The 62456-nt window shown below is 34.1% G+C and overlaps 4 protein-coding genes and 1 long non-coding RNA gene across 10 annotated transcripts in view; 2 read left to right on the forward strand and 3 right to left on the reverse strand.

Moving 5' to 3' along the window:
• The window catches only part of LOC107773727 (auxin-binding protein ABP19a-like), an 882-nt gene extending 329 nt beyond the window's left edge, over window positions 1-553 (reverse strand). Inside the window, 1 exon segment of the mRNA NM_001325166.1 lies at window positions 1-553. This exon segment is cut by the window's left edge and continues 329 nt beyond it. Within this exon segment, the coding sequence (NP_001312095.1) occupies window positions 1-507 (507 nt within the window). The 5' untranslated portion in view covers window positions 508-553.
• An 8703-nt stretch (window positions 554-9256) lies between these two features.
• On the reverse strand, window positions 9257-13596 carry LOC107773736 (uncharacterized). Its single transcript, XR_001645361.2, has 2 exons — window positions 13285-13596; window positions 9257-9977 (listed from the first exon to the last, which is right to left on the reverse strand). It is a non-coding gene; the product is annotated as an uncharacterized LOC107773736 (long non-coding RNA).
• Window positions 13597-29015: 15419 nt separating this feature from the next.
• On the forward strand, window positions 29016-40991 carry LOC107816696 (uncharacterized). 6 transcript variants are annotated; one of them, XR_012703129.1, is made up of 21 exons: window positions 29016-29363; window positions 30297-30608; window positions 31150-31338; window positions 31430-31513; window positions 32031-32090; window positions 32809-32853; window positions 33357-33556; window positions 33700-34161; window positions 34360-34486; window positions 34593-34790; window positions 34983-35072; window positions 35872-35934; window positions 36235-36309; window positions 36404-36454; window positions 36711-36738; window positions 36891-36968; window positions 37169-37303; window positions 39020-39127; window positions 40124-40189; window positions 40496-40659; window positions 40751-40991. XR_012703129.1 is itself a non-coding variant. In XM_016642437.2 (19 exons), the coding sequence occupies exons 2-19, from the start codon at window positions 30315-30317 to the stop codon at window positions 40562-40564; spliced, it is 2394 nt and encodes a 797-aa protein (XP_016497923.1). In that variant the 5' UTR covers window positions 29016-29363; window positions 30297-30314; the 3' UTR covers window positions 40565-40991. The 6 variants fall into 6 exon arrangements, 3 of the variants coding, with proteins under 3 accessions (XP_016497923.1, XP_075095187.1, XP_016497924.1); XR_012703128.1 differs by having other exon boundaries at window positions 40496-40991; XR_001655021.2 differs by lacking the exon at window positions 36711-36738.
• Window positions 40992-47919: 6928 nt separating this feature from the next.
• Window positions 47920-49111, reverse strand: LOC107816693 (uncharacterized). The gene is made up of 2 exons (XM_016642434.1): window positions 49096-49111; window positions 47920-48386 (listed from the first exon to the last, which is right to left on the reverse strand). The coding sequence occupies exons 1-2, from the start codon at window positions 49109-49111 to the stop codon at window positions 47920-47922; spliced, it is 483 nt and encodes a 160-aa protein (XP_016497920.1).
• Window positions 49112-51750: 2639 nt separating this feature from the next.
• Window positions 51751-54652, forward strand: LOC107816694 (growth-regulating factor 1-like). The gene is made up of 4 exons (XM_016642435.2): window positions 51751-52033; window positions 52569-53010; window positions 53570-54015; window positions 54335-54652. Exons 1-4 carry the CDS (start codon window positions 51844-51846, stop codon window positions 54340-54342), a joined length of 1086 nt encoding a protein of 361 aa, XP_016497921.1. The 5' UTR covers window positions 51751-51843; the 3' UTR covers window positions 54343-54652.
• The last annotated feature ends 7804 nt before the right edge of the window (window positions 54653-62456 follow it).

Consider the following 62456-nt stretch of genomic DNA (forward strand, 5'->3'; position numbering starts at 1 on the left):
TGGAGTTGGACTACTGAAAGAAACAATAGCTAAACCAGTAGTTTTCCCAGAGTTAATCTGGAAATGCAACAACCCTTGTGGGAAAACCATAATGTCTCCTTGTTTAAGGTTCTTGAAAAAAACTTTGTTGTCTGAGGAAGAAATAAATCCAGCACAAATTTCTCCAGTTACAACATAAAGTACTTCTGAAGCTCCAGGGTGTGTATGCATTGGGATAACACCACCTATAGCTAAATCTAGCCTAGCCATTGAAATTCCAAGACCGTTAAGTCCTGGAAATTGAGGAGCAAAAGCAGGTGTGACTGCGGCTTTAATGAGAGGGTTAAGTTTAACTGGAGTGGCTAGGCCAGAAAATACAAAGTCATTCGCAGTTACTGCTGATGGTTTTTTGCAGGCGTAGCCGCCTGGACCGTCGGGGACTGATAAGTCCCCGACACAGAAATCGAGGACAGCGGCATCAGAGGAGAGGAAGAGAAGGGAGAAGATGAAGAAGGCTTGAAAAAACATCGTGTGTGTTTCTTTTTTCTTTGAAGAATATGGTTTTGGTTTTGTTATCTTGATAGGGTTTTGACGTACGTATTTATAGAGTTGAATTTGCATGGATATTTCCATTTTTAATCTCCCTTTTATTTATTGCTATTGGTTGTTAGAGATATGGCGCCTATGCAGAGAAGGTTTCACGTGCATGCTTTTAGGGTACGAAGGAAACGACATATTTTGGGCTGTGATGCATGTGAACGATGATTTTTTGTCGAAGAAGAATACAAGAATTCTCTTTTTGAGATTTTGTTGGAATTTGTTCGAAGAAGCAAGCATATTCCAATAACTAAACAAATTATTCCAATTAGTTAGGAGAGTATTCTGGATGAAAAACTATGTCAACAAGCTCAATGACCGATCATGTACAATTTTACCAAAGGTAAAGCTATATATATACTCCAAGTTGATTTCACAAGAAAATTGCATAGTGCATATACACAGAGAAAAAAAAGATACTTATATAGTACGTATATAAGTTATCGAATTTCCTTGGCCAAAAATTTCTAGTGTAATGTTGATTTTGTTGTAGGTAATATATAGAAGTAGTTGAATATCAATTGCAACAGTCCGTGTCTTTCTGAATTTCCTTATTGGAATTCCTGACAACTTTTACCTATTTCAACATTCTATTTGAGTCATTGATCTTATTTTCGGCTAAATGATTTCTTAAAAACAAAGATAAGTATTTAAAGATCTAAGAAGATAACGAGAGTGTTTGGCTAAGCTTATAAAGTAGTTAAACTAGTTTATAAGTACCTTTTGACTTATATCTAAAGTGCTTATAAGGTAAGTGTTGATCATCCCCAACTTATGTCTTTTTAGCTTATAAGTACTCTTAGTTTGACAAAAAATTTTGCTATTTTATTCTTAATAATATTTTTTAACTCACAAAATACCTTTCACAAAATAAAATTTCTAATTTTATCTTCATTCCATATTCGTTGTTCCTCCTAATTTTCTTTACGAATAAACTTTTTAATTTATAATCTTTTGTAAAACTAAGGATATTTTAGTCAGTTTAATAAAAGAATAGCTTATCAACATCTTTTTACTAAATATTTTAACTGCTTGTTTTCAATTTTTAATGCTTTTATCCAAACATATAACTGTTTATTTATAAAATCTATTCCAACGCCTAAAAGTGCTTTTCAACACTTTAAATTTATCAGCTATTTACAATTAGCTAAGCCAAATGAGCTCAAGATAAGTAGGAACGTGATCGGCAATTATATTAATCGTTATGATATCAACTCGTTTAGTACTAGTTTTTTATCAAAACTAAATAATATGAGGGACATAAAGTAATAAGGTTTACAATAACATATATCTTCTCATAACTATCAGCGTCATAGTTTTACCATAACAAACCCTTTAGTTTGTGGAAACAATTGTTTTTATCTTTGGTGTCAAGAATTGCCATTTAATTTGTTTCAGAAAAAAAATATCTTCTTTACATGAATATCTTCTTTACAGGAATGTACTAAAAGAAGAAGGTTTGTTCGTTTAAGGGCTTTGAGAGAAGAAATATCTTTGGATGGACGATCAAAAATTTCATCCAGGGGTGTCAAAATATAAAAAATTAGATACATCGAAAAATCAAGGGGAGTCAACCTATAGTAAATATATATAAAAAAAAATAAAATTATCTAATAATATAGTGTAATTTTTCGGCGAAGAGTGTCAATGTGGATCTGTGAATGTTAGTCCAGGTGGTCCAAATGAGAACATGGGCAAAACAATTTAAAGGACACAAAGAGACATTTGACAACTAAAAAGGGTATCTGAAAATCTTCTGTCAAAAGGATGGCCCCTTAATTCAAATGTGTGGATATTATAAGTTCCTTATCTTGTACGCCGTTTTCATTTTGCTAAGGTTTGATTAGTTGCCGGTTTTATAAAGGTCAAACATACTTCTTATATAAATAAAGAGTTTAACTTCTTTACTGATTGTCATGAGTCTATTTCGATATTTAATTCAAATTAGTTTGTCTTCGAATACGTCTAGTAATTAATGTAATACATGCAACCCATTTATATTTTAACGTCATCCCATAATTGTAAGTGCTTTGAGTTACCTATAGTCACGAGGAATTATTTATTTGTATCGTATTTGATATGATAATTTGGAAATTAAATAGAGTATATAACTTGTTGTAACTAATTAAAGTATACTGGAAATACAACTTTTTTTTATACTAATGGTGAATTAAATCCCAATTAAGTTTCAATGGGTAACCAAGACCATGTTTGAAGGTAGAAACGTACAAAAGTTCTGCAAAAAATTATGGATCATCTGTTCATGGACCTTATAGCCTACGGCAAAATATAAATAGAATTTTTCAGAAACCACAATAGTTTAATGGCTATTAACTTCCTATACCTATTATCTACATATTTACTTTTTATAGCTAAAATTTTGTTGCTACCGGACTGTATTTGTTGTATTCGCGCAACTATATTCATGAATACAGTCGTGAAATTCGCCTAATAAGTAGGGAGTCCAGCTGTTTAATTATGGAAAGAGGATCAATTAGCGTGTATCACTCCTAATTTAACTCTACAAAATTAATTCTACAAAATTTTGTTGCTATCGGACTGTATTCGCGCTACTGTATTTATGAATACAGTCACAAAATTCGTCTAGTAAGTAGGGAGTCCAGCTGTTTAATTATGGAAGAGGATCAATTGGCGTGTATCACTCCTAATTTAACTCAATAAAATTAATTCTACAAAATTTCGTTGCTATAAGACTGTATTCGTTGTATTCACGCTACTGTATTTATGAATACAGTCGCGAAATTCATCTAGTAAGTAGGGAGTCCAGCTGTTTAATAACAGAAATATGATCAATTAGCGTATATCACTCCTAATTTAACTTAACAAAATCAAATTCTACAAAAATTTGTTGCTACTGTGTTGTATTCTAAGTATTCGTGCAACTGTATTTATAAATACAGTGAGGCAATCTGTTTAAAAAGTAGGGATTACAACTGTTTAATTATGTATTCCATGTATTCGGACAAATATATTTGTAAATACAATGAGGTAATACACTTAAAAATAGTGATTACGATGTTTAATAACAGAAGACGCAATATTGAATTGTATTCAATTTCACTCTATTGAATTCAGTTGTATTCAAAACAACAAAAAATCAAGAAATGGGGTGTATACCGTTCTATTCAATTCGACTGTATAAATTGTATTCAATTCCCCGATATTCATTATTCACTATTATACATTGTATTCAATTCACCGTATTCAATTCGACTGTATTCAAACAACAAAAAATCACAAAAATAGTGATATTCAGATGTATTCAAACATTACAGACCTTCAGAATACATAAAATACAGGCAAAAAATAATGTATTTGTACAAAAATACAATGTATTTTACTATATTTATACATAATATAATGTATTTATATCATTGTATGTGACTCAATAGCAAAGAAGAGAAGAAAGTTAATAGTGATATTCGGTCGTGTTCAAACAATACAGACCTTCGGAATAAATAAAATACAGACGAAAAAATAATGTATTTATATAAAAATATAATGTATTTGAGTGTATTTGTTACAACGTATGTGTATCATTGTATATGACACAATAGCAAATAAGATAAGAAAGTTCGTCGGAGATGGTATTTTTCATCCAAACAAAATACTGTATACATTATATTAAAACTAAAATAAAAATGAATAAAAAAACCAGGCCCTCAAATCTTCTCTGGCAACCCTGCTTCAGATTTTCAAAAGCTCAATCCGTAGTCATGGTTAGATCTGTTCGCCTACTCCCTTTACGCTTCAGAATGTCCACCGTCGCCACCAAAAATGACTGATGATCACGCCAAACTATGCCTTATAAAAAGGACTAAGCGGTCGTTGCAAATATAATCCGGTTTACAAGTCCGAAGTAGAATCCCACAGAGAACTAAGGCTTAGCTACAACTGTTCAATATTGCTAAGAAACACAAGTCCAAATAATTTTCTAATTATAGAGATTGTAATATTTATTTCTAACTAATTAACTAACAACTATTATAAAGCAGTAAAATTATCAACTAACAAGGATAAAATTTGAGACAAGACTAAGGAGGTCTAGAGTTATGATTTCTCCAATTGTCGGAATCCTTCCCGCTATGCCTTCTATAATTTCGTCAAAGTATTTTCTACCGATCGTGAGTACTTTGGGTGTCGTAGCTCTCTCTCGAGCAACTAACACAATATACTAGACGTATTCTCTCGAACTACGCTAGTTGGCACTAATTCACCGCTCACTACGATCGCATCAAGGTTTCATTATCTCTAATCCCACCTTTAAACCCTCCGTATTGGTCTCTCACATACGTTAGGAGTGATGTTGTTCAACAAATACCTAAATGTGTACTCTCTCTCGAGCAATATACACACTAAATAGGCACAGTTAATTGATGACCATTCAATCAACAACAATAAACACGTAGTTGAACAAGTAGAGAAATCCAACGACTCAATTATATAAAAACATAACAATAATTTATCCTACAAAAGGTTCTATCAAAACTCTAGATAACAAATTAGCTATTCATAATAGTATGCAAAACTACAATACTAGAATTCTTAACCAGTAATGGAAATAGGAAGAAGGAAGTGAAAAACTCGTAGAAGAATTCCCTACCTTGCTCCTAGTGTGTTCTTGCCTCCTTAGGTCAAATTCCCTCTCAAAATGGTGTTTAGTGACTATTTATATGTGTAGGGAAAAACCTAGACGAAATAACCAAATTTAAAATCAAATAGGAAACAAAATAGGCCTGAAACTCGGAACACGCGAACACCTCGCGACAGGCCTCGCGCCACGACCTCTATAGCGTGCTCCACCTCACTCCAACCCTGACGACGCGAGCTCTGTCTCGCAACAATTCCCTCGCCTCGCCAGAACTGCTGCTTCGTTTCTCATTATTGATTTGCTGCCTAACTTTACAAATTCACGTTTTCTCTTCTTTTTTCAATTGACTTTTGTCTTCTTTTGTATTTGTCTCTTCAATCATTGCTCCATAATATCATTATAATATTTCCAATCAATAAATGATCGTGCATCATTCTTGTAATGTATAAAATATACATAAATTCAATTAAGCACAAATATAGTATAGTTTAGCATTAAAGCCCCAAAATGTAAGATAAGTAATGCACTAAAAATATGGAATTATAGCCAAACATCACTACCCCACGCTTAAACATTGCTCGTCTTCGAACAATCAAACTATACTTTATATAGACACGACCTTTTTAAACAATTCTCCTAACTCATCACACCAAGAATCTTTAAAATAGACTATGCACAAGGGTGTAACATCTTCACCTCAAGATTTGACTCACAAGTACCATGCATTTTTCACAACTCACTCACTTACTCTAACATAGAGGTCAATGACATTACCTTTCCCTCATGAATCAAGTGCCCTCACATAACAAAAGAGATTAATTCCACACACAATAAAATTTAAGAACAATTAGGAACTCAAGATGGAAAGAATTCACTCACTCTCACAAATAACATTCATATGTCACAAAAGATGCACCATAGGCTTGTCTGTGATGTACTACTCTACTAATCGAGCTCATTCAGCCTAGGATCAAGTAGGACTTTAATTGGTTGTAATGTAGGCTGCGGGTCGGGTAGGATACATTTGGATATAAGAGTGACTACACCTCCCTAAGCACTTTAATACACTCACTTTAACATTTAAACCACATACTTATATCAAACCATAGCTTCGCCTTTACATCAGTGTATATTAACTACATACTTCTTTAAGCACAATTACATCAAGAGTCACCACTATCAAGAAGTATTTTTCACAGTAATAAAACTAAATTTTTTTTCTTTTTCAATTCAAGTGCCTTTTATTTTTTTCAAAACAGTGCACATTTCTCCTTATTTCATTAGTTCCACTCAAAAGCCAAACCAACCACCCCACACTTTAACTTTTACAAAGTTCATAACAATTCAAGTGCTCATGAGTTGTGAAAAGGTTCAAATAGATGGTTAATTCAAACAAAGGGGTAAGGCTTGTAATGTGGTTGCCAAAGAAACAAGATTACATGCTCAAAGGGGTTAACTACATTACATAACAATTAGGCGGGTAAACTATATATATTTGACTCAACAAAGAAACGTATATATCACTTCCAAGACTAAACAAAATTACTATTTCGCTTTGCAAACACACGGGGCAAGTTCTAGACATCAAATGCAATGCACAGAATAACACACAAACCTCACACACACATGGCACATAACTCACTCAAGATTGGTTTCATCAAGACACTCTAGTCAAAGCAGTTAAGCAAAGTTAAGATTATACGATTTAAGTTACTTATACAAGAGTCAAAAGCTGAGCCTAAGCATCACAACCAAAGTACTCACTATTCTCAAGGCATAACAAAGTCTAGAGATATTGCTTCAATTCAATTCATCTCACACTGGCTCCTACTCCTAAAAAATAAAACTAACTACATCTGGTTCAAACAAAACCCTTGAAAAAGAAGCGCGGCACAAAAAAACCAATGATGAATTACTACAATAGCTACAAAGAAATTTTTTTTCTTTAAACTTAAATCCCTCAAGAAAGCTGTCAAGAAGATCCATCGTCGGAAAAAGTCCAATCTTTTCTATTTTTCGAAGAAAAAAAATTAATTAATTAAACTAACACAACTAAAATGGCATAGAAAGTCACCCAGACAATCTCCTCACCCCCACACTTAAAAATTGTGTATTGTCCCCAATGCACACCCATAAATACAAGAGGTTAAAAGAAACTCCCTGGTAGGCCAAAGACCGAAGCACTAGCAGCTCATGGGGTACTCAGACTTCTCCCAGGCATGGTCCTTCGTGCGGGTACCTCATACTTAGTTCCAACTATCTGGTTTGCTTTTGCATCCTTCCAATAACTTTGCTTTTCATGCTCCTCCCAACAAGCGCCTTAGTTAATGTGGTGGCGCGATATGAACCACTTTTTGCCTCCACTTCGAACTTATGAATTGGACCCCAAGTTTTGCTTCAAACTTATTATTATGATCCTGGGGTGGTGGAACGAATCTAACTAGCCCAAAGAAATAATGTAGTATTCTGCACTTCTTGGCCTTTAGATAAGGTGTGTAATTCCGACTTTCTGGCAAAAAGAATTCTAGAATGTAGGCACATTGTTCCTCACTCCTTGACTCCTCATGTGGCTCGGATGACTCTACTTCTATATCATCATATAAACACAATGTGGAAAAATGCTTGGAGTGTGGACCAATGCGCTCAACTACATGAACATTAGGACTGTCTACATCCTCAACACCAATGACACTAGAGTCAACTAAATATGTATCATCAATATCCTTGGTTGACTCTAGTATCTCTTCTACAACATCGACATCCTCAAATTATAGTTTGATTGATTGTTGGTATTCTACTTTGACCTCCTCCATTAGAACCTCAAATTCGTTATCTAATGCATGTTCCTTTTGGCTACTATCCACAATAACATCTAGTTGAGCATTAAATGCTTCAACTAATTGACTCATTTGTGCCTCCAGGTTATGAATAGTTGCCTATTTCATTTGGATAGTATCACATAGACTTTGTATGGGCAGTTGTTTCTCATTAGTTTATTCCATAAGGCACCTTAGCATATTCTTGATCTCTTTCAGATCATCATCCCTGAGTTCTTTGTTCCTATTAACTTCACAAGAAAAAGTAGAACCACAATAGTATGGGGTTGGGGGAAGATAACAAATACAAGCACAACCATAAAAGTGACCATCTTGATCACCACAAACATCACATACATCCCACATATAAGATTGAATTGGTGCACATAACTCGCTCTCGAGAATATTTTGATAATTTTACAATGGGTGGTTTCCTCCGCAATAAGCATTAGGAAGATCAATAGTAGAATTACCAACACCAAAACTCTCATAATTCCATGCCATATTTCTCAAATCAACAAGTAAAATAAAATTTATTTTAAAAAAAATCAAATACAAAAAATAAAAATAATAGTTCAAACTTGCAACCTAGAAATATGTACACCTACAGCTACACTGTTAGTTCCCCGGCAACGGTGCCAAAATTTGATCACGCCCAACTATGCCTTATAAAAAGGACTAAGGGATCGTTGCAAATATAATCTGGTTTACAAGTCTGGAGTCAAATCCAACAGTTGTAGCTAAGCCCCAACAGAGAACTAAGGCTTAGCTACAACTGTTCAATATTGCTAAGAAATACAAGTCCAAACAATTTCCTAATTACAGAGATTGTAATATTTATTTCTAACTAATTAACTAACAACTATTATAAAGCAGTAAAATTATCAACTAACAAGGATGAAATTTGAGACAAGACTAAGGAGGTCTAGAGTTATGATTTTTCCAATTGTCGGAATCCTTCCCGCTATGCCTTCTATAATTTCGCCTAAGTACTTTCTACCGATCGTGAATACTTTGGGTGTCGTAGCTCTCTCTCTCGAGCAACTACCATAATATACTAGATGTATTATCTCGAACTACGCTAGCTGACACTAATTCACCGCTCACTACGATCGCATCAAGGTTTCATTATCTCTAATCCCACCTTTAAACCCTCCGTATTGATCTCTCACATACGTTAGGAGTGATGTTGTTCAACAACTACCTAAATGTGTACTCTCTCTCGAGCAATATACACACTAAATAGGCATAGTTAATTGATGACCATTCAATCAACAACAATAAACACGTAGTTGAACAAGTAGAGAAATCCAACGACTCAATTATATAAAAACATAACAATAATTTATCCTACAAAAGGTTCTATCAAAACTCTAGATAACAAATTAGCTATTCATAATAGTATGCAAAACTACAATACTAGAATTCATAACCAATAATGGAAATAGGAAGAAGGAAGTGAAAAACTCGTAGAAGAATTCCCTACCTTGCTCCTAGTGTGTTCTTGCCTCCTTAGGTCAAATCCCCTCTCAAAATGGTGTTTAGTGACTATTTATATGTGTAGGGAAAAACCTAGACGAAATAACCAAATCCAAAACCAAATAGGAGACAAAATAGGCCTGAAACCCGGAACACGCGAACACCTCGCGACAGGCCTCGCGCCACGACCTCTATAGCGTGCTCCACCTCACTCCAACCCTGGCAACGCGAGCTCTGTCGCGCAACAATTCCCTCGCCTTGCCAGTCATTGCTGCTTCGTTTCTCTTTGTTGATTTGCTGCCTGACTTTACAAATTCACGTTTTTTTTTTCTTTTTTCAATTGACTTTTGTCTTCTTTTGTATTTGTCTCTTCAATCATTGCTCCATAATATCATTCTAATATTTTCAATCAATAAATGATCATGCACCATTCTTGTAGTGTATAAAATATACATAAAATCTCTACTTTGCTCTCAATTTCGTCTTCAACGTACCTACACATAAAATAACTCAATTAAGCACAAATATAGTATATTTTGGCATTAAAACCCCAAAATATAAGGTAAATAATGCACTAAAAATATGGAATTATAGCCAAACATCAGCTTCTATGATGGCTGCCTTGATGGAAAAGGGAGAGAGATTTGAGGGAGAAAAGAGATGATTGAGAATCTTGCTGAGAGAGATGTCGCGCCCCGTTTTCTCGCGAAAGCGGATTTCAACATGTGATAACTATTTTAAATGGAGGATAGGTATTAAAAGAGAAGAGTCGCCACCTAACGGTTTTTAAGGTGTGTTAGGGCACCTATTATGCAAATGACTCTGTTTGACTAGTCAATGTCACCAAATATCGGGTAAGGGCTCAAATTACCTCAAAGAGAAGGTGTTAGGCACTCTTCGAGGTCCACAACTGTGGGTCCCGGGCGAACTTAAGATTATGTGGATTAAAATTAGGCTAAGTGATCAAATAAACAAAGCGAATGTAAAGGTTAAAGAATTTCATTACAACATGATTAGTACAGATTTTAGTACGAATATAGGGATACAACTATTTGGATCTAATAACAACATATAAAAGAGGGGGAGGGGTGGTCCTAAGTTTTTTAGCCTAAAGGATCACCCCGTGCAACATAAATAATACTTCGCAACTCCCTTGAGATAGGAAGTTACTCATATTATTCAACGGGCACAGACTATCATCTCCTACTACCCGATTACAATGTTAAAGTTGTTTACCTGAAGCGCATTAATTCAATTCTAAGTCGTGCTCTATATGTGCAATACTCATCCCATACCTATGGTCCAGGAGGCATTGGACCTCTATTTAGGGTGGTTCTAGACTTTTCTTAGGTTGCTCAGAATGATAAAACTAGGGAACATACAAAACAAGTTGGACTTCGTGTAAAGGCAATTAAGGGCTCAAGTTAGCCTCCACAATTAGACAACAAATGCACACAAATAAATTCTAAGATTAGACGTTAGACAGTTTCAGAATTGAGGCAAATTAAAGCCATTTGAGCCCTATAGACATGGCTTCTATGTGATTTTTTTTTATTTTTTAAGCGTACAGGTAGTGTTGTTGTTTCATAACAACGAATTTGCAGATTATATGTATTATAAATCCTATAGGCATGATCTCTAAATTGTTTGCGCAACGAGGCAATAAACCGTTTGAAAGCTTAAAATTACCTGCGTTTGATTTTATTGACATACCTTCTAGGCGAGTAACAACATCCTATAGGCAGCATTTCTAAAAGTTGGTAATTGAAACTGGTTCTATAACACTTCATTCCTATAGGCATGCTTTCTAGGCGAGCAACGTGATAGAAATAACAGTAACAGTAACTGATTCATCAATTATGGTCCTATAGGCATGTTATCTAGCAATCACACAGCAATAGCACACGTTAAGCAAATAATCAATAATGTTTGAATCTTATAGGCATGCTATCTAATATCGTGTAGAAGTGAAGCATGTGAACGAGTGAAACACTTAAGTTCTTTTAGGCATGCTTTCTATCCGTGTACGGAAATATGACATGTAAAGAAAATGAAGTGTGTAAGTTCCTATAGGCATGCTTTCTATCGGTGTATAAAAACAGAGCATGTCAAATAAAGTAACAAACAAAGCATATAGACACTATAGGCATGTTTTCTATGCATTCATGCGAGAATAAAGTATCCCACCCCTCAATCCTCTTCTAAATTACAAGGCCAACAATACAACATAGAAAAAATGAAGCTAGAAGAGGTTCAGTCTTTAAGTGGACTCCAATACGGGTAACTCTTAAACTTCCTTTCTAAGAATCCCAAGCAACTTCATCTTGGCTCAAGAGTCCAATTCTGGACTAAATTTCTTAACTTAAAACCCCTGCAAATCCCAATCACATAAAGACACAACATAGCAAAGGAAATAGGCAACGAAGACATATTTATCATAGAAATCAAATTCTTAATTGATTATTCCTTAAAAAGCAAGATAATGAAATTAAGCTTAAACCAACTATAGGACACCAATACAATATCAACTCGTACTTCTTGATTTTCAAAAGCATTAATAAAGTACATAAGACATGACATTAGGATGAATATGTATCCTAGTAACACAATATCTAGGCTTAGCTATACATCTTCAGATGGTAAGAGTTCATAGCAAACATAAAGGTGCTGAGCAAAATTTTGGCAGAATCATGATTTATCTCATTTAAACATGGAATTTAACATTGAGAGTCATTATTTCTAACATGAACACTGGTATATAGTGATTCGTATCCTAATGATATAATAATTATGTGAACACATTATGGTAGTTTAAATCACATGGAACAAGCATGTATCATTTAGGTAGAAACATCAGATTAATCCTTTTTGTCTTAAGGACATAGTATTCTAAGTGAAAGGCAGAAACTCAAATATAGACTAAAGTTTAGCCGAAAAACAATTTGCACATACACGAAACTATTATCTATTTAGTTACGTCTAAATCATGATCTCTAGTTGAAAGAATGATCCAAACGGGTCAAACTGGTTATAATTTTATAGTCAAGTCGCACCAAAATTACAACACAAACAGTATTAAGCACATAAAAAGGTTTAAAGGACGCAACTGGGCATTTAAACTTAGCATGCTTTCAATAGAAGGTCGCACGGCATTCGGCATAGCCAAGTGTAAATAAAGCGCGCAAATGGATGAAAATTTAAGAGAGCAAAGAACAAACAACTAGTCTATTCTTCCAAACAACTAACACATAAAGAAATTATAATGCATCGTTCAAGGAATTAACCAGTTGGAGAGTGGAATAACGATATAATAAGAAGATTATAAATTCAGTAACTTCAACAGCAATAAATAAGACAGATACCCTCCAAAGTACATAATAATACGTGCAAAAATTTGAACAACAATAATGAGAAACCAATACTCAAACTCGATACGTCCAGATTATATCGAACGATTAAAAAAACCAAGCTTTGCCTTGGCTTATGGCCGGCAAAGCATAGAAGTAGCGAAAGGAAAAGAAACTGTAGTAGCAGTGAGGCAGGGGTAAAAGCAGTGGGAAAAAAAGTGTCCCTAGTGTATAAAACTAGTGGTATTTATAGTACTGATTTAGACTTAGGGCATGTATCAAATAAAGGAAAGTTTTGAAATTTTTAAAAAATAAGATCCGGTTGACAAGGGATTCGGGGGTTGGGGCGAAATTAGAGTATCAAAATAGAAGAAGAAAAGTATGGCGATTACTTCCAAAATTAACATTAAAATCAAATTAATAGGAGAAGAGGAAGAATAGAGGAAGCACTTACCTCAACACTTGTCTAGATTCATCTAATAGAAGGAGGAGCGTTCAAATCTTCCAGTGTAATATCAATTTGAACTAAAAATAGAGCTAAAATCTCGGCCTATTCACAATTCAATTTAGGACTCTGATGATGAAGAATCATTAAGGCAAGAAATTACAAAGAAAGGAAATGAATTACCATAGGAAAAAGGAAAGAAATTACAACAGGAAAAAGGAAAGGAAAATAAAAAATATTTAAGAAAAATAAAGTAACAAATTAAGGAAGAAATAGGTGGTAGTTTGCCGGTGAGGATTGCCGACGGGTTGTCTTTGGACAAAAGTTGGAAAGAGGATTTGGGGATTATTAGCTAAGGGGTTAATTGGGGCTAGGAGTTATTGGACCAATAGGAGTTTGGGCCAAGTTTGATGCGAGTAATTTTGGGCCTAGACTATTTTGGAGGAGGAAGTGGGCTGCCATTTCTATCATAATATAATAACAAAAAATCTAAATAACAAAATAAAAAATTATTTTGCCAAATAAAATATTAGTTATAGGCTATTATTGCAAATAATGTGTAAATAGTATAAAATACAAATATAATTATATAAAATAAAGTAAAATATTATAGAGCCTATATGTAGGTGTAAGTAATAAATTTGGATGATTAAGTCATCACAAAATAATCTGAAGGAGTAATTAATAAATATTTGAGTAATTTAAATGCAAGAAAATTAATTTAAAGCTCTAAATATTATGAAAAATTAAATAATGATGCAAAGATGACATTTTGAAAGTATATATGCTATTTTAAAAAAAAATATGAGGGCAAAATTGGGTAACAACAAGAGAGAGAGAAGGAAGTGAGAGAGAGAGAGAACATAACTGTGTATTTCACGCCTCAATAGTAAGGTATCAAATAAATACAGATTTTGCTATAAAATAGAAAAGATAGCTATAAGTAATAATATTTTAAAATTATCTAGGTTTCTACTATAAATATGATGTAATAGTTTGGTATATGAGGTAAAATTTCCAAATTTAAAGGGAAGTTTGAACTAGTGCTGCCAAAGAAGGAGGATAGGTTTAGCAGCCACAAATGGACACTATTTAATCAACAGTACAGTTGATCCAGCCCAATAAGAAGAGACAAAGACAATAGCACTGGAATGGCCGACCTGGCTACTGTAGAGTAGACTTTGCAACACAAAAATCCTAAGTCTCAACTTTCCAATATATTGACAGATAACTTGAAGTTGGTATTGCCTCATCTTTTAACATTACTTTTATCCAAGTATTATTCGAGTTCATTGGTCCTAATTAAGTTTTTAATCCTATGGTGTTTGAATGGGATAGATGATGGAGATAAGATTTTTACTAAGGAAATTTAAAAATAATCACACATAGAAACTAAGAGAATGCCCGATCTAATATATATATATATATATATATATATATATATATATATATATATATAAACAAAAAAAATGAAAATTCAAAAGATTTTGTATGTTGTCATCAATTTTCTCCACTTGTAGCTCCGCCCATGGATGGTGAAATAAGATTTCGAGTTCCGATGTACTTAGAATGATCATGGATATGAGCTAGAGGAATAGATAGAGTTAACTTTTTAAAATTTTACCCTCCTTCCTTAAATGTACGTTGAGGAAAAAAGTGAGTTTTTCTCTCCATTTTGGCAACTCAAAATAGAAAACAAAATAAATAATTTAGGACGGGAAAAGTAATTTATTACTTTTATTTCTTCGTCTAATTCTTATCTTTTGTTATTTGAACGTGAGATCGCATGCACGTACGTGCGGTTCTTTGAAGGCGAGATCGGACACACACACATAATGTATATTCTATACTGAGAAATGCAACTTCAATAATACTTTGTCGAATAAATTGCGAATTTTCGAATTTTTAAAATATTTTATTTAAGCTTATTTTTCCCTATTTTTACCAAGGTTTTCTTCTCGGAAGAGCAATTGAGAATTTGACATTGATAAGTTACATAGGTAACTCAATTCGCAGTTCCCAACGCACTGCTTAAGTGTACACTAGGACGGCTTCTCTTGTCTCGACGAAGGCAAGTAGGAATACAACAGTAAAAATTTATCCACAATGAGTATTTATATTAGGTTTTAATTTAGACGATATAGTTTGATTTGATATAAATTGCATCGTCATTTCACAAAATAGAATCCAATCATTTCATTAAGCATCTTATACTTTCTTTATTGCACGAGACATGACGGGTGCTCTCATTTGCTGCCCTCTTTAGCTCATCATTAAGCTTATGGCGAAAAGCACGCCACGCTTAATTTTCTGTCCTTTTCCGATTGGTATGTTAATGTTACAATAATATATTTTGGGATAATACATAATTATGGAGTTGTACCAAAGTGTCAATTGCACCCCTTAAAAACACAGCTACCCTATGACCACCCTTTATATATTTTTAGTGAATTAAAATACATCTTCGTGGCCCAGCCGGCACACAACATTATAATCAAGCGCGTGTTATGCACCGTTATATTTATTAATTTTTTCTTTTATTTTTTAATTCAAAGTGGATTAAATATTTTAGTTAACCCAACCCGACGGTAAGATTCATTATTGGACCCAAGCCTTAAACTCATTCCAACTCTCTTCTCTAACTCTTTTCTTCGATCCCTCCAAACTTAGCATGTTTCTTCTGTAAATTCTCAATGCAAAGTGAGATTTGAGCTCAAAATCAAAACTTCAGGGAGATAATCGAAGCTTGAAGAAAAAAATCGAAGCTTGAACTTCTTTGACGAAGACTTTCTGAACTCAATCGAGATTCATTTCGACTATAACGAGTAAGATCTTTTGCACTATTTTTTATCATATTGTGTGTTAGTATGTTGTTAATTGTTTGTTATTTGATTTTGTTCCCATTTCGTATGCTTTTGCATGTTGGTAGTTAGGTTAGGTTTTTTCTTTTAGATTAGGGGTTTATGTATAATCTGAGGTAAGTAACTAAATTATTTTCTAATGTAATGGCACGGTTGTTAAATGACTTTTACTCTTGTAACACTGAGGTGGTTTCATGGGGGCACAATTTTTATTTGGTCCTAACCCAAGTTATGAGGGTGGCTGTTTAACAGAGTATTTTGATATCGACACGGATAAAATATCATATTTTGAATTGAGAGACTATATTAAAGAACTTGGTTATACTACTGCTTGCTCATTTTATGTAAGGTCACCCTTCCATGGCAATTTGGTTGAAGTTAAAACTGACAGGGACATTTGTGTAATTGTTGATGCCCTTGAAAATGGGGATACTTTGGATATATTTGTATCTCATATGTGTGACGGTCTTATTGTGGTCCCCCTTATGTTAGAATATAGTGTCGTGTCTGGTAGTGGAGTGTCTTTTAATAATATTGGGGCGGTTGGTGAGGAATCTAATGTTGTTTTTGATGAGGTTGGAACTGGTGAGGGCTTGACTAGTGAGGCACTAACAGATGAGGCTGCCCAAAACCCAAATAACCCTAATGAAAATAACCCTAACCCTGTTGGAGAGCCAACTGTTGAGGGTGACCAAATAGAAGTTGATGATGACGTTTTAGAAGAAGGTGAATCTGATAAAGATACTGAAAGTAGCTCAACTTCTGAACATGATGAGTTGTTTGAAGAAGGTGTTGACGACCATGGTAGTGATGTGCATGAAGAGTTTAGGGATTTCAGGCAAGAAAAGAGGTCTTTTCAGAGGGAAAAAAAAGGGTGAGAGCACTTGACAGTAAAGAAGTTCTTTTAACTGAAGGAGGTCCTAAATCAAAACCTGATTTAGGATATGATGAGCATGTTGATCCCCAATAAACTATAGGCCAAAGAAGGAACTTACATGATATTTTTTTGTGGTGATGAACCTTACTATAGAAGCTCTGAAGTAGGCAGTTTTGAAACAGATTATGAGGCAGATGGGGAAGAAGTTGAACGGAAGGTAAAAGCTTTCAAGAGGAAGAAGGATACTAAAAGAATTATATTTGACCCTACTTGTGAGAAAATTATCTGGGAATTGGAACTCGTGTTTGAGAATGTTGATAAGTTTAGAGAAGCAGTGACAAAATATGTAATTCAAGAGAAGAAGCAGATTAAAAAGTATGTGAATGAACCTAGAAGAGTTAGAGTGAAGTGTAGCAAAGAAGGCTGTAAGTGGTTATTATTTACAAGTGTTGGTGGAAATAGTAATAACTTTATGGTTAAAACATACTATCCAATTCACAATTGTGTAGAAACTAATAGAAACTATCTCTGCAACTCCAAATATTTGGCCAAGCGATTTAGGGACAGAATCATTGAACAACCAAACATAAGGATTTTTAAGTTTCTAAAGACTATAGGAAAATAATTGGGTATTCATGTTGGCAAGACAACTACTAGGAGAGCTAGGGACAAGGTGTTGACAAAAATAATGGGTGATCACATTGCTGAATTTAAGAGATTTTATGATTGTAGGGATGAAGTACTAAGAACAAATCCAAGTAGCTTGTCTGAAATCCCTAAACTCTTTATGTATGTTTTGATGCTTTGAAAAAAATATTTCTATCTGGTTGTAGAAGGTGTATTAGTTTGGATGGTTATTTTCTAAAGGGGGTATGTAAAGGACAACTATTGATGGCTGTGTGATGACAATAATCAAATGTTGCCCATTGTCTGGGCTGTTGTGGAGTATGAAAATGCAACTACATGGTCATGGTTTGTGAAGTGTGTGCAACATGATCTTCAGGTAGGAGATGGCACAAATCTGACACTAATTTCTGATATGCAAAAGGTCATTTCTATTCCATTATTCCATAAATGATTCTTTAATTCCTTATCATCTCTTTTTAATTATTTATTGACAGATTATTTTCTTGTAGGGACTAGAGTGTGATATAAGAGAGCTTCAACCAATGGTTGAACATAGGACGTGTGCCAGGCATATCTTAGCTAATTGGTCAAAAAACTGGAGGGGTATTGAGAGAAGGAATGCATTTTGGAGGTGTGCAAAATCCACATATAAAGCTGAATTGAAGAAGAATCTGGATGAACTTAACATGCTATGTAGTAATATTGTTGAGGATTTGCTGTACTACAATTCATTAGAATGGTGAATATAGTTATAAAATAGAGGAAGGGTCGTATAAGAAGCACATGGTAAGTATAGATAATCTGAGTTGTAGCTGCAGAACATGGCAACTTAGAGGCATTCCTTGCCAACATCCCATTGCAGCAATGCATTTCAAGAAACTGGAGCCTATAAGGTATGTTGCTCACTAGTATACCAAAGAAACCTGCCTCAAGACTTATTCACACTTTATTCAACCAATGAATACTATGGATATGTGGCCACAATCTGAAAATCCACCAGTAGCACCTCCTGAAATCAAGTCAATACCAAGGAGGCCAAAGAAACTAAGAAGGAAAGAAGCCACTGAATCCAGGAAAACAGGGAAGTTGAGTAAGTGTGGGGGCCAAGTGACTTGAAGCTTGTGTAAAGCAAAGAGACACAATAAGAGAGTTTGTCCACATGCTGAAGGTTCAACATCTGTTGTTGATGCTAGTGCTACTTTAACATATGTTCCACATGCTGGAAAAAAAAAGAGGTAGATGAAGGGGAAGAGCTCCACATGTTGCTGTAACTTCATCATCTTGTGGTTCAATAAGTATTTCTGAAAGAGGTAAGGGAAGGGGAAGTGTTCCACTTGCAGATTCATCAAGTATGCAATATGTTGGTTCAACATGTGCTTATGGAAGAGGAAGAGGAAGTAGAATGGATGCTAGAGGAAGGGGAAGAGGAAGGGGAATTGGTGGTTTTGAGAGTTCAAGTGACTTGGAGGGTTGGTTAAATTGTTCACAGGGGTCTGCTAATAATGCTCCTGAAAAGGGAAGGAATCCAACTGGTTCTGGCCCTTTTAAAAGGCCAAGGATGGTATGAGTTGGTTTAATGGTTGCTACAGTGGATACACTGCTTTCAATGTAAGTATTTAGTGATATTCTTAAATTTTTGTAGATAATCAAACTTAGGTAACTAGCATTGCTCTTCTTTCTTGCAGCCTGGCCTACTAAGTCAAAGGATTGTGAATCTTGGAGCAAGAACAGTTACTAGTTCAGCAGAAGTTAACGGAGACATTGGATATCAGCCAAGAACATGAGTGAAATGGAAAGGAAAAATAACAATAACCTCAAGGAGATCACAAAAAATGAGGGGAGATAAAATAATTCAAACAAGGTCAAAGAGGGATGTTGCAGCAAAGAATGTAAGCCAGGACCTTTAACTACTTAGACTATGTATTATGCAGATTAAGTACTTCCTTTTGTTAATATTGCACATGTCTGTTGGCTACCTATTCTGCTTATAGCAGACTCAAACAATTTATGCAAATGATCTGTTTGGTATTGCTTTAGTTAATGTCATTCATTGTTCTCTTCTAACTACGCATAAGCAGCAAATGATCTGTTTGGTATTGCTTTAGTTAATGTCGTCCATTGTTCTTATGTAACTACGCACATGCAGTATATATGTACAAACTCAAGTTCCATTCATCGTTGTTCAACCAAAAAATGGAGATTGATTCCTACAAACTACAGAGAACTGGAGATTAACTCCTCCGAACTACAGTTAATGTCACAAAAGCTAGAGATTACCTCCAACAAACTACATAGATTTTGAACGATTACTATATAAACATATAACATATAATCAGACACAACAAAATACATAAGATGCCCTTCTTATTATAAAGATTCCAGCAGTGATTCATCTTCTCCTTTTGGTTCAACCCTTGATTGACCATCTGATGACCCTCTAACTTTTGCTCAACCTCCGTCCATTGTTCATTCTCTATCCCATGCTCAATTTTCACCAATTGAGTCTTCAATGATTCATAATCGGCTAATCCTTATTCAATTTCCCTCAACTTGTTCACCAATTGTGGAAGGACAAGCCTAGAATGCTCATCAATAACATCATCGAAAAAATTTACAAGATTTAGTCTGAAATTTGAAGAGATATAAATCATTTCAAAGTAACCATAAAGTAGGGACAATATCAATCCAATTGCCAAAATAATTACACCATAGTATGGACAAGATATGAGGTCCCGTAAAAAAAAAATCACCAAAGAATTTGAGGTTTCGTGGCGTCGAGGTAGACTTATGTGTTTAAGGATTGTAGAAGAATGCACTGAGGAGTTAATAAAAATTTTAGGCAGAAGAAAGCAATTCTGCAGTCTGTTTCGTGATCGCATAACCATTTTGCGGGCCGCATAATGATCGCAGAGTTGAGCAGAAATTTGTTGAATTTTGAGGGTTGTTTCGCGATCCGCACTTATGTCGCAGAGTTGCATGAGGAAATTTTGTTGAGCGATTTTGCGGCCCATTCTGCGGCAGCATAAGTGGTCAGCGGACCGCAGATCAGTCACAGACCTACTCATATCATCCCAATTTTCGGGCATCACTTTTGCGGTCCATTATGCGGACCGCGTACCTATTCTGCGGTCAGTTCTACGACCGTAGACTTGAGTTTGGAGGGTCCATTTTACTATTTTTATAACCCGACCCTATTTTGATAAATAGCCTTTGGGGCTTATTTTGGGCGATTGTGTGAGCATTTTAGAGAGAGGCAAGAACATTTTAGAGAGAGAATGAGGAAACTTAATATTCTAATTATCCAATCTTGATCAAGCCTTGAAATTCAACAAGAAGCCTCACAAGTTCTTCAACTAAAAGGTAAGGTTCCATACCCTAGTTTTTAATTTCGAATTTAAGTGGAAGATGGTTGATTGTGAGTATGATTCTTGGGTGTAAGAGTATTATTTACACATGAATGTACCAATAAGGATTGTGGGAAGATTGTTGAGCTCAAATAAGTAAAGATTGGGTTGTGGAATGAAGAAAATCTTGTAGAAAAATACTGTAGTCAAATTTGCACACCTATTAAAACGCTCAAATGAACTGAAACCATGAATATCTTTTAATTTGTGTTCAATTTTGTTATGTCTCAAAATAGATTTGGATTTCTAGGATTTTCGGAACACTGTAGTAATTTAAGGAAAGCTTGAAGCGAGGTATGTTGGCTAAACTACTCTTAAAATCGAATTCCATAATGTTCCCATAAGTTTCAAGTATGGTTGTCTCAAGTTCCTAATTCCTATGTTCTGGGTTATCCCTTATAAACTTGACTATTCCGAATGAGCATTATGTCAAAAGATATATGTTCAAAGTATGGGTTGCATATTAAAATATTATGGCTTTGAGTCGTGTTTCAAATGAAAGCTAGTATGCTAAATTGTGTGAGAAAAACTCGATATGCTTAAGACTCTTAATTGCTCATATGTTTATCTAAGGTCTTGATTGAAAATATCTTGTTGTTGATAATATATAAAGATGCTTGAAAATGAAATAAGTTAATTGGGGATATAGAGTGTGGCCAACAGGCCAAGAATAAAAGGTATACTTGTAGCTAGTGGTGCCAATGAAATTAGATGATGTGAGAGAGGTTAAGAAACAAGCCTTGATTCAATTGTTTTAAGATGACTTCGAAAATTGAATTGCCTAAAAACCTATGTATTCAAGTCGTGCACATATGTGGTTGTTTTAACTAATGTTATGCTTTGTAAGTATTTTCAATGTATTTTGTGTTCTTACATATTCGTGAGTGGAAATTGTGTTTTGCCCTCTTTGGGGAAAAATATTTCAAGAATAAATGGTGTGTTACTTGTTTATGACTTTAACTTGCACTTCGATTGCCAATCATTTTACTCCATTTATTGGAAAGAAATCTATTGTGCTTAAATTATTTATTTCCGATGCACTTAAAGTTATGGTTTTTGAAATATTATATATGTTGATAATTGTGATGATGATCCATAGAAGGAAAGATATAAAAGTGTGAAATTTGAAATACGACCACCGTGCCTTGAATAAAGAATCTTATGAATAGCCAAAGAGCCAAGGAAGTATTGTTGTTATGATTGGTTGAAAATACTAGTGGAGATTTATAAAATGTGACAGACAACGAGCTAAATATATTTGTGCTTTTGTTTCCCTTGTGTGCAAACCAAACATATTTTTGGGAGTGTCATTAGTAAACCGAGGAAGGGTGGGTCATAAGGCCCACACCCGAAACTACACGTGTCGGTGTAGGAGTGGATTATGATTATTCCCCTTATTTTGGATGAGATTATTCTCCTTAATTGGGATGAAATTGAAAATATATGTGAATTGGAAAAGTCAACCCGCACGGCATATGTGGGAAGGCGACCTAGGTGATCGGGTGAAGATCGGACGCCATGTTGCGTACATAGTAGTACTACTCTTGGTAACACCTTTCTTTCGCACCACATGTCAAACCACATTGTTCATGGGGAGATGACCTAGCCGATTGGGCATGATCGAACTCCGTACTAAAAATACGGTGGTAAATCGGTGCTAATGATCTCCCAACTAAAAATATATATTATTTTCGTATTTTAAAAATTGTTATGTTTTAACTGGGCATTTGAATATTGTTGATTGTGACTTGCTGCTTCTATGGTTTTTCCTTTCTTATATGGACATTCTATTTTGAAAGAGTACAGTTAGCTTTACATACTAGTACTATTCCATATGTATTAACGTCCCTTTTGTCGGGGGCACTGCATTTTCAATGAATGCAAGTGGTTCATCAGCGGATAACTTTGATCCTCGTTAGCAGTTACTCCCTATTCAATAGGTTTTGGTGAGCCCTACTCTATTCGAGGCCTGATATCACTTAATGTTGTACTTTGTGTTTTGAGGTATCGCCGAGGCCTTGTTGCCGGCATTTTCATATTACTCTTATGTTGTACTTAGAGGCTCCGTAGACAGGTTGTGGGTGGTATTTGATGTAGGAAATTGAACTAGAAATGGTGGTATTTGGCAAACATGTTTTTCATTATATCTATAATCTTGTAATATTTTAAAAATTATGAATGAAGCTGCTAATGGAAATGAAAAGGGAGTTGTTAATGAAATTCTTTTAGTGTTTGATTAAAGGAGTACATCTCCTCTTTATTCATGGGTGAGTTGGGTAGAAGGAAATCTAACAGGCTTGCTCGGCCGGGTTCACTCGATTGAGCGTCGATCGCGCTCTTCGAGTTCGGGGCGTGACACAAGACCAGAACCGTCTTCTAGGGTTCCTAGTCGACCAAGAAGTTTGCAATGGCAGCAAATCTCCACGCTTGCAACGCACCTTCAGATTTAACATTGGGTCATGCTCGTCCATACAAAGTTGATTCCTGCCATTTCAAACATTGAAAAACGAAGAATTAGCCCATATTAATTTCAACAGAGAACCCTGAAAACAATCTGTAAAATATGACTAAGAAAATTAAAGATTGAGGAGAAAAAGTTAATACTACTATACAAGAAGGCTGCAATGCAAAAAAAAAATAAATAAAAAAAAAAAAAAATCCCTTTCAATTCACCAAAATCGAGCTTTAATGACGGATAAAAACAATTTGTAAAATATGACTAAGAAAATTAAAGATTGAGGAGGAAAAGTTAATACTACTATACAAGAAGGCTGCAATGCAAAAAAAAAGAAATCCCTTTCAATTCATCAAAATCGAGCTTTAATGGCGGATAAAATTGGGTGTGGAAGAAGAGAAAGAATTCTAACCTAATTAAATAAATGGTATGTGACCGTTAAATAAAGGCATTGAAGTATAAATTATATCATTCACGCACTCACAAATCGTGCAGACACGTTGTGTGCCAGCTGGGCCACGCAAGTATATTTTAATTCACTAAAAATATATACACGGGGTCATAGGACACTCGTGTTTTTAAGGGGTGCAACTGACACTTTAGTACAATCCAATGGGGGTAATTATGTATTATCCCATATATTTTTTATAACAATATTTCACTATAATAGCTAAAAAATATCGGATCAAATGGGGTTGTTAAGAAAAATTTGACTGTACGAGCAAATTGCAATGTGCCATGTAGCTGAATTAAAGTTTTCGTATATATTCAGAAGCTTTAAAAGTTCCGTGTTTTTTTTTTCTTTTTATTTTCTGTGAAAATGCTCTCAGAAAAGAAAAAGAGAGGGGGAAAAAGCTTGCTTTTCTTTTGAAATTTACAATCTGCATTACGTTTATGTATAGTTTTTGAAAGTTTAGTATTATTTGAAGAAATTGAATAAAGAATGATTGTTTAGATTCTTGATCTAGAAAGTATGAGAATATTTTTCTATATAAAGAATAAACAAAGTATAAATGGATAACTCTGAGCACTTGTAAATTAATTCAAATTTTTTTTACGCTAAAGTTGAAAGGAGTAAGGTTTAAAATTAGTTAATTTTGTTGTTATTCGGCCAGAATGTGTCCAAGTTCTTTGCTACATTAAGACAATATATTAACATAATAAACAACTATTTAAATAGGAATAATAAAATAGTAATGCTAGTTGATCAAAAGAATCTTAGGATCAGGAAATGATGATTTGTCTTGCTAACCATATATAACAGCCAAAAACATGCACCTACCTTAACTTCATTACTTGAGATCTGTTAAGCTGATTGGATTATATTCGAATTATCAAAACTGATTACTAATGACAAGTATATATTATCTTAAACCTATTACAATGTTAGATATGTCAGACACATGTGTTCAAAATTCTTTCCTAAAATGATTATAAGATTATGAAAACCTTGTATAACAAGCAACCTCTTCCATGCTTTGGCCACTAACCGATTAATTTACTAAAATAAAGCATGAAATTTGTTAACTTACTAAAATTACTCTCTGATCCAATTGAATAGTTAATGTTTGAAGTTGATTATATAATGAATTGAGCCCGAAATTCCCAAACATATAGTATTAGTTGCTTAAGGCGTAGTTGTACATTAATTAGCGAAATGTTTTTTCAGATCAGAAGTCTCAAATTCAAATTCGAACTTGAGAATAAAGTCGTCTTTGATAGAAAACTCATTTTCTCCCAAAGTTTAAGTGAAAATTTTCGATACGAATCTAGATTTGACTTTTTCTCAATTGAGATTATAACTGATGCATTTTGACCTTCCAAACAACCCAAATGTTAGTTGGTATTCTTTGGACTTTCTATACGAGGGGAAGAAGCAAATGCGTCAATTTTCACGTTATAAAAATCAATAACATAATGCAAGTCAAATTGCATTATTGATTATTATAGTAGATTTATTTATTTAATGACATGCTCTTTGTTCAAACTTCAAAGTAAAGAGCCAAAGAGGGGGACGATCCTTGCTCTTTTCTCAAAATCGGATGTTCCCTACGGGACGGAACACACCTTAATTGAAGTGTACCATTTTTCAACCTTAAACTGCAAATGCCACGTGATTGGATAACAAGTTGGTACTGCAAAATGACGAGCACTTCTTGGTCTTTCAAATTCGAGTCTTAGGTATAAAGTTATTTTTATTAAACTATGCTTTATTTTTTAATGTGAAGTTTTTCGGTACGAATTCAAATTTATTTGGGCCTCAATACGTGTGTCGGATACCAAATGAGAAACCAAAAAAAATTGATCGAATATCACTTTTAACCCGCGACTGAAACTATTTACATCCAATAGCCGTAAAAGTAAATAAAATTTGTACATTTTCATGTGTACATAACATACAGAGATATATACATATATATTATAAAAATATATATTTTTTGACTATTATTTTAAAAATGACTATATAGTCATTTTTCTAAAAAAATTTAACAAGCAATGTCACACTCCCTAGGAAGCACGGCGCGCTCCATGCGATAAAAGCCACTTCCGCCGGTAACTGGACCCCTTTTTGCTTATTCAAGTTAGGCCCCATAAATAAATACAAAATAATGTTAGGTCCCATATATTTCTTTAAATTACAAAAGAAGAGATACAATAACATCTGAATGGTAAAAAATTAACATCTGAGCTGTCCATACAAAAAGTCTACCAAATTTCATCTTAAAATCAACACGTTTGACAAATCCAGTCAAAGACATTATATAGAATGAAAGAAAATGATAGGCAGTACAAGACTAGGTCCTTTGAACTTGTTCGGCCGAAGTGGCTATCACACCAAAGAGGAATACGAGTGATTGATATTTGGAGTAGGCACTATGTCTATTTTATTATTTTCAGATATTAAAGTTGTTTCCATTTTGGAGAAACTATTTTAATTACTATTAGTATTTTAGAGATACAATATAAGTTAAGTCCTTTTTGCACATGAGGTATAACCTAATAGTTTAAGGTTCAATTAATCTCATTAAACAAAAAACTTTAGGTAATTTTTTATTATTTATCTAAGTTACGTTTTGGATGGATAAAGTTACTGGTGAAAATAGTATATATAGCAGGTAGAATAGTTCGAGGCGCACAAAAGTTAACTTCAAACAACAAAGAAGAAAATAGTTGAGTCCTTTTCACTTGAACTTCCTTATCTTCTTGTATATATGTACTTCTCAATCTTGCTGAGAAAGGGATATCTTCTTATACAAAAAGATAAACGAAGGTTAAGGAGCTTAGGGTAGAAGTAATATTTTGCTTTAAAATTTTTTTAAATGAAAATATACTTGAGAGTTACCACTATCAAATAAAAATTTGGTTGATGCTAGAGCGGCAATTGAACCCATGCAGCACACCAAAAGTCAAGTTGTGCCTCCCCTCCAGATCGACCAATGTAATTGCTTAAGCTTTGAGTCTTAAAGTGTTAATCAAAATATATATCAATTATTTAAAATATAGAATATATTCATATATGAAGAATAGCTTATGCACAGAGGCGGGCCTACACTTAGGATAGGGGAGTCACCTGCCTTAGCACAATATATAAGTATTTCAGGAGTTTACTTAATTTCTAGCAAAGTAGTAGAGAACAAGAAATGATATATTGTACATTTCAAGAGTTTGCTTAAGTTTTGGCACTATATAGTAGAGAACAAGAAATGAAGAAGATTTTCTGAAAAAAAAAATCCTAACTTGTTTAGGGTTAAGAACCTTTTCATTTGTTATATGTATTTAAAGTATTAAAAAATTTCAACTGTAATACACCAATAGTGCAAAGTTCTATAACCATAAATATCTAATGCCATTGATGTCTTAACTCAACTAGTTATGTTGTTGGAGTGCTATAACAGAAAAGGTCGTGTGTTCAACTCCTTTTGTTATTTGGACATTTGACTAACATGGTTGTGAGATATTAATATTATATAATGTAAGAAGGCAATTTAGAAAAAAATACAATCAATACAAATATTCCAAAAATATTAAATACTTAAGTAACCTAAGCTTTACGCCCAAAAAAAAAAAAAAATTCCAACATCATGCGTCGTGGTCTCTTTGGGGACAACCTTATTTAAAAAAAAAAAAAAATCATGCGTATTGCTACACATTTTCAAATTGGCCAGTAGTATACAGTTGTGTATAGACAGTCATAAATTAATTATAAATAATTCCTTGTAATTTAATCAGCGAAACTTTAAAAAATAACACAATTAACTTTAAGTAAAGAGACAAAGTGAAAACATTGAAAAGATAAGATTCTTGTACACAATTAGATTAGATTAGATATCTCCTAAGTCAAATACATCCAAGCTAACTACCAACCCCCTCACTCCCCCCCCCCCAACAAACCCCAAAAGAAAAAGAAAGAGAGAAGGAAAAACAATAGTGTATCAAAAAACAAAAGGTCATACAATCCAGAATATCTTGAAAATAGATCCTAGAATAAGTCTAATTTCTAAATTTCAATCTCTACCAAACAAACCGTGCTAAAACAAAGTTGTGCCAGGATAAAAAATAATAATTTAAATACAGTCAAACCTCTCTATAGCAGTTTCGTTTGTTTCGAATATTTTTTGATGTTATAGCGAAGTGCTGTTATAAAGAACATATATTATAACATAACATGAAAATATGCTCCGAAAAAGCTTGACTTTTATAGTGAAATATTGTTATATAAGCATGTTGTTATAGAGAAGTCTGACCGTAAATATCATTCAAAAAAATTATTAATAAATTTAGAGAAGTGATGAATTTTGAACTGTAGACAAAGATTTGATGCTATTTTGATAAAGTCTATGCCAAGTATTATTACTATAACATGTCAAGTTTAAATTTGACAAGTATCCTTTTACTATTAAGAACTTGTTTGGGTGGTTGTTCTGTTACTTTAAATATAATGTTTGACTTAATTGTTATATTAATTTTATCGTATCATCGTATCGTTAAATTCATTTTTACATAACGATAAAAAATATCACTTTATGAAACGGGATTTGGTGTGATAGCGTCATTTTCTTGCTTTTCTCGCATCTTACCTTTCCGTATTATTAAATAATCATATTTTATCCTTTGTCTTACTTTTTTATATAATAATTCTACTATGTATTCTTTTTTTTCTTAGTAACATTGCAAGTATATTGTTCATATTGTTAGTGCGTAATATCATAAAATGACAATACGCGATACAATCTATCTATACGTTATATTTATTAAATAATGTAATACAATACAATACAATATGATGTATTGTAAAACGACACGTAACAACGATCTAAAGAAAATGTAAGTAAAATCTCGAATTTTAGCACTAGAAATACTTTCGATGGAGAATGTTTTGCCCCAAAATGGGGCTTATCCACGTCTATTCGAATTATTCGAACCCCAAAATGACTAAATAAACAAAATAAGAAAGCAAAAAATAAATTAAGGGAAAACGACCGTCCTCATGTCGTTGTATCATTCGTCAAACACGAGGATTCACTTTTTTATTTTTCTCTTGGTGCTGACATTGTTTTTCATTAAAGTATTTTCCTCAGAAGATCTAATAAAATTAAATTAATTAAATAAAGAAATGCTACTAGGAGTATTAATTAATTTGTCTAATTGTGTTAATTTCCAAGTAACTATTAATTAAACATACATGTATGCTTCTTCTTCTTTCTTGCACCTTTCTCTTTGGGGGTTTCTTCCTTTTCACAGAATCTGAATATTACTCTCTTTTTCATCTGTCTAAATCCCTCTTTCTCTTATTATCTGATAGATACCTACGTATCTAAAAACATCACTCTCTCTGTCTTTTCCCAATTTGACGATAAATTTAGGTAACATTTTTTTCTTCATTTCCTCATTTTGTGTGATATTTTTATGTGGATATCTCTTGATTTTGATTTCTTTGATGTTTACATCTTGTTTCCTAATTTAGTAATTCATTTTTATTTTTTGCCTCATGGTTTGATTTGGATTGTTAAATGATTTTTGGTTAAACCCAAGTTGTTCTTGTTTATAGGGCTTTTGCTTAGGATATGTTAAAATTTAGTGGCTATTTGGTGAAAAGTTGTGATCTTTTTGTACCTTTACTAAGAAATTAGTTCACAGAAGTAGCTTACTTTATGTGACTTTTTTGAGCTTGGATATACTTATAATTGTTGTACGGATTTGGTCCTTTGATTGATCAGAAGTTGAACTGGAGCTATACGTGTAAGACTGGACTAAAGTAATTTGTGATTAGTCCCGAGGGCAACTTTTATGATCTATAGTATGATAAAGATCATCTTTTTTTTTTTAAAGAATTTTTTTATGTAGCTATTACTGTAGTTATATGCCTTTTGATACTGGATCGCTATGAAGTGTTTATCAATTTTACATTTACATTTGGTAAATGATTTGCTGTTGTTTTAACGATACATAGCCATATCTTGATTAAAAGGGGTAAGATGAATAATCAAGAACGAGCATACTACTTGTTTAGTTTTTAACTGCTTGATGCTTCAGCAGATTTTTAACGTGGACTCGATTTTTTTTTTTTAATTTTAAAAAGAGAACAATTTTAAGTTATCAAATGACAAACAAACTATTGTTCCCCTTGTTAGGAGGCAGATGTGCTGAAACTTGAAATAACTTACACTGGTTGGGTTGTTACTTTATTTGGTTTTTGGTATAGCGTGCTTTGACATGCAATCTGCACCAAAATGCAAGCATTTCTACTTTATATCATTGAAATCACATCCTCTGAGTTTCTGTGCTTTTCTTTGTAGGAGAGAGTAGCTTTGAGAATGGAGAAAATTGAAGAGTCAGGTAGCCCGGGTTGGGGTGCATCGTTTTTTCAAACAACCGAAGATGTTGCAAGAGCTGTTACTGCTGCTGCAGCTGCTGTTCGGTCACCACGACCTTCCGTTGTATATTCATCTAAAGATGATAGTGGTAGCCAGCTTCAGAAACTTCAGCGTCAAGTTTCTAGATTAATGAAAGGTTTTTCCAGTCCCCCTCAAGTTAAAAGTGGAGCCTACAACCCGGAAATACTAACTAGCCAAAAGCGTCAGTGGGCTAGGTTTCAGTTGCAATCCCTGGTATGCTGTTTGCCTAACCCTGGATCTTTTTGCTGTATGCTAAATTGCAGGAAATTAAGTTATCCATTTAAAGTTCCCTCAGTATCTAATTCTGGTTTTAGTTGCATTTGCTCCAAGTGCTACTTCGTTCCTATATTTTTTACAAATTAAATACTACTCCCTCTTTCTCAATTTATGTGGCACTTTTTGCTTTCTGAGATCCAAAACTATGTGAACTTTGACCAACCAACATTTTAAGATGTATTTTTCATCATATTGATATGAGAAGAATTGCAACGTATAGTTCTTTTCTTGTAACTTTTGAATATCTAAATTTTTATTTTAAAATATTAAGTTAATCTAATCCAATTTAGCTTTAAAAATGAGTCAAATTGACTTTCAATAAGTGAAAAGTGCACCATGTAAATTAGGACCGAGGGAGTAATTCCAGCCTGAAGTTCCGATGATGGTGAATGATAGACGTTAAACTCCTTGTTTTCAGTTTATACTCTGACAGAGTTCTTTTGGTTTTGTTAGATAATTATACTATGTAAGCTTGCAGGATCATAGAGTTTGGAAAGAGCCATCAAGGCTTTTTGAGAGCATGGTAGTTGTCGGACTCCATCCTAACTGTGATATTCAAGCGCTTCAAAGGCTTTATTTTTCAAGAAAGCTAGACGGTCCCGGGAGATTTAGAAGTGCACTCGGTGGTCAAAGTCAATCACGGGTGGAACCTAACCTTGAGCCTCAGGTGTTGAATCTCTTAGGGGTTTAGTTTGCATAGACTTAGAACCGTATAATTGTCATGGACAATAAGATGTTATTACTTATTTGTGTTTCAGGTCTTGTTTGTTTACCCTCCAGAGAAGCAACTCCCACTGAAATACAAGGATCTTCTCTCATTCTGCTTTCCAGCTGGAGTAGAGGTTGGGTTATCCCTATCAAGCCCCTTTTCCCTTTTATTTGACGTATAATATCTGATGGTTTCGTGGAACTTTTGGGGTAGTTTCCATTGTATTGTTGATATATAGGGGAGATTAGCTTGCAGTATTTCAAGTGTTAAATGCGGTTGCAGTTGGTCAACTTCTGTAAAGAATTAAGCAAAAAACTTTTATTGAAGCATACACCATGTTATGGGTGATGGATCACCCATCTTGCAATTACATTTACCCGTTCCCACCTAAGGTAAGAAAACAAAGAAAAATAAACATAAAAAAAAGGACTAGTTGATTTAAGATAAAACAAACTGAGTGAGGTATCAATCTCCTTTCCTTTTCAAGAGGAAAAAAGGATACAATTAAATATGGCTTGAACTTGGAATGCAATGTATTTTATACCAGGTTAAACAATAATGTCTTTTCAATCTCATCTCTACCTTCTATTTTCAGCCATACTTGCAGTGGATCTTTTCTGACAGTTCAATAATAGTGCATCTGATTACAGGTTCATGCTGTTGAGAGAACTCCATCAATGAGTGAGTTAAATGAAATACTTCTGGGTCAGGTAGTGATGATTCCTTTCAATAATAAGCTCCGAAGTGATAATTAAGAACACATTCCTGTAAGAAGAGCCAAACTGTAGTGGGATTTACTGCAAAGCAGCTGATAAAAATACTCTCTGAAAGGCTTAATACGTTATTTGACAATTAAATATTCATAGGAGAATGACTGAAGGCTTTATGCAGGCACAAAGACTTTGTTTTCAGAAACTTTTTTTAAGCATATATGCATTTTTGCAGTGGATACTCTGAACTAGAAGAAGCTGGATGTTCTAGGTTCCATTGATGGACTATATTTCTGTGGGTTCTATACTTTTGCTAGATTTAGGCTTCTTGTAGAAACAAGGATATGTAAATTAATGAAGGGATGACTATCTGCTATTTGGCATATTTTCAAATATTTAGTGACCAATTAAAAAAAAAAATCCTTAAATGAACATGTTACTCCTCCAAATGATTTCCTGAGCTGGAGTAGTGTATTGCCCTTTTAAAAGAAGTATTCTTTCCATCCAAAGAGAATATAGTTATAATATTGAGGAAACTACTATTCTGTCCCGTTGTTTATTTTCCATTAGAAATCGAAATATTTATCTGTTCTTTTGTCATCTGTCTGATAATTATCAACCTAACTTCTGTGTTTTTGGCATGCAAATTTGGTTTTGTGGTGTAATACAAAGCTTATGGTATTTGGATATACGTGTTAATGTGCTGCTACTTTTCCAGGAACACCTTAAACAAAGTGATCTATCCTTTGTGTTCCGGCTTCAGGTATCTCGTCCGACATTCTTTTTTGTAATCGAGCATAACATTAAGTTGTACATGGAACTTTATAGATTTAATTTTCTATCTACACCATTATTCTTAAACGTTAGTATTAAACTACACAACTTTTCGGCTGTTTTGGTCTCCTTAGTAGTCTGGTTTTTATTGTTAAACAGGTTCCTGTGGGTATATACAATTAGAATAGTGCAACACACTTGAAAATACAACAGTAAGATGAAGTGCCTTACACTTTCTGCTGTAGACTTTAGATTTATCACCAACATTTAATAGCTCTTTCTTTGAATTAAACAACAGTAAGAAGTGGCTTCCAGCTTTCATGTCTACTCTGTGCATAGATGTGCCAGCTTTGGCTTTATGAATAGGACACTTTTGTTTACTTTTTCTGCTCCCTTTCTCATCCTAAGGTAAAAAGATAAAAGCAATTAGACAAAAGAATTGGTGGCTGACAAATTGGAGTATGTATTTTAACTCTAAGTTTCTTGATGTAGGTTGCTGATAGTTCAACCCTATACGGTTGCTGTGTTCTAGTTGAGGAAATGGTCCATAAACCCTCTGGATTGCTTTCCATGATTTCAGATGGACAACATACCCGCTTGGGTATTAGCCGCCAAATTTTAACGACACGCCGCTGTTATTGCATTCTTTCGAGACTTCCATTTTTCGATCTTCACTTTGGTGTATTAAATAGGTTTGTTTCTCTTTCGATTGAATTTTCTAGCTTGTCCAGACGCTTGCTGCTGTTCTTAAAATTCAGAGATTCTTCGCAAGTAATTGCTGTTGTTGCTCTGTTGCTAGTGCCTACTGAAGTACTGTTATTTGTCCCTTTTCTAGCATTTTCACTGAAGAAAGATTGGAGCGGTTAACAAAACAAGTTGGTGATCTTAATTTTGATTCCCTTATGATTGATGACAAGGAAGAAAATCTGGAAGAAAATCCTTCCAGCAGATCATTGGAAGAAAGAGATCAGTACATCCTGAATGGCTCTGTAGAAAGCTCCCAACCAATCACGACTGATTCTGTGATTAGTGGAACCGTTGATGACATGTCTCAGCTGGAGTATAGAGTTGTAGAAGGGTACGTACACCCAAAGAAAGATGGAAGTGATAACAAGGCACGTATGGTTGATACTGACATAGATTGTGCTAATAAAGAAGTTATACTTGAAAGGCAAGTCCCTGAAGTTTCTGATAATTCCACTGATGATAACAAACAACTGGTAGAAAAGGGTGTACCGCATGCTGTTTTGCCACTTTTAAGATATCATCAGTGTGAAAGTTCTGAATCTTCCTCTAGGTATATTACTTCCTCTATTTTTTTATTTTTTTTTTGACAAGGGTATATTACTTCCTCTATTAGCTCCTTAGTACAATCTTTTCTTTACGATCTGTCTCATAAATTTGTGTCCCTTTTTTTGCTTTGTGATATATCTATCATATCCAAAATATTGAGAGAACATCGCCTCTATGAAGTGCTTTTAATTTTGGATTACAGCTTCCAGGGCTCTCCTAGTGAAGATAGACATTTTAGAAGTGATTTTGATGAGACCGAAACAGAGGAAGCATCCTTTTCTGGTCAAGATGATTCAAGTCAGCATAGTGATATAGTAGAATGGGCAAAGGTTTGAATCTTACTTAGCATAGGCCCAGTATTTTTTCAAGCTCTGGCTTGTAATTAGTGGGTTATTGAGGTCTTCGCTGATCCCTTCATTCTCCTTCACTTTGTAGGCCAACAATAATGGATCTTTGCAAATAATATGTGAATATTACCAGCTAAAATGTCCTGCAAGGGGCTCAACAATTAAGTTCCATCCTCTGGATCACCTTCATCCTTTAGAATACCATAGACCTGACGAAGCGCTTTTGCACGTTGCTGGATCGACAATTGACTTAAAATCATGCAATACAAGTTTGGAGTTAGCTGAGGTAAATTCTTTTTATGGAAATTGCTGGTAAAAAACATAACATCTCTCACTCCCACCCCCTCTCTTTACTTCATGCTTCAATGATAAATATATACATAGCGATAAATGGGTAATGTATCCAGCTAGCTACACCTTTCAATAGATGATATTCTATGTATTATCAGCTTATGTTAATTTGGTTTCGATAATACAGGCTCACAATGCACTCATGGTGGAAGAGGAAGCAACTGCTCTGTCAGTCTGGGCTATTGCATGCTTATGCGGCTCATTGCGGCTTGAACATGTGTGTGGCTATACAACCCGAATATTAGTGACAAGTGTTACTATAAAACTTTTTGACCTTTATCAGATATGATTGCCTCTTTGTCACCAAATTTCGTATAGAAAAATGCAATGCCAGATGGGTTAATGTCATCCACATTAGCTGTTGCATTGAACAAGAAAGTTCTGAAATAAAGAGAAAATGTATGCATGATTTCATTCTTTGTAGAGACAGGAACTTGTACGCGATGCTCCAACTTTGACTCAATGTAATGGGTTTGAAGTGGAAAACCTCTTAAAGAAAACTGGCTCCCAGCTACAAACTTACTAGAATATCATTGAAATAATACTTAAACATGTTAAAAGGGTAAAATGACTAATTCCCTGTTGATTGCCTAATGGGCTCTCCCATTATTCTTTAAAACATGGAACACATGTTTCTTTTCTTTGTCATTTTTTAAAATTAATTATTTTTATTAATATTGTCCTATTTCTGAGCTGCTATGGTAGCATACCTCTTGCGGAGGCCTCCACTTTGTCTTTATTTATTTATTTATTTTAAAAATGAAAGTAGAAGGTTAAGCGAAATCATGGTTTTTCTTATCAACAGAATGGGAGATGGGTTTAGTTTTTTGGATTTTTAGATAATTGCTCAAGCTCTATACAGTATTGTTTTTTCTGATTTTTAGATAATCAAATCATTCGCACTCCTATATCTAAGTTATGCTTGAGTCTATTTAATCTCTCAATGTTTGACTATGAAGATTCTCGCATGCTTGTTAAAGTCTTTTGACATTATTGTTCCTACTTGCATCTTATAGGTGCTGACACTGTTTGCGGCAGCTTTACTGGAGAAGCAAATTGTTGTGGTTTGTTCAAATTTGGTACGTATCAGTTGGCGGCATCTTTTGTATGGTATGATTCAGTCAGGTTTGGCATCATATGAGTGCTGTTTTGACTTCAAATTCTGGATGTTTTCTTGATTAGTTTGTTCTGCCTAGTCAGCACACCTTTTATTAATTTGAAGATTGATTTTTGTTTTTCAAATACATGTAACGTGTTAGGTGAAGACCTTCTTTCTAGATCCACAATTTCCCTTAGAATTGGCATGATCGTTAGAACTGATATTCTAGGGAAGCCCTAAATATTTGATGCAGAATCTAATTTGAGTTACTTAATTGCAGGGAATATTGTCTGCTTGTGTTCTGTCCATTATCCCTTTGATTCGTCCTTATCAGTGGCAAAGCTTGATAATGCCGGTAACTTATAGTTGGCGATGAATTTTTTTCCTCAAGGAATAGATCTATTGTGTTTCCTGATTTATCTAACTTTCTTGACGTGCGAATTGTCCAGGTTTTGCCAAATGACATGCTGGATTTTCTTGATGCACCCGTTCCCTATATAGTGAGTATATCCCTGTCTTAGGCCTTTCCTTGTCTTTCATAATTGGCCCCCAAAGATATGTGCAAGTAAAAAGGTTTTGTTGGAAGTTAGATGAGGCCATTCTTAAAACAATTGGAGTACTTGAATGAGGGGTTTGTTTCATTGCGAGTAAAAGTCGATGGGTTTGTAAATGCTCTCTTCGCCAATGATGAATGTTTTCTTCACTATCTTGTATATCTTGTGCCATGACATCATTTTTCCTGCTCTTTCTTCGTAGATATCTTGCATTATTGGGAAATCATTCAGTATGTTTTCTTCCTGTATTTAGCTGATCTTGTCTGTGTGAGAATGTAATTTGTTTTTTGATTGTTTATTTCTTAGGTCACAAGGGATTGTTTATGGTGAATTTACTTATATTTTGTTTCTTTATTTGTTTTTTTTCCTTATCTTTGAGTAGGTAGGTGTGAAGAACAAAACCTCTGAGGTTCAGTCAAAGTTAACAAATATCGTCCTTGTAGATGCTAACAAGAACCAGGTTCATAAACTAAGTCATTTCTTTTGCATGAGCTGAAGACAGAAATTGTTTGCTCCTCTCTCCAGTAGACTGTCTTCTTAGTTTTTGTTTATCAAAACTTTTTTACTTAGTACTGCATATGATGTTGTGAAGTTTTTATTGCTTGTGATTAAGTTTTCTAAGAGGGATATTCTTTTCCTGTGTATTACATTGGAATTCAGGTGAAGTCACCAACTATACCACAACTTCCGCAGCAAAAGGAGTTATACTCTTGCTTAAGTCCTTACCATGCAAAGCTGGTGGGAGAAAGTTATCTGGCAAGAAAAAGGCCAGTTTATGAGTGCACAGATGTTCAGGTATTCCTACACCTTTCATTGCTTCCCTTCCATTCTTTTTTCTGTCCACTGCCATAGGGGCAGCCATGATTTATATTTTGACTCGTCTAACTTAGCTGGTTGCTTCCAACTAAAGCCACTGATATACTTGTTTTATTCCCAGAATAGCATGGTTGAAGCATTTCTAATTATAGATTTGGTGCTTGATTATAGTCTGTGAGTTTGTTGAACTATAGTCTATTGTACCATCCACAAGCAACAACAACAACAACAACCCAGTAAAATCCCACCAGTGGGGTCTGGCGAGAGTAGAGTGTACGCAGACCTTACCCCTACCCCAGAGGGGTAGAGAAGCTATTTCCGGGAGACCCTCGGCTCAGAGACAATAGATTTGTGACAACAAAACCCAAAAATAATCAGCAACGTGAGAGACAGCAAATAAATGGAAAAGCAGTAACACAAATATTATGCAAAAGTGTGACATATGAATGCAAAAGAAAAGAAAAAGATGTAGAAGGACAAATGAATGCAGTTATGCCCGTTTGGAATTACATAAGTAGGTTACTTTTAAATGCAATGAAAAGTTATTATAGTGTCAAAGGTCTAATTTAGTTTTTCACTTTTGGAGCCTCATGAACTTGAATTCAACCTTAGTATGTTGTTTTCTCCTTGTTACAAGGATTCACAATCTTCATTTCCTCTGAATGTGTGATTCACTTATTTAACCATCTTAATCTTTATCCCTTTACAAATGCTCATATTCCTTTCCTTCTGAATGGGTAATCACTTATTTGACCATTTTAATCCTTACCCCATTTGGAGATGCTCAATCTGTCTTATATTGTCTCTCCTTTTGACCCAGCACCCAAAATGATTAATGAGGATGTAACTGTAAATTGGAGTTCCTCTTATTGGGTAAAAATAGTACCATATTAAGGGCGAGCTTTGAGATTCTTTACTTGTGTGCTTGTAGAAGGTGGTTTCTGCATTTGGGCAGGAGGGAGTATTAGTTTCTATCTGTAACCACCTAGTTTTTGAGAAAATGTTAGCAAAGTATGTTACCCCGATGAACTCGTAGCTCCACCAGTGGATCCATCTTTGCAAGTTGAATTGTGAATTGGTAGAAATGATTAGACCGGTGAACTGTTGAGGAGATGTTCCATTTCATTTGTATATGTAGACCTGAATACTTGTTATTTTATATGAAACATTTACAATCATACAATGTAAACTGAAGGTATGTAGAGTAGCTATTATCTCTTAAGAGTTTTATTGAAGATATTGTCCTGGTCCTTTTATCTTTTCTTCCTTCAGCTATCCCACGGAGTATTTACTTCTGTGGCCCCTCTTATGCACAAAGAATCTTACTTGAGTTCAATCAATTGATGGCCTATTAAGGAACATTTAGGATTCACAAGTGGTGTTTGTTGTGCATAATTTTTCGAAGTCTTACTTTTCAAAAACGTGCTTGTTTAAGTTTTTAAAGTAGTGTAGCAAAATGTGTGTATTGAAAAAACTGTTCTCTTTTTGTAAAGAAGTGGATTCAGGGTTCAAAGAAAAAGTTCTTTTTCCATTTGCAAAACATTCAACAAATCTTCAAAAAGAATATAACTACTCAACCACGTCTCTTTAACACACCTTTTTTTTTTGAAAACTTTTTCTAGAAGTTCTTCATTAGTGTTTAGGCTATATCTGGTTGTGTCTTTATTGTTGTTTTAACCATGATATTTTTTTTAGGTTGAAGCTGCAAAGTGTTTCCTAGCAGTGTTGCGGTCTTACCTGGATTCTCTGTGCTCAAACCTTCGTTCACATACAATTACTAATGTCCAATCAAATGATGATAAGGTTTGTAGCTTCTCCTCAGAGTATTTGATCGGGCTGATTACTTGTGTGAAGAAGTCTTTTTTTTAAATGCTCTGGAATGTTTTGAAGAAAATTAACGAAAGAACCAAGAGAAAGTAAAATGCACTGGCTCAATTAACCTGGACCTAGTGATTGTACTTGTATTGCTTCGAGCGGTATCTGTAACTTAATTATTCAGAACTAAACGTTGTCTAGACTCTTTGGCAAAACCTGTTCCAAATAGGGAACAATTGAAATTGATACTTGGTGCGGATTCTTCAAGATTCATGCTTAACCTGCTGTAAACCGTATGACCGGTTTATCCATCGCAGAAATTGAAACAGTAATTTAATATTTGAGCAACTTTACACACTAAAATGTAGTTTGAAGCTCCTATCTTCTGAATTTACTATCAATGATTCAACAGCTTATCTGCCCTCTTTGGGGTAGGGTAAGGTCTGTGTACACACTACCCTCCCCAGACCCCATTTGTGGGAATTACTGATTTTTTTTTTTTGTTGTTGTATCCGAGTACCAAAAATTGAGGAGAACCTCTTCAAAATTGTCTATTTTTGTACATACGAAAATTTACACCAGAGTTACTGTTAACCTGGAGACACAGTTTTGTTATAGTATAGTTTGCTCGAAAACATTTGAAGGTAAAATTCACATGCATCACCGAGTTGCATAGTTTCAGATGGTAGAAGCATAACTTATCTGAAACTTTCCCTATTTTCTGCTCCATTTGGTGATTGGATATAAACATCAGATTTTATGAAGATTTGCATTGTTAAAATCTCAGTTTTCCTTTAGTGTGAGCTCCTTTGCTTAACTGGTATGCTAGTTGCTGTTATTTTTTTTTTTTTTTGTAACAATATGTACAGTTTGATAAACATCACAGCTTTTAAGAAGAAATACATATGCTTTTCATGCTTACACTGACTGGTAAAGAAACTTCTTTTTAACTCGGAATTCTTTATCCTGTCCTTTTATTATCAGGTATCTCTACTCTTGAAGGAGAGCTTTATTGAGTCTTTCCCAAGTCGAGATCGGCCCTTTATGAAGGTGTGTGCTTATGCTTCCAACTTTTTTCAACTGTTGTTATCTGAAGCCATATAGTTTCGCTTGCAATACTGAATCTGCATATACGGAAGCTAGAAACTTTTTGTATTATTATTATTATTATTATTTAGGGTATCAATTGATGTGATGCAAGCCCATTATAGATTGTAATAAACTTCACTTGCCACTTTTTCCATATAAAAAATTGTGTACGTTCAAATGTTCACTTCATCTTACGGTAAAGTCATTTTTGGTTTTCCTCAAAGAACATGCTAATCTGTTATTTTTTTCTTTCTATTGATGAAACAGCTTTTCGTGGACACACAGATGTTTTCTGTACATACAGATTTTGTACTCTCTTTCTTCCAGAAGGAATAGAGGCGCCATGCAAAGATCCAATTCGTGATGTAATAGTGGAACGCAAGTTCCTGTATCTGTAGCTTATAGATTTATCGCTCAAAATCTAATATAGGGTGAGTTGTGTATCATAGAAGATAGAACATTTAATCAGTTTGTACTGATATCTAACATCAGTCTCGTGTTTTTCTTTATTCGATTTATCAGCTCAGGCATACCAAGCAGCCTATGCAATGGAGAACATGAAAGGATGTAGAATATATCTGTACAGTGAGTGGAGTTCTGGCAAAAGTTAATTTATCTATACTGAACTCTGCTCTTTCTCCTCGTTTAGTTTGAGAGTGAAAACACAACTGCTAGTACCAATCTTTAATTTCTGGAGCTGCTCACTTTTTGAAATATCAGAAGGTTCTGAGTATAAAAAAGTTGCTCTGCGCGATTTCTTGAACTGGCTTCGTCATTTCAACTGCCCCAAAAAATTTCCTTCCCAAGTTCGTCCACCTTCTATCCCTTGTTAGTTTTATTTTTGCTCCATAGCGGTAAGGGGTTAAAAGATCTACTTTAACTCGTGTCCAACTGTCTAAAGATGTGAGCAGATCTCTGTGTGAGATATTTTACGAGCATCCACCAAGAGTTGCTCTATTGACAAAAACACTTAAGAGGTCGTTTGGTTACCATGATGGGATACACAAGTATATCTCATAAGTTGGGATATTCTATGAGATTAGCTATGGTTCTCGGACTAATTAATACTCTTTTCGTTCTAATTTATGTGAATCTGTTTGACTGGGCACGTAGTTTAAGAAAAAATGAAGATTTTTAGATTTTGTGGTCTTAAACAAGTCAAAAAGGAGTCCAAAGTATTTGTGTGGTTATAAAAACTTCTCATTAATGGTAGAATTGGAAGTTTAAGCTATATTGTTTTCAAATTTAGAAAGGGGATAAGTTGACATAAATTGGAACGGTCTCATGATCAAACGTGGGATAAAATTATCTCGGGTTTATTATCCCTTATCCCACCAATCAAACGACCCCTTATAAGAGCTTATGTGTCGATCACTTTCATTCCTTTTGTTAGCCGTCTGTAGCACATGAGAGTTGCAGGAAATGCTGCTTAAAGAGTGATTAGGGTATCAGTGACAAGCAAATTTTACAGACAAAGGGTCATACTTCTAAGACAGGTTAAGGATACTGATATGACATGTTAATGTTGGGAAAAGAGTCAATTCTCAGGTAAAGAAAACCTTAATGAAACAGCAAGGAGCTGGAGTCAGATAAAATGGTCCTGCTTTGTCAGACCAGTCTTAAAAACTGATAGGGCCATTTGCAATTGCATGCCTTTTCGAGTCATGTGAAATATTGATTGTTTTTTACGTACTGTTTTGCCAACTAATACTACTTGTGCTTTTAGGAAATTTGATAAGGAAATTTATGAGTTGAAAATATGACTGCCTCTGTTGTGCGTGTGTGTGTGTGTGAGAGAGAGAGAGAGGGTAAAACAGTATTGTCAGTCTTTTGGATGCTTTACTAATGATAGTTTTTTGGGGTCTTGTAAAATGTTAGGGCTTAACCTCTGTTAGTAATGTGCATTTAGAGTACACCTACATAAAAAGTCCTTATATTTGGCACCCTGCAATTTCCTGCTATCACACAAAGGAATACATTCAGATGTAATTTGGAAGACTATTCCGCATCGACAAAACTCGTAAGAGATATTGGGTATACAAGTAGACATATCATTGACGTATTTTAAAGCCGTGCGGGTCTGGTCAAAACGGACAATATTACTAATGGGCGAGACTATTATAACTAGTTGCTTTAATATTTTATGTTGCATAGTTCAATTAGACACAAAGTTTAAAAAGACTTTTCGAAGCTTATATCTTTAAACATCACATGAGATTTTTGTGTCTAAATAAACATGTCATTAATGATAAAATAAGAAGTTCAAATTACGTGAAGATCCAAACACCAAAAAAGAGTAACAATAATAGTTCTGAACTGCAATACAAAATTTTAGGGTTTCTGTAATATTTATGTTAAGATCGTACTAAATCTGTTATTCATCATTAATGTACAGTCATTTCTGATTATGTAAATTTTTTGCAATGTTAACTAAACAATCAAACTAGTATTTGATTGGTTTTTTTCTCTGGTGCAATTCAAGTTGCTTGTGTAGGACATTATGTGCTCAGAGTTATCCCTTTATTAACTCAAAAATGCATTTGCATTTATTGAACCCAAAATGACACAACAACTCACCTGTATGCATGTCGGAACTGTACACAACACTTTGTACCCCTCTTCGAACAACCAAAATAAAGAAACAAATATTGTACTTAGCAAAGTTTTTGGTTTGTTAAATTCTCCGCTGTTTTTCGGGCTTCTTTAAAACTAGATTTTTCAACTTGTTTGGATGACTGTTACCTATTATATTGTATCGTATTGTTACTTTAAATATAATATTTATTTTAATTGTTATTTAAATTTTATTATATTGTATTGTTAATTCCATCGTTACATAACGACGAAATTTGTCACATTATGTAACGACCGATTTGGTGTGATTGCGTCGTTACCTTGTCTTTTTCTCTCATCTCACTCTTCATTATTATTAAATTATTTTATTTTATCATTTACCTTACCTTTTTATATAATAATTTTACCCCGTATCAAAATTTTTCTTTACAATATTGCAAGTTTATTATTCATATTGCTGGGCGTGATATCATAACATAACGGCAAATGATACAATTTATCCGAACATTATATTCATCAAACGATACAGTGCAATACAATACAATATGATACATTATACAATATAATGCAACACGATACATTATATAACGACATGTAACAACCATCCAAACAAGTTGTTAGGCGTTTGGACAAAATTTGAGTTAAAGTTGAAAAAAAAGAGATTATTTGAAGTTGCAGTTCTGATTAGACATAAACTTTACTTAGAAACAAAAATATATTGTAGAAGTTGAAGAATGGTATCTGAAGTTGAATAATTGAAAACTTAACTTGAAATACACCTTCAAACCACTAATTCAGCTTGAAGTAATTATATTTAAATTCTTTTGGTAAATAATTATATTTCACTTAAAGTTCAATACTGTAACTTATTAAAATTTTATGGTCAAACTTCAACTTGCAAAATTTGTTAGCATAAACTTTAATTGCATACCAGGATCTTGAACATGATAATCTTACACAAAATCGTATAGAAAACATACCTGAATCGTAAGTCATCATCGTGAAGCAGAAGCGTTAATTCAGATTGGTTTCTCGCCCCTTGCCCTAGCTTTCGTTACCGCCGACTTTAGTGATGGAAGAGAGAAAAATAAAATACGGTGACCCTAATGGGTGGGGAGAGGATCAATTTATAGAGGTTCTCATTTAATCTGGTACATCCATCAAGTAACCGATCGGACGGATGAGATTTACTCATTAATTAAATATTAATTATGAGCCTTAAACTTATTGGGCCACCAAAACGTAAGAAAATCTTATATTCTCCCACTTGGCCCAATAATCACATAATATTAATATTTAATATAGGAACATTAGTTGCGCATACACAAATCTCTTCTATAATGTCCACCATAAATACCACAATACGATAAACTAGTAAATGTGAGTTATGGCGGTTATATATAATTTGTCTACATACTCCCTTCCATATACTACAACATTAGTAATTTATCGTATCAGGTTCATAAGCTATAAAATATTACGATCCACAATAATGTCTCATTGAGACTTATCCTGCAACATCTCGAAATAATAATGTGTACACCATTATGAGAAACAAAAAATCATTAATGCATATCAGAAACACGTAAATGAGCTCAGAGTGTCAAAAATCATAAATACATCAATCATAAATACAGCCAAGACCCATTATATGTACATGTTCCTTAAATGTCCTTGGCTGTAAACCTTTCGTTAACGGATCTGCAATCATGAGATCAGTTCTAATATACTCAAGTGACACTTTTTGTTTCTGAACTTCCTCCTTGACGGTAAAGTACTTTAATTCCATATGCTTGGCACCTTTGGAGTACTTATCATTCTTGGAGAAGAATACTGCTACAGAATTATCACAGTAAATTTTCAACGGCTTGGTAATGGTGTCGACAACCCCAAGTCCTTAAATAAAGTTTTGCAGCCATAATGCATGAGTCGTGGCTTCAAAATATGCCACAAATTCTGCTTCCATCGTGGATGTAGCAATGACAGACTGTTTGGCACTCTTCCACGATATTGCTCCTTCAGCTAATTGGAACAAATAACCAAACATGGATTTTCTAGTGTCAATATATCCAGCGAAATCTGAATCTGAGTATCCAACAACTTCCAAATGCTTGGATCTCCTATACATGAGTATGTAATCCTTCGTTCCTTTCAGGTACCTCAAAACTTTCTTTGCAGCTTTTCAGTGATCAATTCATGGGTTACTCTGATATCTTCCTAGCATTCCGACCGCAAAACTAATATCCGATCTTGTGCAATTATGAGCATACACCAGACTACCAACAATTGAAAAGTTGGGAATTGATTCCATTTCCTTTCGTTCTACGTCATTCTTAGGTCATTGCATGAGACTAAATTTATCCCCTTTTTGAATTGGAACAATTCCTGCTGAACAATTGTTCATATTAAATCTCTTTAGAATTCTTTCGATATAGTCTTTCTGAGACAATCCCAATAATCCTTGTGATCTATCACGAAATATTTCTATTCCTATCACTTGGGATGCCTCACCCATATCTTTCATTTCAAAATTCTTAGAGAGAAAATCTTTAGTCTCACGCAATATGCCTAAATCATTAGCAGCAAGTAGAATATCATCAACATATAGGACTAAAAATATAAACTTGCTCCCATTGATCTTTTGGTATATACACTGATCAACGGTTTTTTTTCATAAATCTAAAAGATGTCATGGTATCATTAAACTTTATATACCATTGTCGTGAGGCTTGTTTAAGTCCATATATTGACTTCTTCAGTTTACACACCATTTGACCTTTTTCTTTAGTTTCGAAACCCTCTAGTTGGTCCATATAAACTTCCTCCTCGAGGTCTCCATTAAGAAAGGCAGTTTTCACATCCATTTGGTGTAACTCTAAATCATAATGAGCCACCAAAGCCATAATAATTCTTAACGAGTTTTTCTTTGAGACCGGTGAAAAGGTCTCTTTATAGTCAATATCTCCTGTTTGAATATAACCCTTGGTAACAACTCTGGCTTTGTATCGTTCAATATTGCCATTTGAATCACGTTTCGTCTTAAAAACCCATCTACACCCGATTCTTTTAGAACTTTCTGGCAATTCAACGAGATTCTAGACTTTATTGTATTCCATGTATTTTAGCTCTTCCTTTATGGCATCAATCTATTTGTCATACTCATTACTTTCTATGGCTTGTGAAAATAAAATCGGATCCTTATTAAGACCAATGTCAAAATCTGACTCTTGCAAATAAATCACGTAATCATCCGAAATAGCCGATTTTTTAACTTTTTGAGATTTTCTTAATGGCATTTCTTGTGGTTCATTTGTGTCAGATATTTGAGAGTCAGTTTCTTCATAAAGTGTTTCATCCAAATGTTGCTCGGTGTTGTCAAAGTGTTCTTCAACAACTGGAATAATATTTGGTATTTGTGTGGAAGTAGACATATTCGTGGGTAATAGAATATTGACCCTCGCCTCTTTTATTTCCACACTTTGCTTTTCAACACTCCCACTAACTTCACCATTCCCAATGAATCTTGCATTACCAGTTTCAATAATTCTCGAACTATGGTTTGGACAGTAAAACACAAACACTTTAGATTTTTCTGGGTAACCAATAAAGTAACCACTTACTGTTCAATAATCTAATTTCTTTTCTTGTGGATTATAAACTCTAGCTTCCGCTGGAAAACCTCAAACATGCAGGTGCCTTAAACTAGGTTTTCTTCCTGTCCATAGTTCAAAATGGGGTCTTTGAAACTGTCTTACTAGGAACCCTGTTTAATAAATATATAACGATTTTAAGAGCTTACATCCACAATGATTTGGGTAATGAAGAATTACTAATCATGCTCCTAACAATATCCATAAGTGTTCGATTACGCCTTTCTGCAACACTATTTTGTTGAGGTGTTCCTGGCATAGTATACTGTGCATATATGCCATGTTCCTCGAGAAACTTTGCAAATAGACCTGGACATTATCCTGATTCATTATATTTTCCATAATATTCACCACCTCTATCTGACCTAATAATTTTTACCTTTTTGTCTAATTGCCTTTCAACCTCATTAACAAACACTTTGAGAACATCTTTTGCTTGAGATTTTTCTTTCAGCAAATAGATGTATCCATAACGTGAAAAGTCGTCGATAAAAGTGATAAAATATTTTTCTCCACTAAAAGATGGAACATCAAAGGATCCACAAATATCAGTGTGTATAATTTCAAGAAGTTGGGTGCTTCTTGTGGCACCTTTCTTACTATGTTTGGTTTGCTTTCCCTTAATGCAATCCAAACATACAGTAAGATCAGTAAAATTTAGATTCAGAATTATCTCATTCTTTACTAATCTTTCTAACCTTTCTTTGGATATATGACCCAAACGTCTATGCCACAAGTAAGCAGAACTTTCATCTAGTGAACTACGTTTAATTCCAGCATTATGTTGAACATTAAGAAGAGATTCAGAAAAACCAATATCGAGTTTCAGTTTATATAAACCATCATTAAGAAAACTAGAACCATAAAAAATAGCATTCTTATATAAATTAAAACATCCATTTCCAAACTTTAAATCAAATCCAGATCAAACGATAAGTCCCTATGCCTTCAATTGGAGCCTTCATACGATTTTTCATGAACAAGAAATCCTTATTTGGATTTGTAGTTTGGATCATAAGGAATCCCTGCAACGTAGTAGATACATGAGCAGTTGCACCAGAATCAAGCCACCAAGTATTATTAGGAACTTCTATTAAATTTGATTCAAAATATACAAAAGCACTAATTGTACCTTTCTTTTCGAACCAAGCTTTACGTTTCAGGCAATCTTTCTGATAATGTCCTTCCTTGTTACAGAAATGACACATATCTGCCTTATGTTTCTTCTTAGCATCCTGTGGAGCTTTAGCAGGTGCTTTCTTCTTCTTGAACTTGTTGGGCTTCACTTTAAGTCCTTTTACCAGCTCCTTAACCCATGAGGTTAATTGAATGACTCCCTTGTTTCTTAAGTCTTGACTCCTCCTGAGTAAGCATACTGGACAATTCACTAACATTTCACTTATCATTAATAGTATTGTAGTTAATTTGAAAAGGTCCATACTCAGGAGGCAACGAGTTCAGAATAAACTAAACCAAAAAGGAACTATCCACTTTCATCCCCAAGGTCTGAAGTCTTGCTGCAATGTTAGTCATCTCGATAATAAGATTTTGCATACTACGTGACCCATCAAACTTCATGTCCGTGAGTTCAGCCATTAGTGTACCAGTGAGAGACTTATCTGCAGAACGAAAATATTCTTCCACAAACTTCAGGTATTCCCTGGCACTTTCTGTTTGTGGAATAGTGCTCTTAATGTTGTTGGCAATATGCATTCGCATAAACATAAGGCTTAGCCTGTTAGGGCATTCCCATGCTTTATGGAAAGACTTCTCATCCGCGCTACTCGAATCAGTAATGGCAGCAGGCTTATCATTCAGCAGAGCCAAGTCAAGATCCATCACACCTAAGTGGAACTGGACTTGTTCACGCCATTCAGAGAAGTTCAATCCGTTGAACACAGTAACAGACGAAGCATGTGAATGAAGAGGAATAGCTGCAAAATATATAATATATGCTCACAAATCAATATGGATTCAGTAAAATAATAAAAGTATATCGCAATTCTCCTTTGGGTAAATACTACGACACACTATCATAATTTAAAGCCATTTAGTCTTTAGTAGGCAATTAAATTCGTCACCAAAGTGATCAAACTGAAATGTTTAAAGTATTCACATGCATAAATCTTGAGATATCTATTTTATGTGTGCATTTATGTTTATATAGTTTGTTAGTCGTCAAAGTGGTCAAACTAGTATATTTATGAAAAATATGCATACATAAAATTACAGTTATCCATAAAATTACAGTTATCCATAAAATTATAGTTTATCCATAAAACTAATGAAATGCCTATTATTGAATAAATTGATAAATTAACTTTCATTATTGCTAGAACTTAAAGATTTACCCAAAGGTGGATCAATTGTTTTATGAATAGTGAGTATGATGGAACCTTTAAAACAATGATTTATTATCGATGCCTCATCAGATTCGAAAGCAATACAAATTATAATGGCGAATTGAAAGCAATTCGATAATCACGTTGGAACAGTTATACATACATCATAATCTAGTCTTTCTTTCAAAAAAATTATCCGTTCAAATATCCAGGCTCGGATACCACATGTTAGCATAAACTTTAATTGCATATCAGGATCTTGAACATGATAATCTTACACAAAATCGTATAGAAAACATACCTGAATCGTAAGCCATTATCGTGAAGCGGAAGCATTAATTCAGATTGATTTCTCGCCCCTTACCCTAGCTTTCATTACCGCCGACTTTAGTGATGGAAGAAAGAGAAAATAAAATACGGTAACCCTAATGGGTGGGGAGAGGACCAATTTATAGAGGTTCTCATTTAATCTGGTACATCCATCAAGTAACCGATCGGACGGATGAGATTTACTTATTAATTAAATATTAATTATACGGGCCTTAAACTTATTGGCCACCAAAACGTAACGTACTTTTCTCTCTATCATGAGGAACGTCTAAGATTTTTTTTATCTCAGTCAAATTTGGTTGCTTTTGAGATCTTGTCACAGAAATAACTATCCTACTACTTTGTTTCATGATGAACGTTTTGACTTATATTTATACCGTTTCTCCTCCTTCTTAAATGAAAGTTGCAACTTGCAATGGATAAATTCATTTATAATAAATTAAGGCAACTCAGCATTTCAATCTTAAGAGATAATCCTTCTTCTTTTCAAGGCTTCATCACCGTCATATTTTTTTCGTTACTGCTGTGATTATACTTGTCTTGAATCGATGGTCCATCAGAAATATCTTTTATATCTTTATAAGATAGAGGTAAGGTCTTGATACATTTTTCGACCTCACTTGTAGGATATATTGAGTTTGTTGTTGTTGTTGTTATTATTGTCAATATTAAGAGTTAATTAAACTGGTTATGGACTAGTAAGATAAATACGCATCTTCACATTCTTCCCATTCATGTGATCTACCTCATGGCAACAATTAATTTTTTGCTTCTAACTCAAGGAAGGATTCAAGATTAAGACTAAGGAGTACAGGATCGTTACAAATATTCTTTTAACTATATGGCCCTTGATCGATAAAATATATTCATGAGATGTAAATAAAACAAAACAAAAAATCAATTTGTCGGATTATTTTCTTCTATTCGTATTATAATTGATTATTAATGGATTAAGTTAGTATATAGGAAGAATCACTTATTTGTTAACTACTTCTTTGTGACAATATATATTTGGGAAAAAATAAAAATAAAATTGCTAGATTTACAACTGGTTAATTAAAAAATAGTCACGATTTCAAAAGTAATCGAAATTTAGCCATTTTTTCATGTAAAAATAAAATCTGAACAAAAAATCCTTAAAAATTCGATAAATATTCCAGCATAATATGCTGAAGTTCGAAATTTTTACGTATGAGCTCTCAGCATAATGTGCTGGAAATAATATGCGGGAAGTTTATATGCAAGAACTTCATAATCCATCATATTATACTGAAACTTTTCTTGTGCTGGAGTTACAACATAATATGCTGGAAGTTTATATGCAGGAAGTCCATAATCCCGCATATTATGCTAGAACTTTTTGTGTTTTCGCAAAAATAGTGATTTTAATGACTTTACAGACATTAACTATTTTTTTAATTACCAGTTCGAAAAATAGCTGCACCGCACTATTTTCACTATATATTTTTGATTTTTTACCCGGTATCCGGCTCATGTTACAAATATTATACTCCTATATATTTGAAAAAGTAATCAACTAATCCCCAGCCACTCATAAGTCTTAGCAAAGGAAAAAGGAAGAGGGAAAAAGGGCATCAAAATAAACTAGGAAGTAGGAACAGAAGTAAGGTGAAAATGTAAGTGGAGTGAGTGGGGTAGTGGTTAAAGTAACAGAGATGAAAAGTAAAAGTAAGTTTGGCTATAAGAAGTTTTTTGCAGTAAAAGCTAAGCACAACGTACAATCTTCTCATGATCCATCTACCAGGCACTGGTCACAGTGGGACAGTCACAGTACTGTAAAATATCAGAAAACTCTGATAAGCCTAGGGGCATAAAAAACTCCTACACTTAGTATAATAATTAGTTTGATTTGTTTACAGAAAACTTTAGTTTATGGATTTCCGTATAAGTTGTCAGAGACAATAGCTGCCATAAAAGCAGAATAGTTGCAGCAGTTGCAGATACAACTGAGACCCCTCTCACTCATTATATTTTGCACACAGTACACTGTTGTATGTGTGTGTGTGAATATAAGTGAGAAAAAAAGGGGAGAAAAGATAGCAATAATATTATGATCAGAACCATTAGTTTTATCCCCATGTACACAAGATTCTGCAACCCAAATGGTCCCTTAAATAAATACTTAATCTTTCTGTCCCATTTATGTGATATTATTTTGTCTTGAGAGTTTTTAAATATTTTTTATTATTATGTTATATTGTATTTTTACGGAATTTTCAGATATATAAATTTTATTTCAACAATAATAATAACATATTCAGTGTAATCTTACAAGTAAAGTTTGGGAAGGATAGAGTGTACGCAGGAGCGGAGCCAGTATTATAGCTACGAGTTCGGCGAACCCAGTAGCTTTGTTTCACACCCTATATTTGTCTTGAAAAATTCATTAATTATTTATAAATTAATAGATTAGAAACCCAATAACTTAAAATGCTTAGAATATCAAAACGATAAGCTTAAAATCCTACCTCCTTACGAAAACCTTACCCCTACGGTAAATATGCCGTTTTTGATAAAATACAAAAAAGTATCAAATACATGATCAAAATTAAAAATTGTGAATATAAAAAAATTCAGAGTGTCACATAATTAAATTGACATAGAATGACTATATATTTCTCTTCCCAAAAGAGCTCCTTTTATTCACTACACCACTCTCCTTTTCTCTTCTCAAATATTAAAGTGAAATTTGTGATAAATGATGAGTACTACAGCAAGAAGTAGATTTCCATTCACAGCAAATCAATGGCAAGAACTTGAACATCAAGCTCTTATTTACAAGTACATGGTTTCTGGAATGCCTGTTCCACCTGATCTTCTTTATACTATCAGAAGAAGCTTGGATTCTTCACTTTCCTCAAAGCTCATTCTCCACCAACCTCACCACAGTACTATTCTTTCTCCACCCTTCATCTCATTATTACAGTATTTTCATAAAAACAAGTTAAAGTATTGATCTTTATGCATATATATTTCTGTATATAGGTGTGTATATATGTTTCTGTTGTGTTGTGTTTGGACATTATTTGTAAAGATTGGATTGTTTTCAATTTACTCACAAGAATAAGTCAAAGTAAAGATCTTTATGCATACAATTCTTGAAATATGTACTCCCTCCGTCCTAACGTTGGGGTGTTTGATTCGGCAGAGAGAAAGAGAGTCACATATATTGGGACAGAGGGAGTAGTACCTTTTTGTATATAGGTGTGTAAAGATTGGATTTTTTTAGTTTACTCGCAAATTTTAGCTCAAAGTAAAGATCTTTATGCATGAAATCTTGAAATATGTAAAGATTGGATTTTTTTAGTTTACTTCCAAAAATAAGTCAAAGATGAGATCTTTATGCATGAAATGTTGAGATATGCATCTGTGTTAGACCATTTTTTTTAAAAAAAAAATTGGATTTTTTTGTTGTTGGTGTAGTTGGATGGAACTGTTTTCAAATGGGATTTGGGAAGAAAATAGATCCAGAGCCAGGGAGATGTAGAAGAACAGATGGTAAAAAATGGAGATGTTCAAAAGAAGCTTATCCAGATTCCAAATACTGTGAAAGACACATGCACAGAGGCAGAAACCGTTCAAGAAAGCCTGTGGAAATTATGACTACAACATCAACTAACACATCAACTACAACAAGACCTATTTCTACTGCTACTAATACTACAACTCCAACAGCAATTTCCATCTTATCAATCAACAAAAACACAAACAATATTTCCTCTTCTAGCCCCACTTCTTCTCTTCACTCTTTTTCTTATCTTACTTCAACTCATGAACCCCACCAATATCCTTTCCTTTATCCTCATTCTTCTTCCTCTAGACCATCCCCTGCTGCCATTGGTTTGGAATCTTCTCCTTATTCCAGGTTTAACTTCTGACTTAACAGCTTTAATTTGTCATATTGTTCAATTTATGTGGCATCGTTTGACTCAGTATAGAGTTAAAAAACAAAGATTCTTGAAATTGTTATTTTAAATCGGCCGTAACATTATGTACTTTTTAAAATTTTCATATTATTCAATTTATGTGGTATTGTTGACTTAGTATGGAGTTCAAAAAAAATATTTTTTAAGATTTGAGATCTTAAAGCCAATGGTGAAGCTAGGAATTTCACAAAAGGTGTTCAAGATTTAATATCCTCATGTGAAAAATAATATTTGATCTATATACACAATATAAGTTTCTATATTCATAATATAATTTGTGGATAAAAGTTGTTTGGTTGGCCACCATTCAATGTATGACCGCTTAAAGCCATGACATTCAGTGCCTATAAAAAGCGTATCATTAAGAGCCAAACAAAAAATTTAAAGAAAATTATCATTACTTTAGCGAAAGAGTGTCACACAAAATGAAACAAAGTACATAGTACTTGATTTTTTTATGTATAAACTTGAGGTTTTTGGTTAAATTGTGGTTTACAGAAATGGATATGGAGATGGAATGAAGGAGGATGTAGATGAGCATATTTTCTTCTCAGAAACTTCAGGGACAGTGAGAAGTACATGTGGTTCAAATTCAGTTGATGATACTTGGCAATTGTCACCATTAACTATGGGTTCACCAATGAAACAGAGGACTTATTCTCTATCACAAAATACAGGACACTCAGTTTCTTCTTACTTACAACTTCAAAGCTTAAATGAATCATCAAAAGATCATCAACAGTATTTTCATGATGTCAAAAGTATGAAAATAGAAGATCAGCAGCAGCAGCCCAAGAAAGTAATGCACCATTTTTTTGATGAATGGCCAAAAGACAACAAAGATTCATGGCTTGATTCTGAGGATAAATTTTCTGGCCTATCCAAAACTCAACTCTCAATTTCAATACCTAATCCCTCACATGACTTCTTCATCACCACTAATGGTAAATTATCAAGAATCTCTCCTTTTTTTCTTCATTTTGTAACTTTTACATGGTCGAAGGGGAGCGTTGCACCAACGGTAAGGTAGTCTCCGTATGATCTATAAGTTACGGGTTCGAGCCGTGAAAGTAGCCACTTATGATTGCATTCGGGTAGGTTCTTTACGTTATGTCCCTTGGGTGCGATCCTTCTTGAACCCTATTTGAACGTCATGATTTGTGCACCAGATTATTATTATTATTATTATTATTTTTAACTTTTACATGGTTATGGCCAAAATTTTTCTGTTTTGACCAAAATAGTTGAACTTTGTTTTTGCAGAGAAATGAGCTTTGTGAATCAAAGAAGTGGCCAAAAGAGTACTAACTACTTCAATGGTGGTGGGGCGGTGCTTTTTCTGACGTAACTTTCCGTATACCATGTGTTGTATGTTCTGAGAAAACTGTTCTTTTTTCTAATTTATGTAAGTGTAGTAGTACTTTAAATTACAAGTATTTGGTATCTGGCTAACTGAGCCATTTCACATGGTAATATTTGGTTGTCAGCAGCATTGTATTCGTTTCCCCTCCCTAATATTACTAGTACTACTATTGTATTTGTTATGTTTGAATTGTCTGAGCTGAGCCAGGTTTCTGCTAATTTTTGCCACATGTTTGTATGTTTTTATCAGTCTATATGACGTGTTGAATATCTTCTTCTGGTCTTTTTCTGGGGTTGCTTTCAACGACTTTTGCTTGCTGTTGAACTAGTGCCTGCCCCATTGTTTTTTGTTTCCCACTTTGGGCGCATAAGGGATATTTAATTTTGAATTAAATTTAAGATGAGTTTATTTTACGTTTGGTTGAGATAAAATTGTGATATAATTAATTTTGGGATTAGTTATCCCGAGATTGTAATATTTTTTTAATCCCTATGAAAGAATGGGATAACTAATTACGAGATAATTAATTATGAGATAACTTATTTTCCAACAAAACAAACCCTTAGTGTTCGACTAAATTTGAAAAAATCGTTAAGGGTTCCGTGACAAATCCGAAAGCCGAGTGAAGTAGGTACCAATCTACCACTCTCCTTGTTGGTACCCATGTTGCTATTTTGGATTCTTTTGTTATCGTATGCTTATTTATGGTTTTTTTAATATTAACATAAAGCTGCTGCTCACACATTTGGCTCCTTTTTACACTCATGTACAAATCAAGGTTTACTTAAGAAGTAAAAGAAATTAATATTATTATTATATGGTCCTGCATTAGACTATATCTACATTTAATTACTTCTGTTTCAATGCACATGCATTCTGACCTAGTAAGAATCTCAATACCCCGGATCTATCCACCCTCAGTGTATTTTGGGTCTGAGTCTGTCGCATAAGGTTTGCCTAGTATATTTTATATTTCTAGTGTGGTTTGCAGACTATTAGATAGTGGGGGTTTACCCAATGCGCTCACCACAGAGTGCTCATCCGAAGGATAGAAGTTATGGCAAGATAGCTGCGGATTTTCTTGGGGTTCAAGAAAGAATCTCAAAGATTATAAAAAAAATGTAACTTTTGTATCGACTTTAAGCCACTAAGCTTTTGAATATCTTAGGGTTGGACATAAAACGCTGACCCCTAAGAAACATTTCACTTTTAGGGGCAGTACTAAAACAATTGGCCCTCGTGTCTAAATATCTGAAAGGATTTGATCTCCAGGTCTTTAAATGTTGGCCATGCAAAAATAAGAACTTATATACGTGTAAAAATATTTACACTATACTTTCACGCCACTTAAAAGATAGCTACAGATAACTTTCATAAAATAATTTGAAACTTAAAAAAATAAGACAAGTTATAGCGTGATTCATTATTATCATCACCCGGGGCGGAGCCAGCATGAGCCCACTGAATTCGGCCAAACCCAATAGTTTTGGTTCAAGACCTAACTCCGTCTTTGATCATCACAATATAAATGTACATTTACTCTAGTGTAAGAAATGATTTGGTATCCGATTCCGATCATACAAATCTCTGTGTCAGCATTTTAGGCTTTGAATATCAATCAAGCTAGGTAACAAGATAATGGACAGAATCTAAAAAAAGAAGAGCAACATTTGATAATGTTGAGCCAATATTTAGCTCAGATAAAACGTGTGGAAATACTGTTTTAGCTTTTGCAAAATGTTTTTGGCTAAGTAAATGACTCATTCTTTCGACCACCTTTTATCACAATATAAATTCAATAAACACGTTACAGCATTTACATACACCAATACGAACCTTACATAACAACAAGTCATGCAAACGGATTATATTGTGCGTCTGAACAACATCAACTAAATTCAATCCGGTAAATAAAGTATTATGTATTCACCCATGGTTGGAGAAAAAGCGGTACTCCTAAGGGTATAATGTGGATAGCCTACCGTTATGGAAGCATTAGTAGCTGTTGTCACGACTCTAGCACATGACCTATAGGTCGCACAAAGACAGCTTTACCGTTGCTCCCGGTAGCAGATTCAGAATTTTCACTAAGGAGTGTCAAAATATAAAAAATTAGATACACCGAAAAATCAAGAAGGGTCAATGTGTAGTAAATATACATAAATTAAAAAAAATTATCTAGCAATACTAAGTATTTTTTTCCGGCGAAGAGGTGTTGATTGACACCCCTTGGTTGAATGTGGCTCCGCCACTGATTGCTCCAAGACTCCCTTTCAAATTACAATCTTAAAACTAAATGGTTGTTTGGATTGGAAACAAGTTATCTATAATTAATTATCTCGGGATTAGTTATTCATCTTTCTATAAAGATAAAAAAAATACTATAAACCCAGAATAACTAATCTCGAAATTATTTATACCACGATTTTATCCCTACCAAACATGGAATAACCTCATCTCATATCTAATTCCGAAATTAATTATCTTTTGTCCCTCCTACTAAACTAGCCCTAACTTCTAAGAATTCTTTTTATCATAAAAGTCATAGTATAGTACTATTAAACACAATCATATTAAATAATAAAACGGAGAGAGTAACTTTATTAAAGGAATAGTATAGCAAAGAAAGACCATAATGGTATTAACTTGAATAGGAATCATATTGAGTGGACAAAACATGTGAAAAAATGCAGAAGTAAATAGAGATGATAGTACAGAAAAATGAATAGAATTAGAGAAGCAAATAATAATAATAAATGTAAATGGACATTGGGAATGGAACCAAGGGGGGAAGTGTGGGTGCAGAAGCAGAAGAGCAGTCAAAATAGGACAGAATAGAACACTGTAGCAAAAGGACACTGTCTATTTCTGAGCCATTATAATTTATAGGAGTAGAGTAATGACTAGACCAGTCCACATGAGTAGATGTACAGAAATATAGCACCAGAAAGATAAAACTGCTCTGTCAAAAGTGCAGGGATTGATTCAGATTCTTCTTTAATCTTAAAATTTGTGGTATAAGATTGAGCTTAGAGAATAAAAAAATTCCTTATTAAAAAGAACTACTAATATTTTTTTAATATCAGTAAATTTAGTCTTGAATTCCTAAAATAACTATTATTCGAAATAATTTTTTTGAGCTGAAGTGACTTTTAATTTGGAATGAAAAGAGTATCTCTTAATAGACTTACTAAGCACAAATTTGCAGTAATGAATCAGTGAGTTTTTTTAAATAAGACAATTATACACTTTACATGATATCAGATAGTTAATAAGTCAAATTATTAGGTGTTTGACCAGTAAAACAAATTTAGACCCATACCATAAGGAGAGGTAAATGTATTCGGGATTTGAAGATTGCAGGTGCATTTTTGTGTTCAAACAAAATCTGTTTTGTATATCGAGTGTCACTATTAATATTTTTAAAAGACATATTACATGTATATACGGAATTTTTGCCGAACTTTTCGGGTACCGGTGACCCCTCTAATTACTGCATAGGTCCGCCCCGGGGCATGAGCACACACGTAACACTTACCACCCCTAATACCATTTCATTCAAGTTACTCTTTCCGTTCCGGTTTATCTCAACCTATTTATTTTTTGGTCTGTTAAAAAAAAATGATCACTTTCTAAATTTGAAAATAATTTAGCTTAAACTTTCAATTCTACCCTTAATGAGAAGCTTTATAACCACACAAATACTCTGGACCTTTTTTTGACTGGTTTAGGACCATAATTTTTAAAATTTTTTATTTTTTCTTAAATTTCATACCTAGTTAAACAAGTTTACATAAATTAGAACGGAGCAGTGAGTAATATTTTTCAGTCGATCGGTAATTTGCAGAGATGAGTAAATTGATTTAATGAGAAGTGTTTAAAAGCTTTATATTTTGTACCGTGTGCTGCTATTTGCAGGAAGAAACAGGTGAGAAACTGAGAAGAAGAAGCCCACTCACACAGTGACTCTGCAAATTTTGCAGTCTGCACCTTGCTGCTTTTTTTTTTTTTTTTTGTCAGCTCAGCTGAGTCATCCAAAAACTGACTTCCAACCATGATTCATCCTCCCACTTTCGGAATTTATTTTTATCTTTGTGGTAAAAATTTATCTGCATGCCATGTTAAATAGGTGCATGACATGCATGTTTTTGCATTTTGGGTGTCATTTGTGTTTGTCTTTTTGTCACATGCATTAGGTATCTTATCCCATGGAATATTCATAACAATAATAACAATAACAAATTTAGTGTAATCCCATAAATATGGTATGTGGAGGATAGTGCGTACGCAAATCTAACCCCTACCTTGTAGAGATAAAGAGGTTGTTTCTGATAATTCTCGGCTCAAGAAAATATGAAAATAAAGCAACCAAACAACAAACAATAATAACAACAATGTAATATGGTAACAGACGCGAATGATACAATATGTAATAACTACGAATCATGAATAAATAGTCCTAGTATTACTGGTAAGCTTATTAGGATCGGTAAACCGAGTAGTGCGGTATTTAGCCAAACAATGTTATAATGACAATAACAAAGACAATACAAGTTGATAATAACGACAATTAAAGAAAATAAAGAAGACACAAATTTAACGTGGTTCGGTCAAAGTGACCTACGCCCATAAGCGGAGAGGAGCAATTTTACTATGCCAACAAGAGTACAAAAGAGAGTACAAAATTAGAGTAAATACTCTAATTAGTCCCAAATACCCCAAGAGAATAACCTCACAAGATCACTCCAAAGAAAGGGTTCACACAAGTGTTTCCCAACATTCACTCTCTTACAAAAATACTCTATAATAAAATAAAGGAGGAGAAAGAAAGACAAGAGTGAAAAACTCTTGAATTAGTGTGTTTACAAATGGGGAGAATCTTCTCTATTTATAGCAAGAAAAACTTAGCCTAATAGTGGATATTATGTCATGACAAATGTCATGATTCACAAATTTTGTTATAGTGGATATTATGTCATGACAAATGTCATGAAAATTTGCCCCCACTTGAGAAGAAGCTAAATTAATAGTCATATTACAAATCTCTACCTTGGCCTAATTTCGGCTTATATATAGTAAATTTGCTCCACCTTCTTCGCAAAAACCCTAATGGGCAAAATCATTCTTCATAAATATCAATCAAGTTCAGGCAAAGCTTGAACTTGGACACTCGAAGAGGTGTTGTGAACATGTCAGCATGATTGTCTCTAGTGCTGATCTTCTGAACATAGACTTTTCCTTCAGCAATGGTTTCTCGGATGAAATGATTCTTTATATCAATGTGCTTCGTCCTCTCATGATACATTTGATCTTTAGTCAAGTGAATGACACTTTGACTATCACAGAAAATGGTAATACCACCTTGGTGTAAACTGAGTTCCGCAAATAGACCCTTCAACCATAAAGCCTCTTTGATCACCTCGGTCACTGCCATATATTCTGCTTCGGTAGTAGATAAAGTTACTACATGTTGTAATGTAGCTTTCCAACTAATAGCGCAACTACCGATGCAAAATACATAGCCTTTCAGTGATCTTCTTTTGTCTAGATCACCTGCATAATCTAAGTCTACAAAATCAAACAAAGTGTTACTATTTCTCCCAAACTCCAAACATGTGTTTGAAGTACCTCGTAAGTATCCGAGAATCCATTTCACAGCATGCCAATGTACTTTACGAGGACAAGCCGTATACCGGCTTACCACGCTCACTGCTTGTGAAATGTCTGAACGTGTACAAACCATTGCATACATAATACTGCCGACTGCACTGGAATAAGGAACCTGTGCCATGTATCTTTCTTCTTCCTCTGACTGCGGGGATTGAATAGCTGATAACTTAAAATGAGCAGCAAAAGAGATACTAACTGGTTTAGCATCTTTCATGCCAAACGTCTCCAAGACTTTCTCCAAGTACTTCTTCTGCGTCATAAATAACCTGTTGGCTTTTCGATCTCTTTTGATCTCCATGCCAAGGATTTTCTTAGCTGCTCCCAAATATTTCATCTCAAATTCACTTTTCAGCTGACTTTTCAAATTGTGAATTTTTGTTAAATCCTTAGCAGCAATGAGCATGTCATCAACATATAATAATAGGTACACAAATGAACCATCATTTAACTTCCGGAAGTAAACACAACAATCATACATGATCCGAGAATAACTATGACCCAACATAAATGAATCAAACTTTTTATACCATTGTCTTGGAGACTGCTTTAATCCGTACAAAGATTTCTTCAACAAGCAAATATGATCTTCTTTTCCTTCAATTTTAAATCCTTCGGGTTGATGCTTGTATATTTGTTCCTCAAGTTCTCCTTGCAAGAAAGTTGTCTTAACATCAAATTGTTATAATTCCAAATCATACATGGCAACGAATGCAAGCAAGACACTAATAGAGCTATGTTTAACAACATGTAAGAAAATATCATTAAAATCAACTCCTTGTACCTGACTATAGCCATTTGCAACTAATCGTGCCTTATACCTCACATCTTCAACCCCTGGAATGCCATCCTTTTTCTTGAAGACCCATTTGCAACCAACAATTCTTTTTCCTGATAGCGGCTTCACAAGAGACCAAGTACCATTCTTGTGGAGAGACTCAATTTCTTCATTCATTGCAATCAGCCATCAAAGTTGATGAACTTGGCTCAGAAAGAATGCCAATCTCAACCTCCACCTGCTTCAGTCGATATCCTTTCACCCCAGATGCATACCCAAGGAAAATGCACTTTTTAGCACTTGGCTCTGATTTCCCATCATTTACATACATATATGCAGGGCAACCAAATATCTTTAAATCAGAATAATTAGCAGGAGTACCTGACCATATTTCCTCTGGAGTTTTAAAGTTCAAAGGTGCAGAAGGAGCTCGGTTGACAATATAACAAGCTGTAGAGATAGCTTCTGCCCAAAAGGTGTTTGTTAACCCAGTATTTGAAATCATGCAACGAGCCCTTTTCAAAAGAGTTTTATTCATCCTTTCCGCCACACCATTTTGCTGAGGTTTTATTCTCACAGTACGATGTCGAGCAATTCCTTCATTCTTGCAAAGTTCGTTGAGTTCATCATTATAAAATTCTAAGCCATTATCTGTTCTAAGCCGCTTAACTTGTTTTCTTGTTTGCTTCTCAATCAAAACTTTCCATTGTTTGAAATTTAAGAAAACATCACTTTTATTTTTCAGGAAATAAACCCAAACTTTCCTTGAATAATCATCAATGAAAGTTAACATATACGTGGCACCACCTTTTGATGGGGTACATGAAGGACCCCAAAGATATAAATGAATGTAATCCAAAGTGCCTTTTGTTCTATGAATCGCTAGAGATTTGAAGCTGACTTTTTTCTTCTTTTCGAACACACAATATTCACAGAACTCTATATTTTCGGTACTTTGGCCACATAAGAGACCTCTTTTGCTGAGGATGCAAAGATATTTTTTACTCATATGCCCCAATCGCATATGCCACAATTTGGTGATGTCAGAATCTGATTTATCTGATATTGAAACTGCAGTAGCACCTGTAACAGTAGATCCTAAAAGAGTATACAACGTACCAGATCTGCGTGCTTTCATGATCACAAGAGCACCATGAGAAATTTTCAGAACTCCACCTTCACATGTGTACTTGCACCCAAGAGATTCTAGAGTGCCCAAAGAGATGAGATTTTTCTTCAAGTCAGGAACATGTCTAACATCGGTGAGAGTTCTCACCACACCATCGTACATTTTGATTCGGACTGTACCTTTTCTAATAACTTTGCAGGCAATATTATTTTCCATCAAGACAACTCCACCTCTAATAGATTCATATGTGGTAAATAAATTCCGATTATGACACATATGATAAGAACAACCCGAATCTAAAATTCACTCATTGTTAGATCTTAAACTACTATTAGTTGCTAAAAAAATAGTTCCCTCAATCTCATCAGCAGCTACTCTTACTTCGGCAGTTTGAGTATTTTGTGCTCATTTTTCTTTTCTGTATGCTTTTCTTTGTTTTTCAATTTAA

This window comes from Nicotiana tabacum, chromosome 2 (genome assembly GCF_000715075.1).
Source record: "Nicotiana tabacum cultivar K326 chromosome 2, ASM71507v2, whole genome shotgun sequence".
In the NCBI taxonomy this organism is placed as follows: Eukaryota; Viridiplantae; Streptophyta; class Magnoliopsida; order Solanales; family Solanaceae; genus Nicotiana; species Nicotiana tabacum.

What these genes read in the sequence shown, in the direction of transcription:
- LOC107816694 (XM_016642435.2), top strand. Translation starts at nt 51,844, where the DNA reads ATGATGAGTACTACAGCAAGAAGTAGATTTCCATTCACAGCAAATCAA. An exon ending in TCTCCACCAACCTCACCACA is followed by an intron (nt 52,034 to 52,568) that starts GTACTATTCTTT and finishes TTGTTGGTGTAG; the next exon opens with TTGGATGGAACTGTTTTCAA. An exon ending in GAATCTTCTCCTTATTCCAG is followed by an intron (nt 53,011 to 53,569) that starts GTTTAACTTCTG and finishes TGTGGTTTACAG; the next exon opens with AAATGGATATGGAGATGGAA.
- LOC107816696 (XM_016642437.2), top strand. Translation starts at nt 30,315, where the DNA reads ATGGAGAAAATTGAAGAGTCAGGTAGCCCGGGTTGGGGTGCATCGTTT. An exon ending in ATGCACCCGTTCCCTATATA is followed by an intron (nt 36,455 to 36,890) that starts GTGAGTATATCC and finishes ATCTTTGAGTAG; the next exon opens with GTAGGTGTGAAGAACAAAAC. An exon ending in TCCAATCAAATGATGATAAG is followed by an intron (nt 39,128 to 40,123) that starts GTTTGTAGCTTC and finishes TTTTATTATCAG; the next exon opens with GTATCTCTACTCTTGAAGGA.